The 72,089-nt window shown below is 37.7% G+C and overlaps 1 protein-coding gene across 1 annotated transcript; it reads left to right on the top strand.

The window, feature by feature from the left end:
* Positions 1-45,819: 45,819 nt before the first annotated feature.
* On the top strand, positions 45,820-63,537 carry LOC121969349 (RING finger and transmembrane domain-containing protein 2-like). The gene is made up of 8 exons (XM_042519397.1): positions 45,820-46,770; positions 47,424-47,500; positions 49,216-49,384; positions 52,009-52,097; positions 55,998-56,162; positions 56,301-56,378; positions 59,773-59,876; positions 63,103-63,537. The coding sequence occupies exons 1-8, from the start codon at positions 46,143-46,145 to the stop codon at positions 63,206-63,208; spliced, it is 1,416 nt and encodes a 471-aa protein (XP_042375331.1). The 5' UTR covers positions 45,820-46,142; the 3' UTR covers positions 63,209-63,537.
* The last annotated feature ends 8,552 nt before the right edge of the window (positions 63,538-72,089 follow it).

The following is a 72,089-nucleotide window of genomic DNA, read 5'->3' as shown; positions in this document are numbered from 1 at the left end:
TAAGTATTCATAGGTATGTGCAAGTAACCCCCGTCGCCTTAGCAGGAGGGGCGGGGCGTTACATATTTAATTTCCTAAAATAACTTTAGGTCAACCGAAAAGAACAATTAAATCACAAGGAAAAGAAAAACAAAAGAACACTATATCGAAAACAAATTCGAAACACTAAAATCATATGTCTCTTGTATTTGGTATTATTTCAAAAAATAACTAGTATGATGCGGAAAGGAAAAATACTAGTTATACCTTCTAGAAAGACCTCTTGATCTTCTACCGTATTCCTCTTCTAACCTCGGAAGTTGTGTGGACAACGATCTTCCAAGATGAGGACCACCAAAGCACCTTCTTCTCCTCCTTGCTAGGTTCGGCCAAATCAAAAGCTTTACCAAGGATGAAGAAAAACACCAACCAAACTCGAAGGGATGAAAGCTTTCTCTCCTTCTTCTTCTGTAACGACCACCCTTCTTACTACTACTACTCTCTAAGGATGACCGTTACTTAACTACTAACTCTACTTAACCGGTGTGATTAAAAATCACGTGGAAACCCTACCGAAAAATTTCGACAGAATCTCCCCTGTACCGGTAACCATAATCATTAATACATAACATAATATACACAGCCACAGGCGGCTGGAACACATATCACGCAGTTTAATGAAATCAAATCATGCAAGCAATGAATAGAGGAAACAAAATAAAAACATACAATTAACTAACAGCGGAAGACTAAATGACTCATCTAATACATTCTTAATAAATGACAATCTTAATAAATTCCTAAACTAAGTCCCAAGGCTTCCATAGTCCTAGCATCACACACCATCCGCGCCACCTTGTCGCCTTCCTTGCTAAATCTTCTCTTTTCCTTTATCTGCAGTAAGAGGAAGTGTAGTCTATAAGCAAAATTTGCTTAGTAAGCGCTATCTAACTCACAAAAACTCGATATGCATGTATATAAATAAAACATGCTAAAACTGAATGCTAACATGTAAAGCTACTCATGCTCATAAATAGCAAATAACAGTAAGCTAACTCATGCTCTTCTAATAGTAAAGAAACATACTGAAAGGCTAAACATGTAAGACAAGTCTATACTATCATGCTAGCATAAAGAATTTAACTTTCTGAATTCTAAACACTTTCTGATTCTTATTAAACTTACTTAAAAACTTATTCTTTTATTTCACTTATTTAAACTTATTCTTTAATACTTGTAAACTTTTGTAAACACATTGTTTTATTAGTTCAAAAGCTTATACTTATAATACTTCAAAATAATAATCAACTTCTTCTTGGGCCCAGGCATAGTACCATCTTATGCGCGTTCCCTGATAGGTTGGGGTAGCGAGCCACCAATCCTAAAAGAGCAGACCTCGGTCTACCAGGGCCAAGACCTCGGAATTGGACACCTGGATTTGTTTAACGACAACCTCGGAAGTCGGGTACTAGCCTTTTCTTAAAAGTAAAATACTTATTAGCTTATTTACTTCTTCTTTAAATGCCTTGGCATTTTAATAGGCACCTTGTGTGCCAAAAATCCCTAAAGTCTCGACTTTGGGGATCTACTTAAGGCCTCGGCCTTTTCTTTCTTTTCTTTATCTTTCTTATACTCATCTTTATCTTTCTTATACTTTTCTTATAAAAAATGTCTCTTACAAAACTGAAATGTTTAAACAAATTCTAACACTGAAATGCTTAAACAAAAGTCTGTATACAAAGCTTAACATAAATCTGCATGCAAAGCTTAACAAAAATCTGCATATTAAACTTATCTAAAATCTGCATACTAAGCTTAACAAAAATCTGCATACTAAGCTTATCTAAAATCTGCATACTAAGCTTAATAAAAATTTGCATTATAATCTTAATAAAATCTGCACTTGTAAGCTTAATAAAATTCTGCACTTGTAAACTTAATGAAATTCTGCACTTATAGGCTTTAATTAAAATCTGCATACTCTCCTTATTGTTTACAACCGTAAAGTCAGTTTTATCTCTTAACCCTCTAACAAATCTCCATTCTGTAAATTGAGTTAACTGCACTTCCTCAAATCCAAAAACATCAAACAACTTTCTTTGAAACAGATAACTTTTAACACACTTCTAAACATATGGTACCTATGTAAATCTTCTTTTTATTGGTTCTAAGCTTATACTTTTATTTTCCTTCTTTGTGATTCTCGGCAGCAAGTTTAAAGAACCATCCTCAACTTCTCAAATCACGGCTATTCAAGTCATAACCAAACTTCACCAACCTGACCGAGATCCGAAAACATCATAAGGTAGCAAGAGAAATTCTCGAAATCAAACAATGATTACCAAATCTGTCCAGAAAGGAATTGCAAACCTTCACAAAAATAGTGCACCTAATTCACTAGTTTGCTTCCTATTCCACCAGAAACCAAACAAAAGCCCAAGCCAACCCAAAAGAGCAGTACTGCCCGTGACCTCTATCTAATGAGTTAGCTCCTCATTTCCTAATTAAGCTCCAGAACTTATTCCTGCTCGAAAACTACAAGAGAAAATATGTACATTCTATTCAAATCTTTAAAATCATCACGAAGAACCAATTGAATTTTTTAGGCTTTTCTTCTAACAAAGGTAGGAAACAACCCAAGAAAGAAAGTTTCTGGTCCTGACTTCATAAATGGCACGAAAGATACAACCAACAAGCTTAAGGTAAAGTCATCAAGGAAATCAAAAACCCAAGCCTAAGATCTGTTCATGCTCAGAAAATTAGCAAGGGAATCCAAAAACTGAACCTAAGGGAGGAACAAAAGAAATTCGGAGCTATCCTGCTGCAGGTGAGTAGCAACTTACCTTAGGCTTTTCTTGGACTTACAGCCGGAGAAGAAAGCTTCCAATGCTTCTAGGGCTTGCGGAGGATCTCGCAAACTCGCCCTCTTCCTTGTGCCTACTGTTCCTTCTTGACGAGAGGAGCTCGAATCCAAGAAGAGCTCGTGGAGAAGTCCCCTTTGGCCGGCCGCCGAAGAGAAAACCTTAATCTCTTCTCGGCTTCGTTTTCGCCCGATCCTGCCGTCGCACACACAGAAGGGGAAGAGGGAAACAGGATTTTAGGTCACGGGAATTAACACGTAAGTTCTCTTTTTTTATAATCTCCACATTCTGTTAACTTGTTAAATAAATTTCCTTACCTTTTCTAAACAAAACTGACGACTGGTTCGCTTGGTGGGCTGCGTTCTGCTTAAAGCCCAACTTGTGGGTTCAAATCCCAGCTGCAACCATTTTATTTCTTATTATTTCTCGCTATTAACTTCTATTACTTAAATAAAATTCTTCCTTTATTAATTCAAATAATAACTGCTAGCCCAGTTGGTTAGCTAGGTTTTGCTTAAGGCTCGGTTTGCAGGTTCGAAACTTGGCTGCAACCATTTTCTGCCCATTAATTCTTCTTATTAACTTCTACTCATTAAATAAAATTCTCCCTTTATATGATTAATTAATAACTACTATCCCAGTTGGTTAGTCGGGTTTTGCCCAGGTCAGGGGTTGTCGGTTCAAACCTCAACTTGGACATTTTTTTTGTCGAAACTTCTTTCGTTTAGTAAAAATACCAAACGACCTCCAAAAATTGCATAAAAATATTCTATAAATTCCTAAAAATCTCTAGAATTTTTCTAAAACATTTCTAGATTTTAATAAGGTCTTTTAGGACTCCAAATCATGAAATTTGGGGTGTTAGATCTTCTTCTTCTCTAAGTAGTATCCGGCCACCACAAGAGCTCCAAGCAAGAGAGGGTTTCGGCCACCACAAAGAGGAAGAGATGGAGAGAGAATGGCCGGCCACAACACCAAGGAAAAGAGGGAGAGAATAATAGAGGTTGTGCCTCTTGAAGGCACCCTAACCCTCTCTTTTATATTCCTTAGCTTTGGTAAATAAGGAAATTTAATTACAATAAAATTTCCTTAACTTTCTTTGACATGAATTAATTATGAAAAATTAAACAAAATTTCTTAAAACTCCATGTTTTGGCCGGCCACATCAATAAGGGCAAACAAAGCAATTTCAATCAACAATTAAAATTCCTTATTTGTCTTCGAAAATTTTAAAAAATAAATTTTCCTTTTAAAATCCCTTCATGGTTGATAAAAAGAAATTTCTATAATTTTATTTTTTCAACATGTGAATAATTTACAAAGAGAAAAAATAAAATATCTTTCCTATCTACAAATAAGGAAAGAGATCTAATCTCTTTTCTTAATCTTTTGTAGAAGAGATATTTTAATTTTATTTCTCTCCAATAAATTATATCTTCCACATAAGAAAAATTTAAAATTAAAATTTTTTTAAATTTAATGGGGGCCGACCACCTAAGCTTGGGTTCAAGCTAGGGTCGGCCACCCATGAACCAAGGCTTGGTCGGCCCTAGCTTGAACCACAAGCTAGCTTGGCCAACCCCCTTATCATGGGTATGAAGGTGGGTATAGGTGGGTATAGTACTCTATAAATAAGAGGCTACGATAGGGACCGAGAGGAGGAATTGGTTTTGGTCTCCCGATAAAATTAAGCATCCCGTGTTCGCCCCGAACACACAATTTAATTTTATCAATAATAATTCATTCCACTAGAGAACTATTATTGAACTACCGCACCAATCCCAAATTACATTTTTGGGCTCCTTCTTATCATGAGTGTGTTAGTCTCCTTGTGTTTAAGATGTCAAATGTCCACTAATTAAGTGAGTTACTGACAACTCATTTAATTAATATCTTCATCCAAGAATAGTACCACTCAACCTTATCGTCATGTCGGACTAAGTCCACCTGCAGGGTTTAACATGACAATCTTTTTGAGCTCATCTTGGGGACATTATCAACCTAGATTACTAGGACACAGTTTCCTTCTATAATCAACAACACACACTATAAGTGATATCATTTCCCAACTTATCGGGCTTATTGATTCATTGAACTAAATCTCACCCATTGATAAATTAAAGAAATAAATATCAAATATATGTGCTTGTTATTATATTAGGATTAAGAGTACACACTTCCATAATAACTGAGGACGTCCCTTCATGTAGCTCAAGGAACTTCTTCCAAAGCTCATTTGCTGAGTCATAGTTGTCAATCTGATTGACTTCTTGTGGTGGAAAAACGCTCAATAGATGGAACTCTGCTTTGTCGTTTGCCACGTAGTCGGTCTGCTCCTTTTTCGTCCACTGAATTTTTCTTTACCTTCCGGTGCTATAAAATTGAATTCCATTATTAGTGTTAGAGTGTATACTGAAAGCCTAAACTTTTGTAAACATTTATTTTGAATAAAGAATCACATTTGGTCAAATTGTCTACATTTAGTTGTAGTTGTTCAATTAATTTATATTGTAGATAACATAGTATGTGGTGCCACATACAGAAGATTATGTTATCAGTACCTTATAAATTATAAACAGTAGCTCACAACCAAAATGGAAAGGAACAAACCATTGGAAGGTCGTAGTGTAATTAGGTATTATTTTATCTTGACTATATAATTACACTAGTACACTTAGAGTGTATTAAGTAGGACCATTAGATGTCGTTTCTTTTATACTGACTTTATAAAGAAACAAATACCTCAGTTATTATGGAAGTGTGTGCTCTTAATCCTAATATAATAACAAGCACATATATTTGATATTTATTTCTTTAATTTATCAATGGGTGAGATTTAGTTCAATGAATCAATAAGCCCGATAAGTTGGGAAATGATATCACTTATAGTGTGTGTTGTTGATTATAGAAGGAAACTGTGTCCTAGTAATCTAGGTTGATAATGTCCCCAAGATGAGCTCATAAAGATTATCATGTTAAACCCTGCAGGTGGACTTAGTCCGATATGACGATAAGGTTGAGTGGTACTATTCTTGGATGAAGATATTAATTAAATGAGTTGTCAGTAACTCACTTAATTAGTGGACATTTGACATCTTAAACACAGGGAGACTAACACACTCATGATAAGAAGGAGCCCAAAAATGTAATTTGGGATTGGTGCGGTAGTTCAATAATAGTTCTCTAGTGGAATGAATTATTATTGATAAAATTAAATTGTGTGTTCGGGGCGAACACGGGATGCTTAATTTTATCGGTAGATCAAAACCAATTCCTCCTCTCGGTCCCTATCGTAGCCTCTTATTTATAGAGTACTATACCCACCTATACCCACCTTCATACCCATGATAAGGGGGTCGGCCAAGCTAGCTTGTGGTTCAAGCTAGGGCCGACCAAGTCTTGGTTCATGGGTGGCCGACCCTAGCTTGAACCCAAGCTTAGGTGGTCGGCCCCCATTAAATTTAAAAGAATTTTAATTTTAAAATTTTCTTATGTGGAAGATATAATTTATTGGAGAGAAATAAAATTAAAATATCTCTTCTACAAAAGATTAAGAAAAGAGATTAGATCTCTTTCCTTATTTGTAGATAGGAAAGATATTTTATTTTTTCTCTTTGTAAATTATTCACATGTTGAAAAATTAAAATTATAGAAATTTCTTTTTATCAACCATGAAGGAATTTTAAAGGGAAATTTTATTTTTTTAAATTTTCGAAGACAAATAAGGAATTTTAATTGTTGATTGAAATTGCTTTGTTTGCCCTTGTTGATGTGGTCGGCCAAGACATGGAGTTTTAAGAAATTTTGTTTAATTTTTCTTAATTAATTCATGTCAAAGAAAGTTAAGGAAATTTTATTGTAATTAAATTTCCTTATTTACCAAAGCTAAGGAATATAAAAGAGAGGGTTGGGGTGCCTTCAAGAGACACAACCTCTATTATTCTCTCCCTCTTTTCCTTGGTGTTGTGGTCGGCCATCCTCTCTCCATCTCTTCCTCTTTGTTGTGGCCGAAACCCTCTCTTGCTTGGAGCTCTTGTGGTGTCCGGATACTACTTAGAGAAGAAGAAGAAGGAGGAGAGAAAGCTTTCATCCCTTCGAGTTTGATTGGTGTTTTTCTTCATCCTTGGTAAAGCTTTTGATTTGGCCGAACCTAGCAAGGAGGAGAAGAAGGTGCTTTGGTGGTCCTCATCTTGGAACATCGTTGTCCACATAACGTCCGAGGTTAGAAGAGGAATACGGTAGAAGATCAAGAGGTCTTTCTAGAAGGTATAACTAGTATTTTTCCTTTCCGCATCATACTAGTTATTTTTGAAAATAATACCAAATACAAGAGACATACGATTTTAGTGTTTCGAATTTGTTTTTGATATAGTGTTCTTTTGTTTTTCTTTTCCTTGTGATTTGATTGTTCTTTTCGGTTGACCTAAAGTTATTTTAGGAAGTTAAATATTAGTTTTCCTTAAAAGGTTTTGTCTAGTCGGTGGTGGTTGCTCCCATATCCAAGAAGGTCATGTGCCTCGCCACGTCAGTACTGGAAACCAATTTTGGAAATTAATATTTAATGGAATTAATAACCTAGGTGATTTGGATCGAACGTGTTAAGTTCCGCAGGAGATCCAAGTCAAAACCTAAAAGAACAAATAGATTAAACTTTAGATCAAACGTGTTAAGTTCCGTAGGCGATCCAAGTTTAATTTAAAAGAACACATGGTAGCTAGGAAAAGGTTCAGACCTTTGTACAAAATTTTTGTACAGTGGAACCAATAGGTTTTTCGAGTAGCAACCAACACTCTCTTCGTCAATCCACACCATCTGTCTTCCTCCAAAACAAGGAAACATCCTGAAGACATCGGCAAACTCCTCGATAAACAATTCTTCTTGTCTATCTTATGTTTTGAATGTAAGAATACTTCATTTTGTGTCTTTGGATTGTATATCCTTCGTAGTAGAGTTGATTCTCTAATTCTTAGGATGTAGGGAGTATTTATGATGTGATGTTGATGTATAAACTATGTATGTGTCATTTTTTTATTTAATGAAGTGTTTATGTTATATTCTATGTGTGTTTTGTCTTGTACATGTTTGACGAAATGTGTGTATGATGTATGCATATGGATTATAGTAGATTGGTTACCTTGTAGAGGAGAAATGCTAGATTGTATAACTGCAGAGCCTAATGACAGGGGATAACCCTTTAAGCTAACTTTCTAGAATGATTCTCTTGTTAGGAGACCAATTATCTACAAAGAAATATCTACTTAGATTTTAGAGGGGGTTTCCTAAATTAATATTAGAAAATAACTTGTGTAATCTATAAATATATAATCGGGGAGCCCAAGGATAGAGGGTAACTCTTGAATTGGACTTTCTTGGTTACCTCTTTTACTTAGTTGCATTAATTTATCGTTATAAAGTAAATCAGATAACTCTAGAATTTCATATATGGGGAATCTTAGGGTAATCTTTTAATCAGATTTTCTAGAGTTATTTTTTTACGTAATGCATTAGAACTTATGTAAACTATTTGGTGCAATCTTCTGGGATTGGGCCAAACTTTAATTATAAATCCTATAAAGTGTAGGTATGGAGGTACGAAGATGAACAATATATAGGGGCATTAACCAATATCATAATGAAACTGAACTCCTAGAATTATTCCCCCAAACTAACTCTTCTCTCTTGATCACTTGCTTTCCTCTCTCTCTTGCTCTTTTTTTATCTCTCTAGCTCTCTCTCTCAATCTCTAACTTACAAGTTCTTAATCAATCTCTAATTGTCTAGATAATTTACCATGCGAGCTCAACTATTATTTAATTAACAGTTCCCATGGGATCAATATTTTTATTATTTGACGACAAGCGTGCACTTGTTGATTTTTTCACATCAAGAGGGAAGGAAAATTAAAGGAGCATTAGCAAGAAAGCTAAAAGATGAACAGCGATGAAAATGAATGTAAGATGTGTGTGTAGAAAAAACTGTTGGAATGTATACTAAAAACCTAGCTTTTGTATAAACATTTACTTAGAAATAAGAATCATATTGGTCAAATATCTACATTTATAAGCTAAGTGTAGTTGTTCAATTAATTTATATTGTAGATAACATAGTGTGTGGTGTCACACACAAAAGATAATGTTATCAATTCCTTATAAATTATAAACAGTAGCTCACGACTAAGATGGAAAGGAACAAACCATTGGAATAGTCGTAGTGTAATTAATATTAGTTTATCTTGACTGATAAATTACACTAGTACACTCTGAGTGTATTAAGCAGGATCATTTAAGGTAAGTTCTTTTTATACTGACTTAATAAAAGAACAAGACCTTTGTTATTATGGAAGTGTGTACTCTTAATCCCGATATAGTAACAAGCACGTGTACTTAGTATTTATTTATTTGACTTATCAAAGGGTGAGATTTAGATCGATAAATCAAGAGGCCCGATAAATTGGGAAATGATATTATTTATAGTGTGTGTTGTTGATTATAGAAGGAAACTGTGTCCTAGGAATCTAGGTTGATAATGCCCCCAAGAAGAGCTCATAAGGATTGTCATGTAAACCCTACAGGTGGACTTAGTCTGACATGATGATAAGGTTGAGTGGTACTACTCTTGGAGCTAGATATTAATTAAGTGAGTTGTCAGTAACTCATTTAATTAGTGGACATTCGATATCTTAAACACAGAGAGACTAACACACTCATGATAAGAAGGAGCCCAAAATGTAATTTGGGATTGATGCGGTAGTTCAATAATAATTTTTTAGTGGTATGAATTATTATTGATGAAATTAAGTTGGGTGTTCGGAGCGAACATGGGAAGCTTAATTTCATCAGGAGACCAAAACCAATTCCTCCCTCGGTCCCTATCGTAGCCTCTTATATATAGAGAATGATATCCACCTTCTTACCCAACCTTAGGTGGTCGGCCAAGCCAAACTTGGAGTCTAAGCTTGGGCCAACCAAAGCCAAAGGGTTGAGCCATTGTGGTGGTCGTCCAATGCTTGAAGCTCAAGCTAGGTGGGTCGGCCACAAGAAAATTAAAGGATTTTATTTTTTAAAATCTTTTCTTATATGGATATCATGGTTTTAAAAGAAAGTTTAAAATTTAAATCTTTCCTTTTATAGCTTTCTACAAAAGATTAAGCGAAAGGTTTGATATCTTTCCTTATTTGTAGTTAAAAGGAAGATTTCAATTTTTGATAAAACTTTCCTTTTTTGTAACCATCTTAATGATTTAAAAGAGAGTTTTAAAATTAAATCTTTCCTATTATAGTTTCTACAAAAGATTAAGAAAAGATTTGATATATTTCCTTATTTGTAAATTAAGAGGAAGATTTTAATTTTAAAGATAACTTTCCTTTTTGGAAATCATCCGCATGTTTTAATAGAGAGATTTTAATTTATAAAATTTCCTTTTATAACCAACCATGAAGGGAAAATTAATAGAGAAATTTTTATTTTAAAAAATTTCCAGAAACAAATAAGGAAGTTTTAATTTTGTGTTTAAAACTTGCCTTATTTGGAACATGTGATGTGGCTGGCCATAGCATGGGTTAAAAGAAATTTTTAATTAAATTTTCCTGGTTAACCTATGGCAAGGAATATAAGGAGATTTTAATTATAATTAAATTTTCTTATTTGCCAAAATCAAGCAATATAAAAGAGAGGGTAGAGGTGTCTCACCTTAGAACACACATATTCTATTATTCCTCTCTCTTTTCTTCCTTGGTGTGGCCGACCCTATTCTTTTCTCCTTTCTTCTTCTTGTGGCTGAACCTCAACATCTGTTGGAGCTTTTGTGGTGGCCGGATTTTGCTTGGAGAAGGAGAGAAAGGAGGCTTTGCTCTTGCATCCCTTTGAGCTTGAAGGTTGGTGGCTGAAACATAGAAGAAGGAGGTTGTCTTGGTGGTTCTCATCTTGGTAGATCGTTGCCCACACAACGTCCGAGATAAGAAGAGGTTTACGATAGAAGATTAAGAGGTTGTTGCGTACAAAGAAAGGTATAACTAGTAATTATTTTCCGCATCATACTAGTTTTCTTTGTATATTTTTTGAAATACCAAACACAAGAGGCATATGATTCTAGGTTTCGAATTTGTGATTCAAGTTTGTGTTTTTTTTTTATTTTTCGAATTTGTGATTCGATTGTTCTTTTTGATTAAACCTAGGGTTATATAAGGAAATTAAATATTAAATTTCTTTAAAAGACTTTGTCTAGGCGGTAGTGGATGATCTCATACCCAAGAAGGCCTAGTGCCTCACCATGCAGTCCTGGAAGATAATTTTAGAAATTAATATTTAATTGAATTTGTAACATGGGTGGATTTGGATCAATAATGTTAATCATCTTTTGCGATCCAAGTTTAAACCACTAAGAACAGATAAGTTAAATTTGGAATCAATAATGTTAAGTTCCGTTTGCGATTCCTAATTTAATTTCTAAAGAACGCAATAGGTTGTTAGTAAAGGTTCAGGACTTGTACAAATTTTTTATACAAGGGAACCGGTATGATATTCTGCATAGCAACCAACAAAAACACACTCATTGTAATCTTTCTTAGTAATGAGTCTCTTATCATGATTAGGAAAATGTCAAATTATTATATTTCTGCTGTATTGAGTAGTCTCAACATCCATATCCTATATCTGACTTCACACATGCAACATTTAATGCAGTTGGCCCCGTGAACTTCAGATAGGTCCACGAGGCTCGATTTCTAGCTAGAAGTCTAGTTGGATCTGTGAGACCTGACAACCGGCCGAAGTCTAGTTGGGTCTGCAGACCTGACAACTGGCGGGAAGATCTGGTGGGTCAAAGGTAAGTTAAGCAATTATAGTTGGTAAGTAAGATGTAAGCAACTAGGGGAGAGATCCAGTGATAACGTGTTCCCGGTTGAGAGAACTGTAGACGTCGATCCAACTTAGGTCCATTTGAAAAATCTAAGTTGAGTCCTTGACTAAATTCTAGTCTCGAGGAGACATGATCTAATTACTACTTCTATCTTATTAATATTGTGTTAACTTTATTTTACAGGATAAATATATTATTATTTGCCTGAGCTAACTCTTTTTTGCAGGAATTCAAAAGTTGAAAAAAGAGAGTTCAGGCGCTTAGAAGGGATCTGGGCGCTTGGAGTCTAGGTGCCCGGAGTTGGTCCGTGCGCTCAGACCAGCTCGCCCGGGCAAGTGTCGTAGGCATCTGGGCGGTCCGAGCACCTAGAGCTGGTCCATGCGCCCAAACCAGAAAAGTTATCTCGAAACTAAGTTGAAGCGCGATGACTAGTCTAACTCATGTCAACGGTCCAGGTGCCCGGAAGGAGTCCAAGCGCCCAAAAGTGGATAAACTTTGCAAATGAAGTTTCGACGAGAAATCACCATATCAACAATGGTCCAGGCACTCAGAATGAGCCTATATAAGGGCCTTCGATCAGCAGCTTCAGAACATCAACTAGCACAAGTTTCATTATTGTGTGCTACTCTGAAACGACTCCAACGACACCGAAAGGCTGCTTCGAAGTTCAAAGAACGGGATATTCCAATTTCCTTTCTGTTTGTCCATAACAATTAATTTCAGTTCTTGTACTCAATATTTGTAACTAATTATTTAAGCTGATAGTGATTGTCGAACAAAAGTAATTAATGATCGTGGACCTTGGAGTAAAAGTCATCCGTGTTAGTGTTTTCTATTTTATTTATTCAGCTGTGTAATTCATTTTAATTCGTAATTTTTGAAAAATACTATTTACCCCCTCCCTCCTCCTCCTCTAGCGTATTTACGATCCTACCGAGAGAAGTTAAGTTCATAGAATCAAAAGAATGTAATCGGATTATGATGAATATGTGCCGATCAGATAAATGAGTTAGAGAAGCATGGCCCTCGTGAATCAGGGGATTCGTCAGGCATGTGGTAAGAATCACCCATGCCAGTAGAGCGTCTATGAGATGACTAAGAATGCTGGTTTGGGGCATCCATTAAGATTAGGATGATTAGATCAATTGATGATCTCTCGAGCTTGACAGAATGGGGCACACTGAGTTGAAGAAACAAAACCCTTGGGATCGAGATAATCCGCTCGACTGACTATCTTAGAATTGAGAAAGGTGAAGCTAGCTACTGGGGTCACAAGAATCCAATCAAGTATCCACGGTAATAATCAATCTGACCAGATTTTGACCACCTCATAAGTAAAAGGCCACTTGATCCTACGTTGAGGCTTTCATTATCTTCCGCATCATATGGAATTGTGTTTATAAATTACCCAAAAACAAAAACAGCTAACATTACTCCACATCAACAATGCATATATCGTTTAAACTTATCCATGACCAGCTCATTAGTTCACTAACAAACACATTTCAATTAATAAGACATGCAGAAATATAATAGTGCAGTTAGAGCAAAGTAAAGATCAAAAAGGATGCTTGCTCCAAGGCCAGAACTGCTTGAAGGTGTAGTCGTAAATCTTGCAAATTAAATAACAAAGCCCGTTTAGAAAAGAGGATGAATTATTAAACAATAAATTTGATTTATTTATCTATTTTCTATTGATACGGTGCGTAAATAAGGATTATACGGTGCGTAAATAAGGAGTCCGATAATGTCAGGAAGTTAAAAGTCAAGAGGATGTGACAGTCAATAATCAAGAGGACGTGACAGTGAATAGTTAAGAGGATGTGACAGTCAACAGTTAAGAGAAGATGGGAATCAGGGTCGGTTCGCATCACCAGCTGCATAATTCCTGGTCGATCACAAGCAGGACAGGTCCCCGGGTCTAAGCCCTGAAATGAGACAATCCCCGACCAGCTCTGTAGCAGCAAGATTATGAAGGCGGGATCCTGGGCCATCGCCTCTGATAATCCCCAGCCGAGTCGACATGGCTTATCCTCTTCATCAAGGCTCAATCCTTGTAGCACATCTGAGTAGTCACCCTGAGCCGTCTGCAACTAAACTTGTGCGGGACGGATAACGCTAAGCGACAACATTGTCAGGGAATCATAACCTCCTGTTAAAGAATAACCGTCATCAGTCAGGGAATATTCCAGTGGTTTACCGCACATTGAAGGTGGAACCTTCCTTGGGAGGCCGCCAGACGTCCTCCCTCCCCTGACATACCCTGACATCCAACATTCTCTAGCAAGGATCAGGCTCAAAAGGCAAGCAAAGTCTTATAAAAAGGGAGATACTCTTCATTGGCCAGGTACACGCACATTCGCACATATCTTCAACAGTTCTTTTTTCCTTTCTTCATTTGTATACTACTTTTTTGGGAAAAAAAAAAATCTGACTTGAGCATCGTAGAGCCTGCACTAAGATTTTTTCTTTAATTTTTGGTCTCTAACATTTTGTGTACTTATTTGAATGTGTGTATGGCCCAAGTATCACCGGCTTTGTTACTATATATCCTTAGTACCACGTGTAGATTCATTTTTCCGATGCACGTATATAAGGTACGCCAAAGTCACCTATTTGTCAATATCAACGTCACTTTCACCGTCCTCCGTTGTTTCCAAACAGGATCATCTTTAAATTAAGATTTAGAGAGTGATTTGATTACCTTTAGGAGGCTCGTTTACCGGCGGCGGTGGACGTAAATGACTTGGATTGGCTGCATAAGCATCCACATAAAAGTGATTATTAATAATAAATCTTTCACACTTTTCCCGAGGATTAACATAATTATATTCTTAATTACGTACGTGAGATCGCATGGTCGCATGTGTTCAAATCCGGCGACGCCAAGCCGCACCGAGGAGGAAGGCCCACGAGATCCTGCTGAGTGATGTTGAAGCCGATCCTGATGAGATCTTCGTTCCTGAAGAGACTGCAGAGACAAGAGACGTCGTCGACCAAACCGCTCTTCAGAAGGATGCAGCAGATGACGTCGGGAGGATTCTCCGGAGAGCGCAGGGAGCTCAGACACGGCGTCAGCTTCGCTACGCACGGCAGCGGGCCGCCGCCGCTGTCGCCGTTAGACCTAGAAAGTGTAGCGCATGAAGATAAGAGAACGGCGCAGAAGACGATGAGTTTCATGGAGAGATCATACTATAGCAATTATTATTCATGGATAAGTGGAGATATATATATAAAATAATAAACCAGGTAGCCTAGTTAGTTAGCTCGCGACATCATTTTAAAAGTCCAGCATCCGTTAATTGTGCATTTTATTTAGAGAAATTTTTTTTATAAGTATATTATTCCCTGAGGATTGAATCGTGTATGAATACTTGAGTGATAATCTAAATATCCGTGACACTGTAATCTTAGGGACAATAAGTATAGATATATACAATAGCTATTGAGGAAGAATTATGGAAAATTTATTATTAATCCTTATCTAATGTTTCCTATCCATTAAGAATTTCTATATGTGCAATGAAAGAAAAATAAGGATTAATAATAATGCTTATCTGAAAATTGAATTTTAGGAAGGATGTAATCAGTCGAGGAAAGATATATTTAGAAAATAAAAATAAAAATATATATCTCAAAAACTAGTTCAAAAGAATAAAGTGTGTGAGATATTATAATTTTTCTATAAATTTCTATTTATGTCTTTTAAATTTATTAAATGAAAGATTTTACTATTTTTTATAAATTTTCTTCCATATATAAAAATATTTTTTCCCTTTTTCCAAGCAAGCCAAATAATAAAATCATTGAGTATTTTCCCGACAAACTTTAGCGCAACTATAAAATTATTATCATATAATTTTGAGGTCGTAAGTTCAAGTCATGAGAATAATTTTTTACAATATATCATAGACCTGATGTGGACCGATCATTCCTTGGAACCCCACATTGACTAAACTTCATGCATCAGTCCAAGATGTTTAAGGTAAACTCCTTTCTAGCCTTTGTCGCACCAAAAGATGATAATCCTCCCTGGGGACCTCCATGACTGTCCTATGTGATTTGGAAAGGATAATCACAGAGGACTTCGTTTAGCAAAGTGGCTCTTTACATGAGGTCAAGTGACTCATGATACATTTCGTGTTAGAACTAAAATAATTCACATATCTTTATAATTTTATGATATTGTCCACTTTAAACCTAAATAATGGATGTCTTTAAAACATGCATAAAGACACCCAACAATAATATCAAAATCACTGTCTATTTTGACATATATCTTAGATTTGTGTTTTGAGTGTTGTCTATAATTAGTTTTGGAAATTTTAGGAAATTTCAGATATGAAAATTATTTCCTAATCCGATATAAAAAAGATTTAATTTTAAAAAATATTTCATAATTTGTTAGGAAATATAATTCCAAAAATATTTCCTAAATTGTTAGTAAATTTCAATATTTCAACAATTTCCTAATTTGTTAGAAAAAATTTAATCTTGAATATAATTTTCTAATTTGTTAGTAAAATCCAATCTAGTAATTTATTTCCTAATTTGATTAGAATCTTTCTATTTTGGAAAATATTTCATATTAAAATATGATATTAGATTTAGAAATTTATTTTCTAATTTGTCATATTTTATGACAGTAAAATAAATAAAGATTTTATACCCTTTTTATGATCGTAACTTACGGATTTTTATATACCTTTTTGACATATGTGATTTATGAGACCTAGATCAAATAAATAAAACACTTATACAAATTTTTAAAGCTTACACCTACTATATAAAGTTTAATTTCATATTTGAATTGTTGGACTCTCTCGCTCCAAGTCTATCTTGAAATTTGACATATTCAGACTAGTCAAATATGATCTCATGATTAATTGGTTGATTTTAACTTAAAACATTAATTTGATATAAAGAGGTAAAATTGAGTGATATGCATATGATGTATATATGTTAATGAGTTAACAATCCAACGTTTATGTAAATATTAAAAAATTGATAGCATAATGTGATAGTTATATATGTGTGATATATAATTGGTATATGTGATACCAACCACTAGATATAAGAATGACTTGTTAGACTCTTTTCAATGTTGTTCTTATCTATAGTGTATATCAATCCACTTGGAGAAAATCTATCATCTCCTGAATTCAAAATAAGGACTCTTGAATTTGATAAGCAAGTAAACCCCCTTTTATGTGTAAGTACCCCATGGTGGTTTTGATGTGATCAAATAAGTCAAGTTAGATCCTATTGTGATTTGATGTCTTGTGTCTAAGTGTGCAGGAACTTAGGAGCACAGGAAGTCGAGCGAAAGACACAGCTAGCGATAAGAACGACACAGAAAAGAGTTGATGGGCTCGGTGCGTCTGAGGGACGAGGCGCTGCGGAAGAGTACGCTGGAGGACTAGAAAGAAGCGCGTGACGTTTTTGAGGGATTAGAAGCCGGAGTGGAAGATTTTTCGAGAATGTCTGAAAATGGGTTTGGGTGAGCCCTATTCTAGATGACCGAAATCACCTAAGTGAGCGAAGCCAGAGCGGAAGACCCAGATGAAAGTCAACTCAGTGTTGACTAGAGTCCGGGCGCCCAGAGCCATTCCGAGCGCCCGAAGTCATGGTACCCTGAGCTACTCCTGGCGTCCGGACCGGTTTGGTCCAACCGGGGCGCCTTGGCGAGATGCCCTTATGCGAAGGCGGTTCGGGCGCTCGGAACCCTTCCAGGCTCCCTAACCAAAAAAATTTATCCAAATCAAGTTGTTACGATCCGTTGCACCGTGGATAAAGTTTATCCACACCCAGGCGTCAGGAACCCTTTCAGGCGCTCAGAGCAAGACTATAAATACATCCTTGATCTTAGTAGTCAGAACAACACTTGTAACAACTTCTGTGCTTACACTTCTAGTTTTGTTCTTTACTTTTTACGCTTTCAACGTTGTAAGAGTCTACTCCGCCTTTGGAAGAAGGAGATGTTAGTGAGCTTTATTTGTCTTGGATTAACAATCATCTGATTGCAAACCAAATAAATCTTTCTTGCCTCTGTCTATATTTTATTCAATTATTTTTTATTCTTATACAAGTGTTTGTCTAACTTAGTCTGAAGATCGAGAAAGGGTATTAGATTTATTTTTTCAGGGCTATTCATCTCCCCTCTAGTCGGTCACTAGGGGAGCAACAATTGGTATCAGAGTGAGGATGCTTCAGAAAGACTAACTGTCGATCGAAGTAAAGAAATCAATGGTCGGACCAAGCCTCATCCCACCAAAGTTCGAGGGGGAGTTCGCGCACTAGAAACATTGAATGGATGTATTTCTAAAAACTAATTTTGAAATTCTTTTAATAGTCAAGTATGATTTTATAGTTCCCAAATATCAGCAACCAAAGTTTGAGGGGGAGTTCGCGCACTAGAAACATTGAATGGAGGTATTTCTAAAAACTAATTTTGAAATTCTTTTAATAGTCAAGTATGATGTTGTAGTTCCCAAAGATCAGCAAGGCATAGAGAAATAAGAGTGCCTCTGGACGAAGAAGGAGCAAAGTGATTTTGTAGCCAACAATAGAGTGGAATATCACTTATTAAGTATATTACTACCTTAAGAAGTAAATCACATCAAAAGTTACACATTGGCAAAAGATCTATGGGAGAAGTTCCTGGAACTCCATAAAGACACGCCCGAAGCGAAGCTTGCACAGCGGGACATTCTTCGTAACAAGCTAATGATCATCCGTCTGGAAAAATGTGAGAAGGTAGATGAACTATACGCGAAGATCAAGAAGATGATCACCGGACTGGTCAACCTCGGTGAAACGGTAACCAACTGGAACTCGGTGCACTACACACTCAACACTTTTCCCAGGACTCCAAAATGGACCTTGATAATCGACGCCTACTACATCTCGAAGAACCTGAAGGTAAGTACCCTAGAGGAACTCTTTTCAACTTTAGAATTACATCAAACTAGATGTGCATGTACATCAAAAGAGTCAAGCTAAAATCTGACACTAAAAGCGACCAAGAAGGACGAACCCGAGTCAGACTCCGATTTGGAAGGAGACCAAGAAGCTTATATGGTAAGGAAATTTAGAAAAAAAATTTAAATCTAACAAATTTAAAGAAATGCAGAACAGAAAAAATCCAAAAAATAGAAGAAAGGTTCGATGCTATCAATGTCAAAAAGGACATATAAAGGAGGAAAGAAGACAAGCACTGATAGCATCTCAAGGCCACTTGGGAGGAAAGCTCATCATCCGAGTTAGAAATAGAAGTATACGTCGGACTAGCACTGATGGCTAGCCATGAAGAACAAAGCACCTCAGAAGCCAGCATCGATGAAGGAGGAGCGACTTCAGATGAATGCAACAAAGCAAAGGGAGAATCAAGCTTCAAATTTGACATGGTAAGTGAGGTATGTCTCTTACCTTCTAATCAACAATACTTCGGTATTAAATCCATGATTAAATAAATGTGTAAATTAAAAACTAAAAATAAAAATTTTAAAAAGGAAAATTTAGAAATAAAAAAAATCTTGGTAAAGTCTTGCTTAATAAAGGATTTTAAAAAATTGAAAAATGAAAATGATAATTTAAAGGAATAAATAGAAAATTTAAAAAATTCTACAGGCTCAAATTTTAGATATTTTCAAGGACTAAATTGATATTATAAATTTTAAAAGGGTCAAATAAAAAAAGTTAAAAAATATATATTCCTAAAAAATACTTGATCAATACAGTAGGAAGGAACTTATATTGGGTTCCAAAATTGTGCTTAGTTTAAATTGTGCATATTTCTAATTTTAATTTAATTTAATATTTGCCTCTTAATTTCCTAGTGTGATAAAATAAATTTCTTCATATATTTTCTATTCAAAATTAATTAGGCATTAATTTTTTTGAAAAAGAGAATTTTATTTCCTATCTGTATAAAATATTTAAATTTTTTTTATTGTTGTATTATTTTTTTTATGATTTTTTTAAACAAATATTATATTTTTAATTTAAAAATATTTTGTAAAGTTATTTTTTCAAATTTTATTTTTCAGTAAATACTTATAATATTCTTTGTCTAACAAAATATCTTTTCACCAATATTTAATTTTCTATGAATTATTTATCCAAATACTAATTTTTAATATTAAAAATTCTTAAATACTCAATTTTTAAAATTTAATTTTTTGCAAAAATACTTACTCTATCACAGTCTTAGAAAATTTCTCAAGATTTTTGAATCTCAAAACTATTTTTAAACTTTTTTTTAAGAAAAATTCATCTTTCTATAGTACATAATTCTTTTTACTGCTTAAATTGATTTTATTTATTCATGAAAATTTTATTATTATTTTGGATATGTCTGCTTAACATTTATAAAAAAATTCAAAATTTTTCAATAAATAAAATAATTTTTGTTTAAATTACTTTTTAAAATCACAAAAATCTTTTGAGAATAAACTCTAAAAATTTTTCGATTTTCTAAATGTTAGTCACAGTCTGTGTACTCCTTAGACTTTATTTTCAATTTAATTTAGTAAAATCCTTATTTTTAATGTGATCAAAGCCGGAGAGTTTGAAGTTAAGTTTAAGGGGAGGTACATTTACATTTTTACATATCTAATGTCTTAAATACGTATTCATTTAATTTAATGTATTATTTTACCCTAACTTGGGTTGATCCACATCAAAAAGGAGGAGATTATAAGTACCCTGTGGTGGTTTTGATGTGATCAAACAAGTCAAATTAGGTCCTGCTGTGGTTTAATGTCTTGTGTCTAAGTGTGCAGAAACTTAGGAGCACAGGAAGTCGAGCGAAAGACGTAGCTAGTGAGAAGGACGACACGAAAAAAAGTTGATGGGCTCGGTACGTCCGAGGAACGAGGCACTGTGGAAGAGTACGTTGACGGACGAGAAGGAAACGCGTGACATTTCTGAGGGACTAGAAGCTGGAGTAGAAGATTTCTCGAAAGGTCAGAAAATGAGTTCGGATGAGCCCTATTCTGGATGGCGGAAATCACCCAAATAAGAAGAGCCGGAGCGGAAGACCCGGACGAAAGTCAACTCAGTGTTGACTGGAGTTCGGGCGCCCGGAGCTATTCCGGGTGCTTAGAGTCTGAGCGCTCGGAGCTACTTCGGGCGCTCGAACTAGTTTGGTCTAGCTAAGGCGCCTTAGCGAGGCGCCCCTGTGTGAAGGCGGTCCAAGTGCCCGGAACCCTTTCAAGCACCCAGACCAGAAAAATTTATCCAGATCAAGCTGTTGCGATCCATTGCACTGTGGATAAAGTTTGTCCACACCTAGGCGCCAGGAACCCTTCCAAGCGCCTAAAGCAAGGCTATAAATACATCCATGATCTTAGTAGTCAGAACAATACTTGTAACAACTTTTGTGCTTACACATCTAGTTTTGTTCTTTATTTTTTACGCTTTCAACATTGTAAGAGGCTATTCTGCTTTTGAAAGAAGAAGATCTTAATGAGCATTATTTGTCTTGGATTAACAATCATCTGATTGTAAACCAAGTAAATCTTTCTTGCCTCTGTCTTTATTTTATTCATTTATTTTATGTTCTTATACAAAAAAAAAATGAGTAATTCAAATTTGCGAGTTGGCAATGGAGCAAAAATTGCAGCTATAACCATCGAAACTTATTTGTTAAAGCTTCCTAGTGAATTAGTTTTGGAATTAGATAATTATTATTTTATTCCTTCTTTGATAAAGGATATTGTTTCTATTTTCTTGTTTAAATAAAAAGAGTTTTCATTTAACTTTTATTAACAATTATTGTTATATAACTTTAAATAGAGTTCTTTTTGTGACTGGAACACTATACAATAGTATCTATGCGGTAGATATATCTAATGACATATTCAATATCAAAATGAGCAACAAACGTGTTTGAAGAGACGATCAATTAATTTTTATATGTGGCATTGTCTCCTTAACCATATAAGTAAGAAATGCATGTCGAATTACACAAGTGGAATTCTAAAATCATTTGAATTCAATTCATTTGATACATATGTTTCATGCTTATAAGACAAGATGACTAAGTTACCTTTTAAGAAAAAAGGTGAACGAGAGAACGATGTATTAACCCTAATATATATCGATGTGGACTTATGTCAACTTATGCATAAGGAGGTTATAGCTACTTCATTACCTTTATTGATGATCACTCACGATTTGAGTATGTGTAACTCTTGAGATACAAGTCTAAGACCTTTGAAAAGTTCAAAGAATACAAACATGAAGTAGAGAAGCAACTAGGCAAGACTCTTAAAATACTTTAATCGGATTAAGGTGGTGAATATTTAAGCCAAGAGTTTCAGAATTATATCCGAGATAATGACATATTATTTCAATGGACTCCTTTATACACACCACAACATAATGCGTGTTTGAGAGGCGAAACCAAACTTTGTTGGACATAGTTAGGTCGATAATGGATAATGCAAGTCTTCTCAAATCATTTTGGGATTACACACTCAAGATGACTATTTACTTGCTAAACAGAGTCCTGACCAAGACAGTCTCTACTAGGGCTGCAAACGAATCGAGCCAACTCGCGAGCTTTTCGAGCCGGCTCGAAAAATATTCGATTTGTATTCGAAATTATCAAATTCGAGCCAAGCTCAAACATGTTTGAACTTTTTTTCGAGCCATTCGCGAGCCTTAATATTTATTAATATAAGTTAAATATATATTAAATAAATAAATTTCGAGCCTTTTGAACATATTTTCGAGCAATAATTTGAATAGTTCGTGAACATGTTCGAATATTTCGAACCGAACTCTAACCAAACATTTTGAAATTTTCGAGCTTTGAATCGAGCTCGAACTCGAATATACCTATTTCAAGCCGAATTCAAGCCTTAAATTTTTCTGTATATTCGGCTTGATTCGATTCGTTTACACCCCTAGTCTCTACTTTCCATATGAGACATGGACTGGTAAGAAACCTCATCTGTCTTATTTGAAGATGTGAGGTTGACTTGCTTATGTGAAGAGGACAATATTAGACAAGCTAGATGCTAAGTCTGATAAATGTTTATTTGTTATTTACCCTAAGGAAACAAGGAGTTACCAATTCATGCTGAGATCCACTTGCAAACTTGATGAACTTTGCCTCTATCAATATCCACACTGAGATATCTTCAAGATGGATTTGTTAAACCATAAGTTTTATCTTTGATTTGGTATTAGCCAAACAGAGGAGACAATGTGATCTAAGAGAGAGAGATCTCTGACTCGACTTTGTGGTCGGCGGCGAGGGCAACTTGACGACACAAAGTGAGCTTTCACCAAATACTTGGACGACACAAGGGAGGAGGGGCAACAAGCAACCTTTGCTTGCTGTCCAACACAGTTTGAAGTTGCTACTAGTGATTATGGTCGATTGCAGAGGGTTGTCCGGCAACTAGAGTTGGTGGCAACCCAAGAAGGACAACAAACTTTGCTATCTGGCGGTCCAAAACCCTACTACCGACGGTAGTAGCTGTTGTCTAGTGGCTTGAGTTTACTGTCGGTTGATGTGGCTAGTAGAAGATAGCCAAAGAGCAAGGCGGGTGGCTGTTGTTGGATCCCCAAGGTTGTTTTTGGTGTGATCAACTAAGTTAGGTTAGGTCATGTTTTGGTTTAATCTCTGCGTCTAAGTGTGCAGGAACTTAGGAGATCAAGAAGTCGAGCACAAGACGCGGCTAGCGAGAAGAACGACATGGGAGAGGGCCAACGAGCTCGGTGCGTCTGAGGGACGAGGTGTCGCGGAAGAGTATACCGGTGGGCGAGAAGAACGTACACGACGTTCGAGAGACTAGAAGCTGGAGCAAAAGTCTGCTCGAGGAGAAGGATGGAAATTGGGTTCGAGTGAGCCTTATTTCGGTTGGTCGCAATCATCCAAGCTAACGGAGCAGTGGAAGATCCAAAGGAAAGCTGGAGCTATTTATACGCTGCTGGTAGAGGGCCCCTCCATAGAGGGTACCCTCCATGATGTAGAGGGCACCTTATGATATAAAAGGCGTCCTCCATAGCATTGAGAGCGCCCTCCATAGCCTTGAAGGCACCCTCGACCTGGCCAAAGTGGTCGTTCGTAGTGGATAAAGTTTTATCCATACCGCCTCATTGGAGGCACCCTCCATACCCTTGGGAGGCGCCCTCAAGCTGTAGATAGAATTTTCAGGAGCTATAAAAAGGTCCCTGGAGCTAGGAAATAATCAATCAACTCAAGCATTCAATTCCTAGTAATAGTCTGAGCGTTCAAAGATTGTAAGAGGCTTCTCCACCTACACGAAGGAGTTTTTCTAGTGCTGTCATTGTCTTGGATTAACAACCACCCCTGGTTGTAACCAAATAAAATTTTGGGTCTCTTCTTTCAGTTTTTGTATTGTTTATTTCTATAATACTGTTACTGTTAACTCGAGTCCAAAGAACGAGAAAGGTCTTGATTTATTTGTTAGGTTATTCAACCCTCCTTCTAGCCGGCTTACCCGGACCTACAAGTGGTATCAGAGCCAAGGAAGCTTCAGGAGGACTAAACGCCGAACGAAGCATACGAGATGGTCGGATCAAGCATTCACCCACCAAAGTTCGAGGGGGACTTCGCAAATTGGAAAAAGAAGATGGAGGTATTTTTCAAGACTAATTTTGATTTATTTTGATAATGGAGGTTGATTTTTCAGCGCCCGAAGGTAAAGATAAATTCTACTGGACAAAGAAGGAACAAGCCGACTTTATGGCAAACAGCAAAGCATAATTTCATCTGCTGAGCGTCCTACCGCCATAAGAAGTCAACCGGATCAAAGCTTACAAGTATGCCAAGAAGCTCTGCGAAAAATTCCTGGAACTTCATAAAGGAACCTCGGAGGCAAAACTTGCGAAACGGGACTTACTCCGCAACCAGATTAGCAACCTCCGATTAGAAGAAGACGAGACTATATCACATCTTCACTCAAGGATCAAGGAACTAATCACTGGTCTTTCGAATCTCAGAGAAAAGGTAAGCAACTGAAATTCGCTAAGGTACGCACTTAATGTTTTCCCTAGAAATAAAGAATGAGCATCATTAGTGGATGCCTATTATATCTCTAAGGACCTTAAATCTGTTACTTTAGATGAATTTTTCTCTACTTTCAAAGTTCATGAAACAAAATGTGCAGATTCAAAGAAGGAGTCAAAGCACAATATTGCTCTTAAAGCAAAAATGACGAACAAGAGTCAGAATCGTCCTTCGATGATGACGAAACAACGCTGATGGTACGTAAATTTAAAAAATTATTTAAATCTAAACAATTTAACCAAGTGCAAGGTAGAAGAAGAAGGAAAATAAAATGCTACCACTGCGATGAAGAAGAGCATGTAAAAGACAACTGCACTAAATTGAAGAAGAAGGACAAAGGCAAAGACAAGAAGCTCATCCAAACAAACAAACACAAGACCCTAAAGGTGACGTGGGACGAAACGTCTTCCAAATCAGAGGTCGAAGCTTTCTCCAGACTTGCGTTGATGGCAAGTTACCAAGAAGACGAACACAAAACAAGCTCGTCCGAAATGAGTATCGAGAGCATCGATGAAGGGGGAGCGTCAACAGAAGAAGGCGGCAGTTCAGGGAAAGCTACGGACAACGAGATCGACAAGATAAGTAAGGTACGATCTCTCTCACCTGACAAATTATTTAAATTTGTAAAATTATTAACGAAAGAATGTTGCAAGTTAAAAAAAGAAAACATAGATTTAAAAATATAATTGTCCAAAGCATGCCCACTAGATTTATATATGATCCGGTGGTAAGGGTGGGGCCCGCCTTGTAGAAGGTCATCGCCACGTGGAGGGTCATAATCAAAGTGGTCAACGTCCTGGGCACTCGTCTGATCGGGTGAACCACCTCCCTGGTTGGCATGGAGAGTAGCCGATTCAACACTTCTACAGCTCGGTCAAATACCGAGCTTCCGACGCTCAAAAAGCTCAAGCATGGAAGGACGAGGGTCGAGCAGCCATCTCGCTCGGTTAAACGGTGGGTGCAACCCCCGACCAAGCAGGCAGGGCTCCCTCACTGAACAGGACGGAGCCGGACAACAGACCATTGGCCGAGCGACTCTCCCACTCGGCCCAACTATGGTATCACCCGGACGACAGACAAGCCGAGCGGCTCTCCCACTCGGCCCAATAACCGACAAAAGCAGTTGGGAATATCTTCCTAGGGACCAGTGTCGCTGACAGGCGACATGGTTGCCAGCATGGTCAGACAGAGAATCGTACAGTGGAAGCTTCCACTGTCACGGTAGGGATATGCTCGGGCTGTTAAGGTATGGCGCCAGACACACTTTTCTGATACATCCTTTCCAGGTATGCTTTGAGAAGCGTGCATGCCTTGGGAAGAGTGCACACACCTCTCAGGAGCACTATATAAGGACCTCTATACTTCGACGGAGGTATGTTCACTCCCACTGTAGCTACAATTACGTTGCTGCTCTTTTCTCTTCTCCACTTAATTCGCTTGCCGTCGGTTACTGACTCGAGTGTCGGAGGGCCATCATTGGGGAACCCCTCCCCGGCTCGGCACTAACGACTTGTGGTTGCAGACTTAGCTATCGGAGGCCCATGCCATCTTCAGTCTACATCCAATCAACGTGAACGGCATCTCCCCAGCGTCCGTCAACTTGACTCTTGGACAGGATCAAATTTGGCGCAGTCTGTGGGAAAGCCAAAGGGCTGGACTTGGTGGATGAGGCGCGCGCTCAGGCTGTCGTTCGACTGATGGCCTACAAGCAAAGAATGCGGCAAAACTACAATAGGAGGGTGATTCCGAGGTCGTTCCAAGTCGGGGACCTCATATGGAAGAAGGTGATGTCAGTCGACGATGTCACCAAACTGGAGGCTCCTTGGGCCGGACCCTTCAAGGTCGTGGAAAAGCTCCGCTCAGGCGCCTACTACCTAGAGGACGAGGACAGACGGTGACTAGAACGCCCGTGGAGCGCGAACCATCTCCAGCCGTACCGAGCTGGATGAAAGGTGCGCTAATTTAGTTAATGTCATGTATTTCCCATTTTCCTGCGCCCTTTGACTGCAGGATTGAAATCAAAAGCGAAAGGTTTGCAAAATTATCGCTGAACGATGAGTCTTCATCAAATCGTCGAGCGACGACATTAAACCCAGGTCTCCACCGACGGTCGAGCGGCGACCTTAAACTCCTGCCTTAGAAGACCGTCGAACGGTGACGTTAAACTCAGGTCTCCACAGACGGTCGAGCGATAATCTTAAACTCCTGCCTTTGAAGACCGTCGAGCGACGACATTAAACCCAGGTCTCCACCGACGATCGAGCGGCGACCTTAAACTCCTGCCTTAAAAGACCGTCGAGCGGCGACGTTAAACCCAGGTCTCCACCGACGGTCGAACGACGACCTTAAACTCCTGCCTTTGAAGACCGTTGAGCAGCGACGTTAAACCCAGGTCTCCATCGACGGTTGAGTGACGACCTTAAACTTCTGCCTTCGAAGACCGTCGAGCGGCATAGTTAAACTCAGGTCTCCACCGACGGTCGAGTGACAACCTTAAAACCCGAGGCTTCATCAAGCCGTTGAGTGACGACGTTAAACCCCAACGTCGAGCAACGACTATAATCCCTAGAAGTATGACCCTAATGAGTTCAATAATGGATATGTATCGCCCGTCCGGGACTGAAAGGCCAAAAGCTTAATAAGAAGGCAAGCAAATATGTGAAGAACTTCCAAACAACTTCATTGATAATGAACAAAAAGTTGTCGAACGACAGTCAAACATGCAACACTTTGTTGCAGAATCCCTCCTCACTCGAGTTACAAAAGCCCTCCTCACTCGATGTAATCAAAAGCTTCGTCGGGAATAGAGATGAGGAGTTGGGCGCGATCAACAGCGTTAGCAGGTAAGGCTTCAGGGAGATGGTCGTTCACCTTCAGCTGGATGATCATCGCGTCGATGGTTAGTTCAAACGATCGGACGATTAGTGTGGACGCCTTCACGAGGAACTGGTCCGAGCGGAGGTATCCCTGCTTCATTTTTGAAGCGGCTTGGCTCGGCGCCTTGGTAAGTCTTCAGGGCCGCGTAGGAGGTCTCTAGAGAATCCTCAAGGGCCTTCACTTGCCCATGAAGATTGGTCTCTCGAGCTGAACGACTCTCTCGCTCGGCAGCCAGAAGGTTCTCCACCTTCTTGAGCTTCTTGGCTAAGTTTCGAGCTTCCTGGTTCTTTAGATCTAGGTTAGCTATAGCTCGATTTTTTCTGGTGGTGGCCCACTCGATCTTCTGGTCATAGGATTTCACCTGGGTCTCGAGTCGACTCATCATGATCACCCGGTCAAAGGAGGTCTTCTGCTCGGCCTCCAGAAGCTTCTTAGTCTTGGCTAGATCGGCCTGTAGCTCGACAATCGAAGGCCCTTGGGAGGAAGAAGCTCCACCAGAAATCTTGACCTTCTTAAGCTCCTCCTCCACCAGTGTCAGACGGTTGCACACTGCCACACTCTCCACCCAGTACTGCATCCGAACGGAAGAGTGTTAGTACCGAACGAAGGTAAATCATGAATAGATAAAAAAATTTACGTCGGTGGCCATTTGCATGTGGCTGTTGCCAAACAGCCTGGGAGGCATCGTCACAGCACGCCCTCTAGCCTCCTCCCAAACCTTGGCGAGCGGCCCGCGGATCAGAATCCAATGCTCTGGAATCTTCGGCTACTCAGCCGCCACTAAGAACTCTTCCGTCGGAAGGTGGAGGATTGCCGTCACGGATCGACGACCGCTCGGGGCAGATCGAGCGGACGCCGAAGGACCAGAGGATGGGCCGATCGAAGTAGAGTGGATGTCGGATCGTAGAATCCTCCGCCGAACTGGAGGAAGAGACGCTAGCGGCTGAGCTGCAAGCGGGTCCAGCGGCAGATCGGACAATGAGGGGTTCGATCGAAAGAAATAACTTCCATGGTCTCGGGAGCAGCTGGAGGGGAGATGCCTTCCTGCTCGGTGGAGTGCACCACCGAAGCTGTAGAGCGAGAAGGGGTGGTCATGTGACGCCTCTTGCGTAGGGTCAAGGGAACATCGCCAAAAGACCCCGACCCTTCTTCCCGAGTGGCAGGCTGGGACTAAGAAGGAAGCAGATCCCTGGCTGGTTATGTGTGGGGCATCTGACCGACGACACCCTCTCCTTCAGTTTGCGTTGCCTCGCTCTCACCCTCGTGAGAGCGATCTCGGCCTGCATGACCTTCATAATTCCGGCGGCTAAAAAGCACATCATAATGTCAGCTGCAAAAGAAAGAAAGAATCAGTTAGACTCAAAAGAAGAAAGAAGAGAAAATTTCATACCTAGGCTGCTCGGGAGCTTCGTCTGGATCAGACTTAGCCCGAACGTATACATCACCCCCTCTAATAGTAGCTTATGGATGTTGAATTTCTGGCCGGCCAGCAGGTTGGCTGCATGGAGATAGTCCGGTCGGCTCCTATACTTCGGCAGCTCCGGTTGAGGTGGGAGCTCGGCCTGTCACTTGGTACGGAAGCTCGGCCACTCGGGGAGACACATATAGAAAAGGTAATCCTTCCAATGTTTATTAGAAGATGACATTTTGTCGAAGAAGACCAAGCTGACCCGAGACTAGAAGAGATAGGTGCCCAACTCGGACTACTTGGGGGTAATAAAAGTAATGGAATACCATGCACTTTGAACAGTACAACCACACCGCACAAGAGGCGAAAAGAATTAGGGATGAGCTGCGCCAAGGGGACACGAAAATAATTGCAGACTTCGGTTATGAAAGGATGGATTGGGAAGTGCAGATCGACCACAAATTGGTCGCTAAAAAAATAGACAGTGCCGATCGACGGGTCATTGGGCTAATCAGACGGGGAGGCTAAGACTAGTTTGTGGTCAGGAGGAATGTCAAAGGAGTTGATGAGGCTCGCAGTGTCGCCTGCGTCGAACCGAGTCTCCATGGTGTTGTACCAGAGATCGGGAACGGGGTCAGATGACTGCGAAGAACTAGTCATCGCTAAAAAACAAGACAGCAAGGAAATGGGCGGCGAAGAGGACGAAAAAGCACAAACAAAAGTGGAAAAACATGAATGAAAAGAACTGAGCAGTTACAAGGGTGGCGAGAGAAGCTTACAAAGAGTGCTGAAGATATTGAGGATCGCCGGAACCCTAAACGAACGAAATCGTCGGAGCACTGGACGCGAGCAGTATTGCTGGAGCACATGGAGAAGACAACAGTGATTGAGCAAAAGCCGACATTATGACTTTATAAAGAGGATGTTCGGTTGACCGGAGTCGTCCGATCTGGGCACAAATTCCACAGCAAAGATCCGATCGTTGAATTTGAACCACCGAACGTCACATCACCTTTGTCGCTTCGATCGTGCGGTGATGGCGGTAGTGCCACGTGGCGTTCACTTATAGGAAGACCTTAATGGCGGGATTTGCATGAATTTCGAGGAGATTTGGGTGACATTAGCATTGACTGTGCGGGTCACGCCCAACCAAAGACGCTGAATGAGAAATTTCCCAAGTGTAAATTCTTAGGGTGCCGAGCGGCCTAGGAGATCAACCCTACGTGGGTCGATCGGGACGCAACCAGCCTTTGGCCGATCGGCCAATCGATCACCAGACTACTTGTCCAGTCAATCGGACTCACATCCTCCTTCGACTATTCTTGAGAGGGAGGCACGTGATCCGGTGGTAAGGGTGGAACCCGGCTTGTAGAAGGTCATTGCCACGTGGAGGGTCATAATCAAAGTGGTCAACGTCCTGGGCACTCGTCCGTTCGGGCGAACCACCTTCTCGGTTGGCATGGAGAGTAGTCGATCCGACACTTCGACAGCTCGGCCAAACACCAAGCTTTCGATGCTCAAAAAGCTCAAGCATGGAAGGACGAGGGTCGAGCGACCGTCTCGCTCAGTTAAACTGTGGATACAGCCCCGACCAAGCAGGCAGGGCTCCCTCGCTCGATAGGACAGAGCCGGACAGCAGACCATTGGCCGAGCGGCTCTCCCACTCGACCCAACCATGGTATCACCCAGACTAGCCGAGCAGCTCTCCTACTCTGCCTAATAACGGACAAAAGCAGTTGGAAATATCTTCCTAGGGACTAGTGTCGTCGACAGGCGACATGGTTGGCGGCATGGTCAGACAGAGAAACGTACGATGGAAGTTTCCACTATCATGACAGGGATATGCTCGGGCTGTTAAAGTATGACGTCAGACACGCTTTTCTGACACATCCTTTCCAGGTATGCTTTGAGAAGCGTACATGTCTTGGGAAGCATGCATGCGCCTCTCGGGAGCCCTATATAAGGACCCCCAGACTTCGACGGAGGTATATTCACTCCCACTGTAGCTACAGTTACGTTGCTGCTCTTTTCTCTTCTCCACTTCATTCACTTGCCGTCGGTTACTGACTTGAGCGTCGGAGGGCCATCGTCAGGGAACCCCTCCCCGGCTCGGTACTAACAACTTGTTGTTGCAGGCTTAGCTCGTCGGAGGCCCACGGTATCTTTAGTCTACATCCAGTCAATGTGAGCGTCATCTCCCCAGCGTTCGTCGACTTGACTCGCGGATAGGATCAATATGATAATCTAAAAATAGAAAATGATAAATTGAAAACAGAGATAGAAAATCTGAAAAATCATGCATGTTCATACAATGAAAATATTAGGAAATATAGAAATCTGAACTGGTATCTTAGATTTCATAAAGGTTAAATTAGGAAATTTTCTAAAAGTTATGTACCTCATAAATTTTTAATTAACCCAGTAGGAAGGAACCTATATTAGATTCCTAAAGAATATTTAAATTAAAATTTCCGTTAGGCTTTCAGATAGTAGATTAAATGTTTAAATTCATTAAGCGACTTTGTCTAGAAGTGGTTGATGATCCAATAACCAAGAAGGCCTAGTGCCTCGCCACGGCCTGGAAGCCAATTTCTGAATTGAATATTTAATTGACAAACTGATAAGCATATAAGAGTTAATTAAATTAAGTGCTTTTAATTTTTGTCAATGATTCAACATTTATTAAAATATTTTTTTACTTAACTTGCTAACTTCACTTAGAATTTTTTTTCAAATTTCACTTAGATTTTTTTTTTGTAAGTTTCATTTAAAAAAAATTCTGTTAAAACTATTTGTTTTACCCTTAGATTTTATTGAGTACCCCAATTTTTGTGTGATCAAAGGGGGAGAAAGTAAGATTAAGTCTAGAGGGAGATAGTTCAAAATTTTAAGTTTTAAAAATCTTTACACCTTATTGCATAATTGCAACTTTACTTAGTATTGCAATTTTATTTCTTTACTTTATGATTGTTTTACCATAACTTAACTTAGATTGCTCACATCAAAAAAGGGGGAGATTGTTGGATCCCCAAAGTTATTTTTGGTGTGATAAATTAAGTTAGGTTAATTAGGTCCTATTTTGGTTTAATCTCTGTGTCTAAGTGTGCAGGAAATTATGAGTACAGGAAGTCGAGCAGAAGATGTGGATAGCAAGAAGGACGACACGGGAGAGAGCCGACAGACTCGGTACGTCTGAGGAACGAGGTGCTACGAAAGAGTACACTGATGGACGAGAAGAACGTGCGCGACGTTTAAGGGAAGTGAAGTCGGAGTGGAAGCTTGCTCGAGGAGAAGGTCGGAAATTGAGTTTGGGTGAGTCCTATTTCGGTTGGCCCCAATCACCCAAGCGAACGGAGCAGCGGAAGATCCAAAGGAAAGCTGGAGTCATTTATACGTTGCAGGTAGAGGACACCCTCCATGATACAGAGGGTGCCCTCCATAGAGGGTGCCCTCCATGATGTAGAGGGTGCCCTCCATAGCCTTGAAGGCGCCCTCGACCTGGCCGAAGTGGTTGTTCGTAGTGGATAAAGTTTTATCTGTACCGCATCGCTAGAGGCACCCTCCATACCCTTGGGAGGCGCCCTCAAGTTGTAGATAGAATTTTCAGAAGTTATAAAAAGGCCCCTGGAGCTAGGAAATAATCAATCAACTCAAGCATTCAATTCCTAGCAATAGTCTGAGCATTCAAAGATTGTAAGAGACTTCTCCACCTACACGAAGGAGTTTTTCTAGTGCTGTCATTATCTTGGATTAACAACCACCCCGGTTATAACCAAGTAAAATTCTGAGTCTCTTCTTTCAATTTTTTGTATTGTTTATTTCTATTATACTATTGTTGCTAACCCGTGTCCAAAGAACGAGAAAGGTCTTGATTTATTTTTCAGGCTATTCAACCCCCCTTCTAGCCGATCTACCCGGACCTACAGCTGTGGTGGCTGCTGGTGGTGCATTGGGCGACATCAACAAGAAGGACTCTACTTCTTGATGGGCGATGACAAGGAGAGGAAGAGAATAAGGAGAGAGGAGGAGAATCCCTAACCAGATTAGGTTTTCTCCCATGAACAATTTATTAAAATTCTTCTCCTCATGGAGGGGTATATTTATACACATTTTCAATGACTTGGGAAGCAAGTCATCTCCTAAACTCAAATCCCAATAGCAATTCGATTCATGAGCATTAAGTTTGGTTCAAAATTAAATTATCTTAGTTCATAAATAAACCAAATCCTTTTGGTTTATTATTAAATTACCATAATTAATCTTACTTTGCCTACATGAGGCATGACTCACCATCGTTTCTGTTGTGCCAAATACATCTTCCATATTGCTCCTCGTTTGGTTCTACAAGACTTAGTCTCTCTCAAACTGAGAATCCAATTCTCAAACTTGTGTTAAGTCTTTCAGATATACTCATAATATGTGTGACCTAATAGATTTCCGGTTTATGTTAGTCGTTCATAATTAACCATTAATTATGAAACGATCATGATTACACCTAGTAGTATATCATAATACCTAATTAACCAACAAATTATAGTTGATTCTAGAACTACTTTTGAACCCTTCAGCAACTATAGTTATTCTTGCGCCTATTCCTTTCACTAATGTTATACCCTTGGTTCAAGACATGGTTTATGTGTCAGTCCCCACTAGATTGACTATGTCACATCTAGACCAAGTAGTAATTGTTGGAACCCCAAAGTTATTTTGATGTGATCAAATAAGTTAAGTTAGGTCCTGTTTGGTTTAATCCATATGTCTAAGTGTGTAGGAGCTTAGGAGCACAGGAAGTCGAGCGGAAGATGCGGCTAGCAAGAAGGACGACACGGGAGAGAGTCGACGGGCTCGGTGCGTCTGAGTAGAGCTGTAAATGAACCAAGCGTTCGTGAACAAGCTTGGTGTTCGGCTTGGTAAGAGCTTGTTTATGTTCGTTCAATATACATAGGATTAATTAAACAAACAAGCTTGAACAGCTCGTTAAGCTAAACAAACAAGCTTGAACACATATGTGTTCAGCTCGTTAACGTTCGTGAACAATGTTCGTGAACAATATTCGTGAACAACGTTCGTGAACAATGTTCACGAACCATATTTATTAATAAAACTCTTTTCAATATCCTAAATAAATAATTAAATTAAAATAAATAAATAAATAAATTTAAATTATCAATCTTAATAACCAATCAAACAATTAAAAGTTTCAAACAATCAAACAAGCTTGAATTGAGAGCTTGATAACATCTAAACGAACCAAGCTAAGCTCAAGCCAAGCTTAAATTGAGAGCTTGATAACATCTAAACGAACCAAGCTCAAGCCAAGCTTCAAACAAGCTCAAGCTCATAAAAAATAAATCAAGCCAAGCTTGAACACTCATTTCAAAAGATTGGTTCATTTTAAGCTCTGCTCGGCTCGGCTCGGCTCGGCTCAGTTATCTTATCAAACAAGCTTGAACACCCCAAAGCTCGGCTCGGCTCGGCTTGTTTACAACCCTACGTCTGAGGGACGAGGTGCCATGGAAGAGTGCACCAGTGGACGAGAAGATTGTATGCGACGTTCGAGGGACGAGAAGCCGGGGAGGAAGGTTGCTCAAGGAGAAGGCCGGAAATTGAGTTCGGGTGAGCTCTGTTCTTAATGGCCGAGATCACCCAAGCGAGTAAAATCGGAGCGGAAGATCCAGACCGAAACGATCAAAACCGGAGCAGAGGGTCTGAACCGAAAAAGTCAACAATGTTGACTTTTGTGGGCCCGGGCGCTCGGAACTCAACTCTTATCAGAATCGACGTATACGATGATCGACACATCGGGGATTGAATTATATTCCACTCCAGGCGCACGAAACCCTTCCAGGCGCCCGAAATAGTGCTATAAGTATAGCTCTGATTTCAGTAGTTCCGATAACAACTTGTAATTCATTTATTTCTGTTCTACTTTCATTTGTGAGCTGTTAACGTTGTAAGAGGCTACTCCACCCGAAGGAGATCGTTATAAAGTACACTTCATTTTCCTTGGATTAGCAATCTTCTATTTACAAACCAAGTAAGTCTTTTTGTATTTCTATCTCTGTAATTAGTCTCTTAGTTTTTTATTACAAGTGTTCTTCATTAAGCTATAAGTGGAGAAAGGGTTGAGTTTGTTTTTATAGAGCAATTCACCCCTCCCCTGTTGTCGGCCACCAAGGGTCCAACAAGTTGTATCAGAGCCAAGACACTTCAGAAGGATTAACCGTCGACCGAAGCAAAGAAACCAATGGTCGGACCAAGCATCGTTCCACCAAAATTCGAGGGAGACTTCGCACACTGGAAATGCCGAATTGAGGTATTTCTAAAAACTTACTTTGAGATTTGTTTAATAATCAAGTATAGTTTTGTAGCTCCTACGAATCAAAACGAAGAGGAGAAGGAAGAGAGTATTTGGACGAAGAAAGAATAAAATGATTCCGTAGCAAATAACCCAGCAGAATATCACTTGCTAAGCGTGCTGCCGCCTTAAGAAGTCAACCGCATCGGAAGCTACTTGTCGATCAAAGAACTCTGGGAAAAATTCCTGGAACTCCACGAATGCACATTTGAAACCAAGCTCATAAGACGAGACGTACTTTAGAATAAACTGACGAATATCCGTCTGGAAAAAGGTGAGAAGGTAGCCGATCTACATGCAAAGGTCAAAGAACTAATCACCGGACTCGAAAACCTCAGTGAAACGGTAACCAACCGAGACTCGATATGCTACACACTCAATGCCTTTCCTAGGACTCCAGAATGGACCTCGATAATCGACGTCTACTACATCTCAAAGGACATGGAGGTAAGTACCATAGAGGAACTCTTTTCTACATTAGAATTACATGAAATCAGATGTGCACGTACAACAAAAGAATCAAGCCAGATTATGGCACTAAATGTAACCAAGAAGAATGAACCTGAGTCAGACTCAGAAGAAGATCAAGAAGTTTACATGGTAAGAAATTTCAAAAAAATTCTTTAGATTTAACAAATTTAAAGAAATGTAGAACAGGAAAAATCCAAGAAATAAAAGAAGGGTTCGATGCTACCAGTGGCAAAAGGAAGGACACTTAAAAGATAACTGCCCAGAACTCAAAAAGGAAAAAGGCAAGATGCCCAAGCAAAACAAGCACAAGACTCTAACTGCTACTTGGGACGACATCTTATCATCAGAATCAGAAATAAAAGAATATGCCGGACTAGCACTGATGGTAAGCCATGAAGAGCAGAGCACCTCAAAAGCCAACATCGATGAAAGGGGAACGATGAATGCCGCGAAGCAGGGGGAGAGTCAGGCTTCAAGTCTGATATGGTAAGTGAGGTATGCCTCTTGCCTTCTGATCAACTCTATTTTGGTATTAAGTCTCAAAATCTATGTACAAGTTAAAAAATAAAAATGATAAATTAAAAATTGAAAACTTAGAAATAAAAATAATTTTAGCAAAATCATGCCTGATAGAAGATTTTGAAAAAGTAAAACTTGAAAATGTTAAATTAAAAGAAAAAAATAGGAAACTTGAAAAATTCTGCATATTCAAATATTTCTATTTTTAGAAACTATAGAGGATTAAACTGGTACTATAGATTTCATAAAGGTTAAATCAGAAAAATAACAAAATCTTATATCCCTAGAAAATATCTGATTAACCATGTAGGAAGGAACCTATATTGAGTTCCAAAAACTTGTTTAAATTAAAAAGTGAAATTAGACTTAGAGTTTTCAGATAGAAAATTAAATATTTGAATTCATTAAAAGGCTTTGTCTAGAAGTGGTTGATAACCCAATAACCAAGAAGGCCTAGTGCCTTACCACAGGCTGGAAGCCAATTTCTGAATTAAATATTTAATTGACAAACTGATAAGCATGAAATAGTTAATTAAATTCAATGCTTCCAATATTTGGGTTTAACATTTGTTAATTTTTTTTAAAAAAAAAACTTTTCCAAATTTCACTTAGAAGTTTATCTTTAATTGCAAACTTCATTTAAATTATTTTTGTTAAAACTTATTTTTTTCTGTTTAACTTAAATTTTTTTAAGTTATTTTATATGGTACATAAAAATTCTATCTTTAAACTTAGAAAATTTTTTCTGCTTGAAAATTTTTAACTTCACTTAAAAACTTTTTCAAATTTTAAATTGTTTTTGTTAAAACTTATTTTTTTTTGTTTAACTTAAATTTTTTTAAGTTATTTTATATGGTGCACAAAAATTTTATCTTTAAACATAGAAAAATTTTTATGCTTGAAATTTTTCTGCACAAACATCAGAATTACCCTTAGACCTGTTATGATACCTTATTTTTTAATGTAATCAAAGGGAGAGAAGGGACTATTAAGTCTATCACTATAAGAAAACAGGACTTCAGAGACGAAAAATTCTGTCTTTGAAAGTCATTTCTGTATTTCTAAAGAATGTTTGAAACAGAATATTCCGTCTAAAAAATCCGTTAGTGAAAGTCCCGTAGTTAATTTTGAGACGGATGGATCTAGTGGCTAGCGCATGAGGTGTTGCCACCATGAGATCTGGGGTTCAAATCTCAGCAAAGTCGAGATAAATGTCTCCCTTATGTGCTAGTCACTATTCCAAAAGCTAGTAGCCACCCGTGATTTACCTCCTCCATGTTGGCCCTGGAACGGGTTGACGGGAGCGCTGGGGGCGAGCGTATTCGCTTTTTGCCATCATAAACAGATTAAAAAATTGTTTACGAATCTATTTTTAATTTGACTAAATAAAATTAATTTCAAATACAAATTTCGCTTCTAATTTTATTTTAAATCTTTCATTACATGTTTATCAATCCATTTATAATCTTGTTTATAAATCCATATAAAAATATATTTCCAAATTTATCATTAATTTTATCTATATTTCATATGAACATATTATTTTGTAATAAACAATCATAAATTTTAAAAATATTAAAAATAACTAATTTCTAAATTCAAAATACAATCTAATTGCCATTGAGATAAATAAATATTCACATCGTCTTAAGATAAATACAATCACACATTACGATTCCAATTTCCTTCTTCTTTTAATAATTTTTTCCTCCATCCTCTTGCTAGTAGAGAATGCATATCTTCAAGTTCTTGTGATAATTCTTTGTTCTTCTCATCAGAGCAAATATATTAAAACTTTAATTCTTTGATCTTCCAAAGTGTTGATTGTATTGAAATTCATACACCCTCCCCTTACACGAGTCACCCACATCACATTATTGTAGTTAATCTGTCACCATCTAGCAAATTTGCCACCCACTACATGACATCATGATTGAAGATTAAATGAATAATGAGTAGCATGATCATCAACATTTTGTCTCTCTTTATTGTTCCTGTTCATATTACAATAACTTATATTAGTCTAATAAATATAAAAACAAACAAATAAGATACACACGCGAAATAGATAAAACTTTAAGATGATTACCTGAGTTGCAGTTTGTTACTGGTTAACATTACTAACATTGCCACTTTTTTTGCACCGACACCAACATAATTTCCAATTCTGCTACTAGTGGCAACACTAGCAACCTAATTTTACAACATAAACATAAAAAATCAAAGAAATTAAGAAAAAAAAATTCATGTTACTTAATTTTAGATACTTATTTTGGCAATGCTTACAAGGATATAATATTACTTCACGTGTTTTGGCATAGTTCCTACCTTGTGCAAGAAATTTATGAACCCCTTCTTCATACTCCGGTACAAGCCTTCCGTCCTAAACAGATAACTTTTTTAAGAGTGAAGTTAGAAGAATACTTTTTCAATGTAAAAGTATATGTACAACAAATGATAAAAACAAATAAGGTGCATAGGACATTACTGTTATTACAGAATGATTATAAAGATTCATGAAGATGAATGGCCAAGCTAATCAGGTTATCAAGCCAAATGTGATAATTAAAACTTCCAGATAATACATTTTTCTCTACATTAGAACATGTACACACGAATCTACAGATCTTGTGAGAATAAATATGGAAATTCAGTGATGATGAATGCACCTTTTGATGTCCTTTTGCACGAGGAGGCACTTGCAGAAGAGGTGCCCCTTCTGACAACAAAGAGGATCGATGAGGAACTTGAAGTAGAGACAACAGGCGCCAAAAGGAGATTCATGGAACAATTGAAGTAAAGAGAAGAAGATTCATTGAACAAAACAACTATTACCTCTTTAAATAGATTAGGGCTTTTGGAGATGGAGTTAAAGAGGCACCTCATCGCTGGCCGCGAAGGAGATGAAGGCTGGATGAGGATGATCTCTCGGAGTCTCGCTTGAGTGCCGAAAGAAAAGGAGATGAAGGATAGATCGGGAAGATTTGTTTGAGTCGAATTGATTGCCTGAGCGCTGGAGGAGGAAAGTAGAGAAAGAAGGGGGTTGGGGCTGCTTCTTGGAGAAGGAAGAGCTACATTTTTGTCGATCTCCGCAGCGCTGGAGGAGGGAAGCAAAGAAAGAAGAGGGCCAGCGATGTCTGTGAAGATCTGTCGGAGTTGAATCGAAGGGCTCGAGGTCAAGGGTTTAGGGCAGGCGTTGTTTTTGTCAAGGGAAGAGGTGCGTTTTTGATAAAAATTAAATTTTTTTCATCTCAATTTCAATTAAATTTTAAACAATTTTTTGATAAAAATTATACTATTTCAAATTCTATTTATAATATATATTTATTATTATTTATAAAATTTATTTATAGTTTTCTCACAAATTCATTTTTAATTTTTGTCTTTAATTTACATAAATTTAAAATAGATTTTTATCTGTCTCAATTTTTCATTAAATTTTAAATAAATTTTTTGACAGAAATTATACCATTTCAAATCTGGTTTGTAATCCATATTTATTTATTTTTATAAAAATTTATTTATAGTTATGTTTCAAATTCATTTCAATTTTTGTCTCAATTTATTTTTTAAATATTATATTTTATTAAATTGAAACGAATTAGTAATTTTGTAGTAAATTCGTCTCACATTGACCTAAAATCAGAGATAGATTTTAATTCCGTTTCAAAGATCTATTTCTGAAACCCTATTTTCTTGTAGTGCTAGGGGGAGGTATTATCTAAATTTCAAATTGTAAAATCCTTTTTGCACTTATTTGCAAAATTATTTGTTTTTACATTATATTTGTTTACCCTAGCTTAACTTGGGTTGCTCACATCAAAAAAGGGGAGATTGTTGAAACCCCAAGGTTGTTTTGATATGATCAAACAAGTTAAGTTAGGTCCTGTTTAGTTTAATCCCTGTGTCTAAGTGTGCAAGAGCTTAGGAGTACAAGAAGTTGAGCGGAAGACGCGGCTAGCGAGAAGGACGACACGGGAGAGAGCCGACGGGCTCGGTGCGTCTGAGGGACGAGGTGCTGCGGAAGAGTACACCGGTGGACGAGAAGAATGTTGGTTGCTACTCGGAAAACCTAGAGGTTCCACTGTACAAAAATTTTGTACAAAGGTCTGAACCTTTTCCTAGCTACCATGTGTTCTTTTAAATTAAATTTTGGATCGCCTGCGGAACTTAACACGTTTGATCCAAAACTTAATCTATTTGTTCTTTTAGGTTTTGACTTGGATCTCCTGCGGAACTTAACACGTTCGACCCAAGTCTCCTTAAGTTATTAATTCCATTAAATATTAATTTCCATAAAAGGTTCCCAGTACTGACGTGGCGAGGCACATGGCCTTCTTGGATATGGGAGCAACCACCACCGACTAGACAAAACCTTTAATAGAAAGCTAATATTTAATTTCCTAAAATAACTTTAGGTTAACCAAAGAGAACAATCAAATCACAAGGAAAAGAAAGAAACAAAAGAACACAACTTGAAAAACATATTCGAAATACTAGAACGTAAGCCTCTTGTATTTGGTATTATTTCCATAAATAACTAGCATGATGCGGAAATAGAAATTACTAGTTATACCTTGTAGAAAAACCTCTTGATCTTCTACCGTATTCCTCTTCTAACCTCGGACGTTGTGTGAGCAACGATCTTCCAAGATGAGAAACCACCAACCACCTTCTTCTCCTCCAAGCAAGGTTCGCCACAAAAGGAAAAGCTTCACCAAGGAGAAAAACCAAAATACTAACCAAGCTCCAAGAGATGCTAGCTTTCTCTCCTTCTTCTTCTTCTTCTCCGAGTAGTATCCGGCCACCACAAGAACTCCAAGGGAGAGGGAGAGGTTCGGCCACCACAAGAGGAAGAGAAGGAGATGATGGCCGGCCACACCAAGGAACAAAAGAGGGAGAAGAATAATAGATGTTGTGTCTTGTGAAGGCACCCTCACCCCTTCTTTTATATTCCTTGGCCTAGGTAAATTAGGAAATTTAATTACAATAAATTTTCTTTAATTTCCTTGACATGATTTAATTGAGAAAAATAAAATAATATTTCTCCAATTAAACAATGATGGCCGGCCAAATCAATAGGAAGCAAATTGGACAAGTTTCAATCAACAATTAAAACTTTCCTTATTTGTTTCTGGAAATTTTAAAAAAAAATTTCTCTTTAAAATCTCTTCATGGTTAATAAAAGGAAATATCTATAATTTTAATTTTATTAACATGTGAATAATTTTAAAGAGAAAATAAAACATCTCTCCAATCTACAAATAAGGAAAGAGATCTAATCTCTTTCTTTAATCTTTTGTAAATCTTTTACAAGAGAGATATTTTAATTTTAATTCTCTTTTAAATTAAATCTTCCACATAATAATAAACATTAAAATTAAATTTTCTTTTTAATTAATTATGGTCGGCCCTACTAGCTTGGGTTCAAGCTAGGGCCGGCCACCTTAAACCCAAGCTTAGGCCGGCCCTAGCTTGGTTCCCAAGCTAGCTTGGCAGCCCCCCTTTAGGCGGGTATAGAAGGTGGGTATATGTGGGTATAGTACTCTATAAATAAGAGGCTACGATAGGGACCGAGAGGAGGAATTGGTTTTGGTCTCCGATAAAATTAGCATCCCATGTTCGCCAACACACAACTTAATTTTATCAATGATAATTCATTCCACTAGAGAACTATCATTGAACTACCGCACCAATCCCAAATTACATTTTGGGCTCCTTCTTATTATGAGTGTGTTAGTCTCCTGTGTTTAAGATATCGAATGTCCACTAATTAAGTGAGTTATCGACAACTCATTTAATTAATATCTAAGTCCAAGAGTAGTACCACTCAACCTTATTATCATGTCGGACTAAGTCCACCGCAGGGTTTAACATGACAATCTTTATGAGCTCCTCTTGAGGACATTATCAACCTAGTATCACTAGGACACAGTTTCCTTCTATAATCAACAACACACACTATGAGTGATACCATTTCCCAATTTATCGGGTTTATTGATTCATCGAACTAAATCTCACCCATTGATAAATTAAAGAAATAAATATCAAACATATGTGCTTGTTATTATATTAGGATTAAGAGCACACACTTCCATAATAACTGAGGTCTTTGTTCCTTTATAAAGTCAGTATAAAAGGAACAACCTCAAATGGTCCTACTCAATACACTCTGAGTGTACTAGTGTAATTATATAGTCAAGATAAACTAATACCTAATTACACTACGACCTTCTAATGGTTTGTTCCTTTCCATTCTGGTCGTGAGCTACTGTTTATAATTTATAAGGTACTGATAACATCATCTTCTGTATGTGACACCACATACTATGTTATCTACAATATAAATTAAATGAACAACTACAAACAAATGTAGATAATTAGACCAAATGTGATTCTTTATTCATAATGAATGTTTACAAAGCTTAGGCTTTCAGTATACACTCCAACAAAGAACGTATGCGACGTTCGAGGGATGAGAAGTCGGGAAGGAAAGTTGCTCGAGGAGAAGACCGAAAATTAGGTTCGGACGAGCTCTATTCCGGATGGTCGAGATCACCCAAGCGAGTGGAACCGGAGTAGAAGACCCGGACCGAGGCGAGCAGAACCGGAGCAGAGGGCCTGGAGTCATTCCGAGCGCCCGGAGTCCGGGTGCCCAAAACTCAACTCTTATCAGAATCGACGTGTAAGTTGACCGACGCGTCGGGGATAGAATTCTATCCAACTCCAAGCGCCCGAAACCCTTCCAGGCACTCGAAATATTGTTATAAATATAGCTCTGATTTCAGTAGTTCAGATAACAACTTGTAATTCATTTCTTTTTGTTCTACTTTCATTTGTGAGTTGTTAACATTGTAAGAGGCTACTCCACCTGAAGGAGATTATCATAAAGTGCGCTTCATTTTTCTTGAATTAGTAATCTTCTGATTGCAAACCAAGTAAGTCTCCTTGTGTTTCTGTCTCTGTAATTAGTCTCTTAGTTTTTTATTACAAGTATTTTTTATTAAGCTATAAGTCGAGAAAGGGTTGAGTTTGTTTTTTAGGGCAATTCACCCCTCCCCTCTTGCCAACCACCAAGGGTCCAACAGTAATTTATTATCCCGCGGATTCAAATTACTCAAACATATGTCCAAGAAGACCATCCTCTTAACGTGTAATATTTTGGCTAAAGACTTATGAGTAATAATCCTGATAAGAGGTCATAGGGTATACGTCTCCTTTATAAAATGAGTGGTGAATCCTCTATGGACTATTTAAACACCTTAAGACACTTTGACTTATATCCAATAATTTCGGAGCCATGCCTCTAAGGAGATGCTTGCTTAAGATGTCAAAGTATAACTATTTATAATCAAGATGACTTGAATATCTTAAGTTGAAGGAAACTTGCACTCGAGCTGTATTGAGATCTCCATAGACTTGTATATAACCACATGAAGTCTCATAGCCAGTCACATCCAATAAACTAGTTACCCTTAACCAACAACATTCATTTGTTAACTCTCGACATCTCAATATTTCCAGCCAGTTTGGATAAATCAAGAAACATAACATATGCTAATCTTACTAATTGATAATGTCCAATTTCATCAATTCATCGACTAGGGAATATTTCAATACGTACATAATTACATATGGAAAGATACCCACTAATTGTAATCTAATCATAATTTCTCACATATTATGCATTGTATTGCGGACTTCATTAATTGAGTTTAAGATCGATATCATATACATATAGAATGCATAGTTAAGAAATTTATTTATCCAATAAATAATATAATATCTAAGATGATTGTCTTAGAACACCTTCTACATATGACACTAAATACTCATAGATTTATTTTTAGACTATACCCAAAAAGTCTTATACCAATAGAGATATCTTCGATCTTTTAAACCCATAATATTTTTAATGTATTTCTAATGTGAGACTTTGATTGTATTCCCAACAATTCTCCACTCAAATGAATGATCACTATTATTCTTATGGTTCGAGCCTCCCCTTAAGCATTCAATCATTCTTAATCTACCCTCAAGCATTCGATCACTATTGACTTGCTTCGGGTCTCCTCTCAAGTATTCGATCACTATTGACTTGCTTCGGGTCTCCTATCAAGCATCCGATTACTATTGACCTACTTCGGCTTCTGGTCCTCTAAGACTTATTCACCACCTAGGGTTCACTCCCCTATGATTTTCACCAAACATCTGGTCATGCTTGATCTGCTTGGACTTTTCGCTTAGAGTTCACTCATCTGGGAGCCCCCACCTCCTTCGTTCAGGACCACTATTCCACCCAAATGGCTCGATCTAGATAATGATTCTGATACCACTTGTTATGACCAAACGAATTTATATACCTCTACAATAGTATGATATTGTTCACTTTGGTTCTAAACCCTCATGGATTTATTTTTGAGTTTTACCCAAAATGTCTTATACCAATAAAAATATTTTTCATCTTTTAAACCTCATGATTTTTTTCGTATATTTTCAATATAAGACTTTGATTGTATTCCTAACATTTTGTACATGTTGGGAATTAGCCGTATGACCTATTGCAGTAACATCACATGCAAGTGCCAACTGTGTCAACCTATGGAGGCTCCTTTCTAGTCTTTGTGAATAAGAGCATGAAAGATATTGATTATTAAAGTCGTCAATTTGGATTGAGCTTGTTGGGTTGATCCGTCTTGCCAAATAATTTAAGTGATTTGGATTTAAATTTTATTGACCCATTAAAAAACTAGCCTAAACAAGCTAGCTCGTGTGGATTGTAGATCTAGGCGAGTTGACCAGTGGTGAGCTCAGGTTGCTCTGCTGGTTGAAAACAATATTTAAAACTCAAAACTAAAGTGAAAAATTGAATAGACATGTCAAAATATATATATATATATATATATATATATATATATATATATATATATATATATATATATATATATATATATATATATAACTTGTAATCTATTGGATTAGGTTGAAGATTTCTCAATCCGCCTTGTTAAAATAGCGGTTGCCTTATCGAGTCGAATGATGGATTTTCATACTATTAATTGTGAGGAAAGGAGGCATTGAGTTGTATGTAGATATATATTTTTTTTTGTTGACACTAGGTATTTAATTGATTCAGTCTTATAAAAATTTCCAACGACTATTAGAGTAAATTAAAAAGTACTTGAAAGGAATGATCTATCAGTTCAGTCATTTTAGATTAATTGTTCATTGAATAAAATTTATATATTAATTTATTAAAATTGAAATTCGGTCTTATATATGTATTGGAAGTACCCTAAATGATAAATTGATAAACTTAAGAAGGTCCATTTTATGTATAGTGCAAGACAAATTTGATGATCAAAAACAAAAACAAAGCCAAAGGAAATGCAATTAAAAATTCGGCACGCAAGATAAAAAAAGGCACAAAATTGATTAATATTAAGGGTTGGTGGCGGCCGTGTTCTAACATCGAACATCAAAGTCATCGATGATCATTTCCGTAACGGGTTCAGCATGAAAGACCCTCCTCTGCTTCCGCGATCAGTCAAAGAGAATAGTCAGCCTTAAAATAGAAGGCTGGATTTTTAGTCGATAGATAGAAAAAGGTAGAAGAAGAGGAGGGGAAACAAAGTTCCGATCGTTGAGCATTTTCTTCCCGTGCATTCGATCGTAGTTTAGGGTTTTCTTTGGCTCCCAAAAAGCATTCCGCCCCCTTTCTGGATCTGCCGCACAATCTCCGTCTGGTCGATTCGATCGCCGGCCATGGAGTCGTCCCCCGGGAGCCCCGATTCCAACCGTGGGCAAGGCGGTGCTGGCGAAATGGGCTTCTCAAGGAGATACGGAAACCGCCTTGCGCCCTCCTCTTTGGTCCACGCGCTTTTGGAGTATTCCGGAGTCTTGCGGGAGCGGGCGAACCAGTCGGAGAACGAAAGTTTGGTCGTTGGAGCGATGCGAGATGGGCAGATCGGGGATGCTTCTCCTCCCAGCGGAAGCGGGGAGGTTGCTATAAGGATAATCTCGGTCGACGATCAGGAGCGTCTCCGGATGGGGCCAAATCAGGCCCAGCACCTGGCAGCTGGGTCGTATCCGGTGGTGAGCCCCGGCGGAAATGGCGACTCAAGAGAACTGTTCACTGTTTTGTCCGAGAGGCTTGGAAGAGATGGAGTTAACGAAATTGGCGTAGGGGATGTTGATTCTTCTTCAGCATTGCCGGATGCTATGTCGAGCAATAGTGGTCAGAGCACGGACGGCGAGGCAAACACACCCACTGCTAATGTCAGGGACTCTGCGAACCAGAGATACAATATCCAACCGATTGCTAGGTGGATTGAGCAGATACTGCCGTTCTCGTTGCTTCTTTTAGTAGTGTTCATCAGACAGCATCTGCAAGGTATTTTCTATCAGGTTGAAGTTTTTTATTTCTTGCCTGTTGTGTCATGAAATTGGTTATATAGACTATTTGACCATAACCTTTATATGCAAACTACAATGATAATGCTTCATGTGATGTGTCTGAATCAGTTGGTTGTCTTTCTTATTTAAGAGGGTTTCCTAGGTTTCAATTTTTTCTTGTAAATTAATAACTGTTAGACACTATTGTTCATCACGTTTTATTTGTATGCAATTTAACATGCACTTATATGTTGTTTTCAATTATTTCATTCGAACATCATTTGTTTTCTTGGTCGATGCACATTCATTATCTGATTGAATAGAACTTTTATCTCTAATACAATATTTTATTTTTATTTGATCTTCATTTGCTTGTTGCTTCAAATAGTTACTCTTGAAGTTTTTTGGCTTCAAGAATATTCACTATAAAGTAGAATATTTGAACTTGCACAAAATCTCCCTCTTGAATGATTTAAATCTTTAGATGTTCTGTTGCACTTCATATTTAATACCTCTAATTTTTCATATCGCACAAGTACTTGGATATGTTTGTTTATTTATTTATTTACCTTTTGCTTCTTGACTGCTTCATGCAACAATTCATTTTCTTCCAACTTTATAAATAATTTACATTTTGAAAAACATCTGCAGGTTTCTTCATCACTATTTGGATTGCTACAGTGTTGTTCAAGTCAAATGACATTTTGAGAAAGCAAACTGCTTTAAAGGTTGGATATTGTATGTATATGTTTTAATATAGTGTACCTAAGTCCAAATATTTTTTTGTTATCTTCTTTTCTCCTTAATCACCATCTACATATGGATACTTGATTGAGAACTAGAAGATTCATCAACAAGACAACAAATACATGCATCTGTAGATATTTCCAAAGAAAATATTTAACACACTCGTTTTCATAAAATGATAAACTTAGCAATTAGTGATGATTGACAAAAATAGCATATACCTGCTACATAACAAAATAAAATTTAGGTTTGCAAAACCTATCAATAGATAAAACATGTAGTTCTTATGAAAATCTTCAAGATTTGATGGCAATATTGGTAATCTTCATTAGAAATTTAATCATCACTAAATTCTTCGTAATCAAGCACAGTAGTTCTATTACAAAACTTGGTGGCAGTTCTATTACAAAGCTTAGTGTTGGACTCAAGATTACCAGTTAAGAGAAGGAAACTTATATTATTTTTTTTTAGGGATGCAAAATACTATAAAGAATCAATAATTTTTAAAAAAGTGCGACAATCTCTTCTAATTGTTTAAAGGGAAGAAAAAATTTAGGGCGGGGTGGGCCCAGCCCTAGTCCCCTTGTGTTGGCCCCTGACAAACCACCTCCTTCATTTAGATATCTCATTAGCTCTCAAAATTTTGGTAGTCAGATCCCATGAAGCTTGATTGAAAGTGTGACCTTTTCATTATCATAAACCATCAGCTAGTGTTTCTATACATGCCATACTATTTTCTACCAAGGGAGCTCTTTCTTTCTTCTTTTGTCAATCCATTTTGTTCACATTAAATTGAATATACACAATATTAGTTAAGCTGAGCTGAAAAAACTTACTAATTTAGGCTAGGTTAGCTAGTTTAATATTAAAATAATGTGTGATTACATATGCATATACTGTGATATGTGATGCAGCGAAGTGCTGCATGTGCATGGACGAACTGTTATTTGAGACAATGCAAATTCCCATCTAGTTTTGAAAAGATTAATGATAAATGAAGAGGAGGGAAAACCTTACTATAATTGTATGGTTGCTCTTTCCCAGATTGGCGAATTCATTTGAGTCATAAGCAGTTGAAAGGTTGCATGTCCATGCATCAACCCTCTTTGTCTTAGGGCCCACAAAGATAGGACCCACACACTTTCAGTAAAACAGGTAGATTTTACCAGCCACCAGGGTTGCATCATCCATCATTGTTCTTTTCTTATCTTTTTCACTTTCGATATATCTGAAGTACTCAACTGCTGTCTTTAATCCTGTAAACACCATAATTTATTGAAAATTTTATAGTAAAAGATCGCGTCATATCCAGCTAACTTTACCTAGATATGCTCAGTTCTTTTTATTAAGTACTAAAATTGACTTTAATGAAATTAGTAGAACAGCAGGAAACTCAACCTTGCTCCTTGAATTCTCTTTCTCTGCAGTATGAAAAGATTCATTATAAGAATAGCTATGCAATGCATGCCTCAAAAAGCAGGGACTCCACATTTAGCATTATCTATTTCCCTCACGTGCATATATCAAAGAACATGTATGCTGATGTATGTTATATTGTCAATAAAATTTCTGTCTTAATTGATTGAATTCTTGTGCTTTTGAAGAATCTTTTTTTACATTGTTTATGCATTGGACATACTTTCTTCTTGTTTTCATTAAATGATTTGTATTTTGACAAATTCACTTGTAATTGCAGGGCGAGCGAAAAATACCGATACTTGTTGGAATTGCTCTAGCCTTCACAATTCATTTACTTGGTGTGTACTGGTGGTGCAGGAATGATGACCTTCTATACCCATTTATCATGCTAGCTCCCAACGAAATACCTCCATTCTGGCAGGCCTTATTTATCATTATGGTTAATGGTACTCTTCCATGCTGGCTACTTTTGTTTTTTGGGATTAAGGCTATCTTGTATCATTGCTTTGCTTGATCCGCATGCTATACGATACACAGTATAATGTGAGGTAGGACAATCCATGGTGGTTTTAAGGTTGCTATTTTCTTCTGGTGGAAGGAGTGAATGAATTGCAGAAAACCAAACTTGCCAGTGGCAAAGAATTTATGAAATCTGATCTATGAGAAATTTTTGTTCTTCATTGACAGAAAGGTTCTTCCCTTTCTTAGTCTTGTGTAATCTTGACTGGCACAACCATACCCTATTGTTGATCCTATGGAACAATTGTTAATTTTATTCACTCATTCTAAATTGTCTCAAACAATGGATTTAAGGCTCTTATTCTAGGCTTTGACAACCAAATAAAATAGACCAGGTCAAATTAATACTAGTAGAATAAATCTTAATTCAACAAAACAAACTATATAGAATTTGAAAAGCAAATCCAATATTTGAACTGCTTTGCTTTATTTAGATCTATAATTTGTGACAAATATTGGCTATTTGCACTAGGCAGTACCTTCTATAAACAAAATATATTTTAACAGAAAAAGTCTTGTTTCTTTACAATATTACTATTAGGTTCTCAACAATTTAGTTTAATGATATCAAAAAGCTCCAACTTGCTACAGATATAATCAATTCTAGGACTTCTGAAAGCATTAGCTAATAGATATTCTAATTGGATGTTAAAATTGACAAAAGATATATGATGCCCTTAGATTGTATCTTCTCTGTAACAAAATGATAATCTATGATCTATCTATGTGGTTTCTCTCTCATGAAAGATTAGGGTGGCGACAATGCGTATGCTAGCATGATTACACAAGATAACTCAGGATCAAAATTTAGCTCATCCATTAGCAATTTGAGCCACACTAGCTCATGTGTGATTAGAGTCATAGCCTTGAATTTTACTTTTGCACTTAATTTTTACACCAAAGTTTGTTTCTTGCTTTCTAAGATATTAAATTTCTGCCTTGAAGAACACAGCAACCTAATTTGCTGGGGAACCTACCTAATCTGCTGTAGCATATCCTGAAACCTAAAGGTGTTGTATATCATAACATAAGAGTTCTCTGCCTTGGGCGACCTTGAGATACTGAAGACTGCCTCCTAATGATTTACATGGAGACTCAAGAAATGACTGATTGCAGTGATAGCAAATGTGATGACCAGTATTGATGAGCTAATTGTTGGGGTTGCAAGGTTGCAAATATAGTCCCATATTGGAAACACATGGGAAAGATCATGGGTTTATAAGAGAAAAGATATCTCCATTGGCTTGAGGCCTTTTGGGGAGAGCCCAAGAGCAAAGCCATGAGGGTCTAGGCCCAAAGTGGACAATATCATGCTATTGTGGAGATATCTAAATTCTTTTCGATCCTACAATTGGTATCAGAGCCGGGACTGCCAGAAGGTTTAACCGCCTACTGTGCACAAGAGCTATGGTCTGATTGAACCATGTGGGTACAATATTGACCTCGAACAAAGAAAGTGGGGGCTCCTATGTTCGGATCAAGAGGACCAGACACCAGGCAGGAAGTCCTAGTAGGTCGGGTGGACCGAGGGGCAGGAAGACCTGGTGGGTCAAGGATCGGACGTGGGAAGTCTATGGTCCTTTGTTTGAGGGGGGATTGTTGGGGTTGCAAGGTTGCAAACATAGTCCCATATTGGAAACACATGGGAAAGATCATGGGTTTATAAGAGAAAAGATATTTCCATTGGCTTGAGGCCTTTTGGGGAGAGCCCAAGAGCAAAGCAATGAGGGTCTAGGCCCAAAGTGGACAATATCATGCTATTGTGGAGATATCTAAATTCTTTTCGATCCTACACTAATTTCTCAATCACTCTATGATATTTTCTTGGATTATAGATAATGACTCCCCTGTCCTGATAGTAGCGTATAACATTTGGATCCATAAGATGGTCGGCAAGTTTAGTACCTAAGACACTAGTTGCTTTGAGCATATTAAGTTCATGGTTTTACTGTAAGATATAGATATCTCCTAATTGATCAATCTCAAAAATTAAAATTCTTCTTCCTTTTCCACTTGTTCTTCTCCTCCTCATTTTCACTCTCTTTATGCCTCATCGGTGCCACCAACACCACTTGTTGGCACACCGACACAACAATAGTACTATTTCATTTTGGTTGCATATCAAAACTTTAGCTTGGAACAAGATTTTAAAACTAGGTTTAAAATTCTCATTTGTATGTTGAGAAGTGGCAGTGCTAAGACAACTTTTCTAGCATCTTTTACTTGCAACTTCATTAGACAATGAGTGCAAGACAATTGCAAATTTATTGAATTCCTCTTAATGGAGACTGAGAAGGCACAATTAATGTTTAGAAGAATGATGACATGTTAGTGTTATTGGTGACACTTTCGGAAGATGGATCAGCCATAACATTTGTTGCTAGGGATTCGTCTTTTTTTCAAACATTCTAGCAGAAAAATCTTGCACTTTTTGTTGATGAATATTTGAAATTGGTTGATTTTTTTGAAGTAAATTGTGCTCTTTTTTTTTGCTCATTTATTGATCTTCCTTTCCTGAGTGCATCATATAATTGATTTTATTGTTTTCCAGATACAATGGTGCGGCAAGCTGCTATGGTGGTCAAGTGTGTTCTGTTGATGTACTTCAAAAATAGCAGGGGCCCTAAATATCGAAAGCAGGTAATTCAATTTAAAATTTCTATTAGTTGCTCTTTTATATTAGTTCCTCTTTGTACTGAACTGGGTTGTGAATTGTTTGAAGCATAATAAATATGGAGACTATCCAAATTACTTATTAGGTTTAGTTGCTTTTGATATGCATACAAAATTTAGTGAGCAATTTTAACAAAATGAATGCACGAAAGTTGTTAAGACAGTTGAAGGAATAGAATAATACTATTTAAACCACGCACATGTTGGAGAAGACCATAACATAATCTGCTTTTCAGTAGACAATAATTTCCTTAAATAGCCTGAAATTGATAACCTAGGAAATTAAATTTGCAATGATGAATTTAAAATTTTGAAAGATGCAGGAAAAGGAAATAAATTAGGATGCTAGTATCTGCAAGTAGTTGAAAGAGCAAAAGAATATTAGGGGAGAGCTCATACTTAGGGAACTGATTTGAAGGGATGGCTCACAGAAGGGAGTAGTGTGAAACAGAGAGGTTGATCTTCTTCCAATCTTGAGCCTTGCTTTGGTCAGGGAAACCTTAAGAAGAACCTTAAAATAGAATTGTTTCAAAAATCAAATCGGAAAAAAATAATTCAATGCTATTAGCTAAAAGAGAACAATGACATAATACCCAAACATAAGACTTGTTAGTTAAACTAGCAAGTTGGGACCAAACTTTTATGGCTAATGTGTTAGACATGTAGGTTTAGTCATACTTTGTGTACTAATATATTATTATTAGATATATTTTAGTATAGTGGATACGTGTGAAATTGTTTTAGTTTATCAGAACAAAATATTTTATCTCTCTCAACTTGAAACAAGAGTGAAGTCTCTCTTTTCAATCCTTTTATGGGGAGTCCACATGCATAGGCTCACTGTGTTGGAGTTGTCTCCTCTCCTCTCATGCACTTTCCTAGTTACATAAAATGTGCTTATTTATTGTTAATTTACACACAAGCTCCACTATTTTTACACTTTAACAGTTTATTTGACCATTTATCTATGCACCCACAAGTTGTGTCAAGAACAAAACTTCGACGCTCATCCAATCGATGCTTAACATGGGTTTCTCTCCTTTTTTTATTGGTTACAACGATTAACTGTGATTGCATTTGCAAATCCACTCTACCCATTGATTCTCTTTCCTCTTCCATTCAAGCAAAACAACTCAATGCAGATTCATCACCCTCTTCTCCTCGCTATTGTTTCCCTATTATATGAATGTGAGGGTTGCCAGCCCAAGGAACGGGTTGAAACTATTACTGAGTTTAGAGATTGGCTAAAGAAAAGGTTGAATGGGTGCTTGGCTCTCAATATCTCAAGTGCGTGTCATGCAACACAGAAAATTGTGCTGCAAGCACTCACAAAGAGGCAAGGGAGCTCGCGCAAAGGATGCTTGCAAGTGCGAGGGTCCTCAGGTGGAGGATGTGTGACTGCGAGGGTGCTTGGGCAGAGGACATGATTGTGTTTGCGGGTGACAACAAAGTAAACACATGGTGGACATATGGTTGAGAAGCCATATGGACTCTGGACTGAGATTGAGACATTGGGACGACATGGAAGTTGTGCATGAACAGGAACTTGGCGGATGGTAATCAACAAGAAGAGGATAGGGTGACTCAATACCAAGTTAAGGGAAAATAAATATTACAGAAAAAATTCCTTAGGGTTCTCTTTCCCCCTTTCTCCTTCTATCATTTACAAAATATTGTCATAAATATGCACTTAACTATTATAATATTGACATATTGATCCCTATACTATTACATATCGAACAACTTCCAATACAACACTGTACGAGAGGATGAAACTTATAGGTATTAATTGCCGGTCTGCCACTTTGCTAGGTACAAGCTACAAGCCCGCAATCCCAGGAGATTGTCACTTTGTTTTTTTAACTCCATGATCAATTAGAAGATTTGTCGTCTTAGATTTGAATTTTGTAACAAGTTGTAGTTGTATAATATTTTTGAACTAACCTAAGTGGGAGCATTAGGGACTAGTGTTAACAATGGAAATAATATATTCTTAGTTAAGTTGGTACAGATGTTGGGCTACAGTGCAGCTTGCCTTGCACAATTGAGAGGAGTATTAAATATAATTTTGTTCATAATGAAATTTGACATATGAAGGAGAGCCTTGGCGCAACGGTAAAGTTGTTACTTTGTGACCAAAATGGTCACGGGTTCGAATCTTGGAAATAACCTCTTGCAAAAAGCAGGGTAAGGCTGCATACAATGGATCCTTTCCCGGGACCCCGCATAGCGGGAGCTTTGTGCACCGGGTTGCTTTTTTTTTTTAGTGAAATTTGACATGGAAGAAATAGTGTCTAAGGTTTAAAATCTTGACCCTTGCCAAGGTTTCGGCCCCAGATCGAAACAATACGATTTCGATATAGTATCATGTCGTACTGATACAATTTCGATATTTTTTTATTTATATATAGCAATTATTAGATAAATATATTTATTATATATAATTTAAAAATAAGTTGTATATTAATTTTATATAAGTTCTTCATTATTAAACAACTTAATATTGTTAAAAAAAATTTAATATAGTTTTCTTTAAAGAAAATTAATCTATCAATAACTCGAATTAAAATTGATACATAACCTTTATAGTTCTCTAATGTCCAGATCAAAAAATCATAATTATATAAATTAATATAAAATATTATTTTATCTATAATAATTATATAAATTAACTATTTATTTATTTAATAATTTAAATAATATATATTTAAAATAGTAAAAAAATTAGAATATCAATTAAACATTAAAATAGTAAAAAAAATACAAAATAATTTTAAAAATATCAGAATATAAATTTGATTTATTAGAATTTTTATAAAATTTTTAAATTATTTTTAGAATTTTAAATTTTTTTTACAATTTTTAAATACAATTTAAAACATTAAAAATAATTTCAGAATATTATTTAATAAATTTATTATTTTTTTTTAAATTTTAAATATATTTTTTATATTTTATTGGGATAATTTAATTAGAGTTTATAAAAGTCTCTTCAAAATATCACACATAAGTAGGATTGTTAAAAAAAGGGCAGCTCGGTGCACGAACTCCCGCTATGCGAGGTCCCAGGGAATGATCCATTATACGCAGCTTTACCCTACTTTTTGCAGGAGGCTTTTTCTAGGATTTGAACTCGTGACCTTTTGGTCACAAAGCAATAACTTTACCGACACGCCAAGGCTCTCCTTCTTAAGTAGGAATTGTTTGATTTATTAAATTGTAATATTAGTTTTGCACGGTAAACCCGCACACCCCCTCGACGCCCGACACCATCGTGATGCCTCCTACGACGCCAGAGGCGTCCGGCAACGCCTCCGGCGGAACCGGAAGCGTCCGGCGACACCTCCTGCATTACTGGAAGCGTCCCGCGATGCTTTCGGTTCCGCCATCGCGTCGCGATGCCTCCGACGACATCAGAAGTGTCTAGCAATGCATCCCTACTGCTCGAGACGCGCGCGCTTAACGTGCCAGTTTCGCTTTGCCGGCGGAATGATAAAAACCGTCCGTGCGGGGCGGCACGAAACAACATTTTAATACTGATAGTGTCTCAGGTGGATGCTTGACGTATAATGTACACAATTAATTCAGTTCACATATTAAATTCCAAGTTCACAAGCGGTTTTCCGAGGATTAATTCAGAGGTAATATAGTATCCTCAAATGGACATTTTTATGCTTCTGAACTAGCATAATTATGGAGATACGATTCTACAAAGGTGACATGAATAAATCATTGAATTTTAATGGCAGATTCGACATGGTAAATCACGTTTTGTTAGACTTGTGTTTATTTCACTTCAATAAATATTTACCTTTATAACAGTGTCATTTAATGATTAGTCAAGTTTACTAGTCTTCTTCTTTTTAGGGCCAAATGCTAACTCTTGTTGAATACCTGCTGCTTTTGTACCGTGGCTTGTTGCCAGCACCTGTTTGGTATCGTTTTTTTCTGAACAAAGAATATGGAAGCATCTTTTCCTCTCTAATTACAGGACTCTACCTTACCTTCAAGTTGACATCAATTGTTGAGAAGGTAGTTTCTACTCTTTTAAAGTATCCGGTATATGGTTTCTTGAGCTTGTTTTACCTGTTTTATTTTATATTGAATTCTCAGTGAACAAATTGTGCCTTCTTAGACGTCAAGAACCTAACATTTCATTTTCGGTTCCAGGTTCAATCTTTTGTTGCTGCTGTAAAGGCGCTATCGCGCAAAGAAGTACATTATGGTTCTTATGCAACAATGGAACAGGTTTCAGTCTTTATTTCATTGATGATCATATGCAATTTTTTTTATTTTTGATTTTTGCATGTAGGATTGAGTCATGTTTTCTTGAAATGATATCCCTAGTCTACTCAACTTGGTTACGTCTGTGATTAATGGTCCCTGTCATTAGCAGGTTGATCTTAATTGCCATAATGTGAGACAAATAATTTCTTTGAAATTTATGCAATCTGTTACCCAGATATGGAAAATTTTCACTCTCAAGCACCGATGTGCAGTATGGTTGTGAGGCAAACTGATAGAATCTGTTTCACTACTGAGGGGTAGTAAAGGATGGAGAATTTTATCTGTTTACTATTTTTATTTTATTTTGCTCTTGGACTAAATTTTCCATCCATGACCCTATTCATATCTTGGTGTAGTACTTTTAACCCTCGATCAGAATGAGATGAGTTGGTGTCCCAGACTGTGTTGAGCATGAACCCTAGCAGGGAGGGATCTTGAGCGACAAAGGAGAAAATCCAATAAGGAGGAGAATTAGACAAAAGAGGATCATGCACCTTTCATAATGTCATGGAACAATTTAGAGCCTCGTTGTGCCTCTCATCGTCACATGGCTCAGGCAATACTTCAATCCTCTTTTTTCCAGAGGATATGATTATGCTTGAGGACAAACCACTTTAAGGTAGGGTGGATGTTGCAGGCATAGCTTGGAATAGGGGTGTAAACGAATCGAATCGAGCCGAATATGTAGAAAAATTAGGTATATTCGAGTTCGAGCTTGATTCGAAGCTCGAAAAATTCAAAATGTTTGGTTCGAGTTCGGTTCGAATTAGGGCTTGGGTTCGAGTTCGGCTCGAAATATTCGAACATGTTTGCGAACTATTCGAATTATTGCTCGAAAATAGGTTCGAAAGGCTTGAAATTTATTTATTTAATATATATTTAACTTATATTAATAAATATTAAGGCTCGCGAGCGGCTGGAACAATATAATTTGGGCTTGAGTTCGGCTCAAAAAAAAGTTCGAACATGTTCAAATTCGGCTCGAATTCGATAAATTCGAATACGAATCCAATATTTTTCGAGCCGGCTCGATTCGTTTGTAGCTCTAGCTTGGAATCTTGTCCCGTGCCGAGTGGCATGGGCGAAATGTATCATTTCGATAAATTATCGAAATTTGATACTACTCAACACACGTAAATCAATTTTATGTTGTTGTGTCAATCATATTAATGACTATCATGTCACAACACCCCTTGACATACTATAAAACATGTAATACCCCGGTTCTGAGATTCTGGTTAAGTATGACTTAAAAGGTTAGATGGTACTATCCATATCACCAAGGTGCACCTTCCTTTTCGGAAGCACAAACTTAAGAACTCCAAAGTTAAGCGTGCTTGGCTTGGAGAAATCTGATGATGGGTGACCTCTTGGGAAGTTTCCAGGGTGCGTGCGAGTGAGGATAAAACACGCTGAAAGGACCTCCGGTGGTTTGTGGAGCTAGTCGTCAACCCGATGGGCAATTCTGGTGTCGTTCCTGGTTTGGTTCGGGTGAGGCCCGCCCGGGTCCAGGCGTTACAGATGGTATCAGAGCGACCTTGCGACCGTGAGTGCGCCTGTGGTAGGAGCACCCAGGGCACCACCTAGCGAGGGAGATTCTGGGATTTGTTTGTGGTGTGATTTGTGGTTACACAACGAGGACGTTGTGTCTTTAAGTGGGGGTGATTGTAATACCCCGGTTCTGAGATTCTGGTTAAGTATGACTTAAAAGGTTAGATGGTACTATCCATATCACCAAGGTGCACCTTCCTTTTCGGAAGCCCAAACTTAAGAACTCCAAAGTTAAGCGTGCTTGGCTTGGAGAAATCTGAGGATGGGTGACCTCCTGGGAAGTTTCCAGGGTGCGTGCGAGTGAGGATAAAACACGCTGAAAGGACATCCGGTGGTTTGTGGAGCTAGTCGTCAATCCGATGGGCAATTCTGGTGGCGTTCCCAGCTCGATCCGGATGGGACCCACCCGGGCTGGGGCGTTACAAAACATGTCGAGATAAATTGAAATAATATTGATTTATTTTTTGTAATTTTTATGTATAATACATTGTCAAAATTGTACCCTTCTAGATGGGACATAAAGTTGGAAGTTAAGTTCTCTTCTTTTTATCTTCCTCTTTTCTCCAATTCTCCATCGGTACTAGACATTGAAACACCAGTATTGAAACAGTATGTTCCATTTAAACTCTGAAATGCCAGCACAACTTGAGACTTTGAACCTTGGTTGCAGGTTGCTCCATTTGCAAATATGTGTGACGTATGGAGAGTGTGATGTATGGAGTGATTATGCAATTGTAGTTGTGTGGAGTTTGTGTTGTGTGGCGGGGAGTAATATGGTACATTATGGTATGTTGTGGGTGATTGATGGTAGTGAGCCTAGATGTGGCGTTACTTGTAGTAGTCTGGTGTTGTGGATTTAGGTGTTACCAGATTAGAACTAGATTAACACTAGAACTATATACTTGAGATGTGAACCCATTGTAACCATTAAATTGGTATACATTGGAAGAAAGAATGGACAAGAAATTCATAGCCCAACCATTTTTTTCCTATTCTTTACTGAGGATCTTGTACTCTCCTCCAAAATGAACACTAGTTATCATCATCCATTTAACAGATTCAGCACCATGACAATGTACATTAAGTTTCCAGATATCCATGGTTGGCCCAGTCAATTTAAAGTCAAAGATAAGGAACTCAGTTGCTAGAATTTTAGTTCGACTTATGGTGCAATATAATTTTGTCACAAGTGCTCAAAAAAATCATGCCATGGACTATCACAATTAACTGTAGGCAGTGAAGCGAACACAAGATTGATTGTATAAATGAAAAATAGTTCGATGTGGTTTTGGGATAGGATATTATTTTGTTCTCTTGTATGTGGACAGACAACATAGTGGATCCTGTTTAAACCATGATATCTCATTACACTGATGTAAATAATATCAACTTTTTAAAACATTTCTTATGTCTACCATGCTTTGTCATTTTGACAGTAAATATGAAAATAGGAGTTGGAACCACATGGTTGAAAAGACAACATTTTAAGCACATGGGAGTATTTTATTGATTGGTTAAATAATTACATTATTTGCTTCAGACTTTTGAGTCAAGGTTTCAGTATCTAGATAATTGCTTAGCAGATAAATGCTGTGTTTATAGATTTGTTGGTTAGTGACACTTGAACTGTTGAACATCAACACCGTCATTCTGCCAATTTAATCTGAATAGGTCATTGGCAGATTTATCTATCTGCAAACAGAATTCTAGTGCTTTTTCTTCAATAATTGCTACATGGTTATCACCAGATTCTGTTAAGCAAAAATCCTTATGAAGGTTTATCTTAATGTGTGAACTGATGCAGGTAGTTGCTTCTGGTGACCTATGCACTATTTGCCAGGAGAAGTTGCATATTCCAATCCTACTCAGCTGTAATCACATCTTCTGTGAAGATTGTGTCTCTGAATGGTAATGTCCCTTTGATCTACAGCCTTTTTCCTTAAGTCATAAGTTTACATGTTGTAGAATTTCCTGCCCACATTGTTATAATAATTTCTTTTAGTACATGAATGTATTCTATCTTCCATTCACCTTTCATACTTTATTAAGTCTATCCATGCCAACTTTCATGAGGAAACACTAGAACTATTTTTGCCTACATCATTGACATGGCTTTATCATTTTCTCACCTGTAACAAGGTGTCTTCCAACCTCATATTGGGAACATGATGATGATATTTAAATTCCATGAATAATACTCTTCTAAGCATCAGCATCCGCAGGGATACACTATTAATCTCTCTCTATAATCGTCCCATTAGCTGCTCAATCAAAATGCTGAAGTAAAAAATATCAAAGCCATGCTTCAAGTAGGATCACCTTGCACTGAACTTCACGCTGAAATCACAAAAACTTTAATACCTGAGGTTAGTGAGTCTGGTTGTGATAGTGACAACATGTTGATGGTTCCACGATAGTTATTAATTCATTAATTGCCCCCGGGGCAATGGTGCAACAGCAAGTTTCCAGACATTTAAGGATTGAGGCGAATTAACGGATGAATTTTCCTTAATGGACAGTTGACCTAAGAGTGCTGGGATGATGGGTCATCGTGTGAGCGCTTCCCGATTTATCCTAGTAGCGGGATACTTGGTGCCAATTTTTTTTTAAAAAAACAATAGTTATTAATTGATTCCTACAATCAAGACAAGTTGTCCTTAAAGAAGCATTTCTGGCTTCTATTTGACTGTAAGTGTCCACTATAGAGCCTCATTTACTCTTGGAATTGCCTTTGCGCCAACAGAAGTGTCGCTATAGACTTGCTAACATTTCCTACCACATTTCTAATTGTTTTTAACTTACAAGTAATAAAAAAGGTAGTTACGTAAAATAAACAGTTATTATAACTTACAAGTAATAAAAAAGGTTGTTACGTAAAATAAACAGTTGTTATACCCTTTTAACTACATTTTTACTAGTATTTTCCCTATTAATATCCCATTTTAGTGATTCAATTTGGAGGACCAAGTTGGTGATAGTTGAAGTATATCCTTAAGTCTATAGTGTCTACATCTGGAATCAGTCTAGGTTGTCTGCCTCATGCACACCAGATTATCTGATCCACTTGAATCTAGGGGTGTAAATGAGTCAAGCCGCTCGCGAGTAGTTCGGTCAAAGCTAGACTCGAGCTCACAGTTGACCGAGCTCGTCGAGCCTGTTCGAACTCGTTTAATTTAATATTCTAATATTTAAAATAATTACTATTTTAAAATTAAATAATAAGTTGAGGGGGTGTTTGTGGCTAGAGTGTTTCATTAGATTGTTAGAGGTTGAAGGTTCGAATCCCAGCTTGTGCACTTGTTTTTACATTTAAATTCACTGTTTTCGAGTCGAGCCTATGATTAAATGGCCGAGCCGAGCTCAAGCTCAAATTCAAAAATTCGCTCGAGCCGAGCCTCTTTAATTTTCTCGAGCTCGAGCCGACCCAAGCTCGAGCTCGGCTCGGCTCGGCTCGGCTCGGCTCATTTGCAGCCCTACTTGAATCAATTGGAAAGCCATGGTTTTCATGGGGATGTAGCATCAAATCAACTGGGATGAACATAGATATGGATGGAGATTACTATTATGGTGAGGTAGGGTTAGGCATGCAAAACATCATCTCTCATCTTAATTTCATTAGATTCATACTGGTAGATTGGATTTGAAAGGCAGGTTGTACTCGGCTATACTAATCTAGTATTCAATTATTTCTACTCCAAAGAGTTTGTTTCAGACCAGTGGCCAGGAGGAAAAGGAAAGATATCTTCCCAAAACCACTTGCTTGTAATGTACTTTGCTCTATAAGCGCAAAGATAATCCCTTGATTTGGATTCATTAACTTCATCTCTACAACCATTGTATTGGTTGTAGAATGCCTTGTCCATACGCTCACATATTGAACTCTTTATGTTGCTCAACTCTCTTTTACACATTATCTCTTAAAGTTCAACATCTGTGGGACCATTGGTGATTGGACGGACTTCTCAAATCTTCAGGTACTTGTCCATGAGATGTTTCCCCCTAGAATCGTTATCCATGAACCCTTTCCATCTCTGAGTGAGCAAATCAAACTTGAATAACATTATGATTTATTAAACTCTGATAATTTTTCCAATATAAGGTAAATTGTACTTTGGCAATGTAATAGTATTACGCTTCCGTGTGCAACTTCCTGAACAATCTAAAGCGATATTCAGAAAAGGTATTATTGCATCAAAAGTGATGATCAATCTAGAAATCCATACTAGTGTCAACAAATATACTCACACACCACACACTGAGAGGGGTAAAATTTATGAAAGATAAAAAAAAAATTATTAGCCATCAAAATTGAACACAAGTGTTATCTCAAATTTGCTGACGGACTCGTGCAAACTTGAGTATAATGAATTGAAAGAACAATAGTACGCCTAGTTGTGTGAACATTGTCTTAGTTAGATGTGACATGATAATCAAACTCAGGTCATTTCCTCCATTCAGTAGTGCATGATTTGACCTCTCATTTATTTTAGCGACTAGACCAAGGTATATGTGCACATTCTTTGATGCCCCGGGGCTACGGTGCAATGGCAGAGGCGCTCCGGCCCCAAGCACTCGTAATTCGATTCCCAGCTACGTCGTACTGTAGGAATTTTCCTTCGATGAAAAATCTGGGACGTTGACTGGTGGCTGAGGAGCCGCTTGTGCTTCCGAATTTACCTAGTGGCCGGTTGGAAACTTCCATGAGGCCGGGTTAGATTAATAGGTTTGAAGAGCTGAATACCTAGATTAACAAAAAAAAAATGTTCACACTCTTTGATGCCTCTCCTACCTAGGTTTTCCTGCTCAAAACCATAGCAAAAACCAACTTGTTCTAATGCTTGTTGCTTTTTCAGACTCCTCTTAAAAGGGCTCTGGTCTCAGGCCAAATGAGCCACACATGCATCTTTCGGCAGTGCTGTGCACATGGTTAGCCCTGGCACTCTGGTTGCCACATGAGCGATGCATCGCTTGTCTTGTGTGGTCAAGCCCTGGCCCTGGGTTGAAAGTAAAGCCCAACCGAAGTCAAAAGATGTTTTAGCTCCCATTTGAAACATGCTCGATGTGTCTTCACACCCTTTGGAGAGTAATCGATTGATTGCTTGATATTAAGCTGGTTAATCATTGATCTTTTCAGGTTCGAGAGAGAAAGGACCTGCCCCTTGTGCCGAGCTGTGGTGAAACCGGCAGACATTAGATCATTTGCGGATGGTTCCACCAGCTTATTTTTCCAGCTCTTCTGATTTGTTGTACAAAAATTAGATGCCAAAATTTTGGTCGAAAGTAACTGCTTGGGCTTCTTACATTTGCATTATTGTCCAGTCTCCAACAGTTTCAGAACTCGCCCCATCTTCTCTGGAGTGGCACAGACCAACAGTGACTGATATTGGGACCGAAGCCTCGTACCGCATTTATGCATTATATGGTAAATTTCGCCTTAGCACTTGAAAAATTCAACTTGTAGTTACTGTACATTGAATTTCCATTCATTAGTTGTTAGAGATCCTTGGGCGAATTTTACATGTATTAACATTGCCGATTGACAGCCGTAATTTATTTCTTCTTTTTTTAATTTCCAAAAGAAAATATTTCCCTTTTGATATCCATGCACACAGACAGGCAAACAGAAGTGAGTTGTATTGGATGGTTGCTCTTTGCATTTATTTCTAAGCTTCTATTAGACTTGTTCTTCTCTATTTTTTCCTGCGAACCCTGCTGAGATGAATGATAGCACGGTCCCACTTAACACAATTTTATACCGAGGACGAAAAAGAAAAGAAAATATATATTTTATGTTTTCATATAATATATCGTTTTTATTCCATTTGGAATAAAAACAATATGGTTTTAGAATTTTTTTACATCAATAAAGAAACAGAGGAAAAACCTAAAAAAGTACGTTGATTATTTTTTTATCATCTTATTTTCTTTTTCGGGAGAAAAATTCGGCTGTATTAGAAAATAAAATTAAAACTTAATTTTTTTTGTATGTTTACATTTAAAACTTAATTAATAAAACAAAAAAAATTGCTTCCATTTTCTTTTCTCGAAAAAAGACGACGAGAAAGGTAGTATTCGTCAGAAATAATATATACATACTATATTTTGAACTTGAATATAAAACAAAAAAAGCGTAAATCTATTGTGCGTCTTTTTGTTATTTGACATTTCATAAGCTTAACTGCCACAGAACAATATTTGAGCTACTATAATTAGGAATTTTGAGTAAGAATAACGTTTAGCATAAGATATATATATAGAATAACGTTTATATATATATATATATATATATATGAGGAAGCTTCTCCTGCGGTGCGTTTTGTGCGGTTCTCCTACGGCACAAAGCATCGGCGTCATCCAAGCTGGCAAAACGACCCATTCGACTTACACATCAGCAGCGTTGTGAGCAACTTTCTCCTCTCCAAAAACCGAAGCAGAGCCGCCTCTCCTCGTCGCAGCGAGACCCCTAGCTTCCTCTCCCCGTCGCGAAGCAGAGCCGCCTCCCTCTCACCCACTTTCACTCGCAGCGAGACCCCTCTCTCGCCGAAGCTCGGACGCCAAAGATCTCTCGCAGCGAGACCCCTCCTCTCCTCGTCGTGTCCCTATCCTCCTGTGAAGGAACGCGATCCTCTCCGCAAAACCCTAGACGAAACAGAGCCTCAGACGCGCATTTCTCTCGCAGCGAGACCCCTCTCTCGCCGAAGCTCGGGTGATGTTTGATTCTCTCGCAGCTGATCTCCCTCGACACTAGGGCATTTCTCTCCGCCGAACCAGGGTAAAATCCGTGTTCCCCTGTAAAATCCTGTTTTTACAAATCCTGTTTATGTTTCTGCCTAGTGCTGTTTGATTCTTGACACTAGGTTTTTCGTTGTAAAATCTTGTTTATGTTTCTGTCTGTTATGAAGCAATTATCAAATTTGGAATATCGTATTATCTTTGGGGATGAGTGCAGATTTATGTTGTGAAAGTGGAGTCAAATATAGTAGACATGCAAATTTATGAAGAATGACACATCTATAATGGCATTCGAGTTCCAGTTATTGTTTATTGACAACTGCTTGTGACCATTTTTAGATAGATCTCTCATGACCTTATTTTTTGTTGTGATTTGCATTTTAATATCCTGGCTAATAATGTTTCATATATTGTATCTCAATTCTCTGGTCTGATGCTTTCAGATGGTAAAATAGCAACTTTAAATTCATTAATAAGAAGTTTACAGACTTACACTTAGGTTTTGGGGATGAGTGCAAATTTATGTTGTGATAGTGGAGTAGTTGTTTACCTTAGAAATTGCATGATTTGTTTAATCAAATTTAGAGTTTAGCAATTACATGTCTAGTTAATTAGAACAGTTGTTTACTTTGAAATAAGTTATAGTTTTTATTTATTTATCTATTTATCTTTTGTCAAATATAATACAAGGGCAGTCAGGAATGGAAGAAAATAGAGTTGATGATCAAGAATTCATTCCCCAAGTCGCAGATGATCGAAAGCCAAAAATTGGAATGGAATTCCCTTCTCTAGAGGATGCATATTCGTTCTATAATCAATATGCACGAGAAGCTGGATTTAGCTCAAGGAATAGCACGAGCAGAAAAAACAAGATGACAAATGAAGTGACGTGGAAACAAATTGTATGTTTTAAAGAAGGACATACAGATCGAATGAGGAACAATAAAAATCCAAATCATGATCAACTAGCAAGGGAAAGAACACGTGGCACAGTTAGAACAGGTTGTAAGTCAAACATTGCATTTGTCAAGAAACAAATTGGACCGGATTGGGTTGTCTGTAACTTTATAGAAGCCCATAATCATCCACTTTCGACTCCATCAAAGGTGCATTTGCTACGCTCACATCGTAGTGTTTCTGCAGCCAAAAAAAGCATTGACAAAACAATTTTCAGAGGCCAATGTACCAACTTGTCAACAAATGCGTTTATTAGAGATAGAGTATGGAGGCCCAGAACAAGTAGGTTGCATAGAATCTGATATTAGAAACTTTGAAAGAAATCTAAGGAATGAACAAAAGGGTATTGATGCTGAAACACTGATTGAGTTTTTTACATCTGAGCAAGAGAAGAATTCAGCTTTTTTCTTTGACTACGAGACTGATTCAGATAACAGATTTAGTAGGTGTTTTTGGGCTGATCATGTGTCAAGAAGGGCATACAGTGTATTTGGTGATGCACTTGTATTTGATACGATATATAACACCAATAAATATGGTTTAATTTTGGCACCATTTGTTGGAGTTAATCATCATCATCAAACAATTCTTTTTGTTTGCGGATTTCTTAGTAATGAGAAAACTGAGTCTTTTGTTTGGTTGCTTACAAAGTTCTTAGAAGCCATGCCTAAAGGTGCACCAAACATTATCATCACTGATCAGGATCCTGCTATGACAAAAGCTATTGCACAGGTTTTCCCTCAAACAGTGCATCGATATTATTTGTGGCACATATTGAACAAATTTCCAGATAAATTAGACTCTTTGACTTTTCGAAACCACTATCACAATATAAAGGACGTCATTGTAAATTCTACAACACCTGATAATTTTGAGAAGACATGGGAAGAGACTATCAAGGATGCTAAATTAGAGAAAAATGATTGGTTGTCCTTGATGTATGAATTACGACACAGATGGGTCCCAGCATATTTTAGTCATGTATTTTCTGCAGGAATCTCAAGTAGCCAAAGATCTGAAGGTTCTCATGCATTTTTCAAGAAATATATCTCAAATAAGAACTCATTAATGGATTTTATCACACGTTTTAATAGAGCACTGAGACATCAATGACACAATGAGTTAGTTGCGGACTATATTGATATGAATGAACATCCCAAGGTTAATACAACATGGCCAATGGAAACTCAAATGGTTAAGTTGTATACAAAAAAGAAATGGCTGGAGTTTCAAAGTAAAATGATTGAGAGTCATAGTTATTATGTGCAACAAACATTTACAGGAGATGTCTTAGCGGTTTACCACGTGATGAAATTTCAGAGTTCTTCTTCCTCAAAATCAAGAGTGCTCACGCATGACAAACAAAGAGATTACATATCGTGTAGCTGCATGAAATTTGAGTTTGAGGGTATTCCATGCAGACATATGTTAGCTTTTTTTCGTATCAACCAAGTATTTCATTTGCCTGATACGTATATACTAAAACGATGGACACGAGATGCAAAAGTTGGAGCAATATATGCTTTAGGGGAGCAAAATGTAATTGATGATCCAGATTCAGAAAGTATTTGATATCGAGGCACTCAAGGCTATCATATAAAGCATCAGTATTAGTTGATGATGCATCTGTGAGTAATGAGAAGACAACTTTCTTGGATGAACAATTTGATTGTATCTACAACAAAATGAAAGAAATGTCCATCAGTACAACATGCAATGATAGAAGTAAAAAAAAGAAATCCATTGATGAGGGCCTTGGTATTATTGATCCTTCTGTAGTAAGAACTAAGGGCTGTGGAAAGAGATTGAAATCATCAAAGGAAAAATCAACCTCAAATTCCAGGCTATGTCGTGGATGCGGACATCGAGGAGTGTCACATGACAAACGTAACTGTCCCAATTTGCAGCAAGGGTATATGTCAATTCTATTTTTGCATTTTTATTATATTTTTTCTTGCAAACACAAATTAATTTTATTATATTATATATATGACAACGTGTCAATTATCATATCAATTGAAGATAATAATTATATCAGTCTTGATAATACATATGAACCTGATTTGGGATCTATAGCGGGTATGATCAAAGTTTTATTTTGTTAAATTATAGTTGTTTATTTTTTATTGCGAAAATGAAATTAATAAATTGTCTTTATTTTGCAGGTTCAAACAATATGAGATAGGATGTTCACTGAATTATCTATGGTTGATATTCATCTATTTCCTTTCTAATAAATAGTCTTGTTCACTGAATTTCTAGTCTTGTTTCTTGATGTACATATTTATTGGAACTATTGTGCCAACAAGAGGGGCCCAATAGGAAACTGCAATTGCTGCCAATTTCTGCTCGTGTACTGTTTACTCATCTTTTTCTTCTACCTTCATGAACTTCATTCGAACATTTGATGCAACATGCAACATTTGATTTTCATTATCAACTGATAGCCTAAAGCATCCACTGGCACTTGTAGTTTAGTCCTTAAACAATGATTGATTCGTTGCAGATTGTTTGGTGGCGTGGTTTTCTCATGATAATAGGAATATCCCTACAGAAATTAGTTGTTCTTCACATTTCAAGCGTCTTTGTGCAATCAAATCCTTGTTGTTGAGGTTGATAGGCTAAGCTCAACAGAATTCGTTTTCTTGATAGGCTACAGAAATTAGTTGTTCTTCACAGTCAAAATTTCAAGAAAAGAAAAATCTAGAATAACTTGATAATTCGTTTTCTTATTCAACAGAAAGTTTTCTTATTCAACAGATTGTTTGGTAGTAAATTTTTCTTCATATTTGTTGTATAATATTAAGGTAAGCTCATGGTTTTTCTTGGTTGTCCCAGCATATGACCATGTTTCCTGATCTAGTCTTCAAACCTCCTGCATTATTTTTGCAGTAGGAAACAATGTTGTTTATTTTTTCACTTTCCAGTGTAGCTAGAGACAGCGTGCCAGTTTGAGATCCAATTTGCATATCAACGAATAACGATATAATTAGAATTAAATTTCGCTGCACGTATAAATATAGCAATTAACGAAATTAGTTATGTTCTTATTTTTCATATGGTTGTCACTGTGGATCTGAGTTTTGAGTTTTGCCTGAATCAATGTGTTTGTAGGTTGGTGCAAAGCGACTGGACGCTGCTGCAAAGTGCTTACAGTTGGAATCTATTATTTGGTCAAAAGAAATCGATCTGATGCTCTCTTTAATCTAGGAGTTCATTCCTCCAAGAATCAGCTTTATCACATTACATTCCTGTTAGCTCTTCCAATTTTAATTTCCCTCATTTGCTACAAAATTCTGTATAAACAACCTTTACGATACAATATCTTTAGTTTTGTATCAACTGGATATGTAAGCTTGCTCAATTCTTGCAAAATGTGAATATGAAACTTTCTAGAAGAAGTTGTGTATCTTCTTGAGCTTGAAAGAAGATGATGATTCTTCTGGCTCGGTAGCTCATTCTCTAGACTAGAGAGGAAATAAGGCTGGCTGTGGGTATCTGGATCGATCTGCAGACCGAGCCAGGTTGTCTGGATCGGTCAACAGACCGATCCAGTGACGCCAAGGTTATCTGATCGGTCTGGTGACCGATCAGTAACCACACAGAATGTTTCTGTGGGATATCTGATCGGTCTGGTGACCGATCAGTAATGAAACAGAAGGAAGCAAGGCGATCTGGGAGTTGGGGATCGGTCTGGGGACCGATCAGCCTAGGGCCTGATCGGTCCACAGACCGATCCGGAAACGATCAGAAGTTCACTGATTGTAGCCTGATCGGTCCACAGACCGATCAAGAGATTCCATGGACCGATCAGGATGGAGCCTGATCGGTCCAGCCGTTGCGACACAACGCTCTTCGCAGGTTGCAGGGAGATACCAGAGGATATAAGGCACTCTACAGTGAGGACGAAAAAAAATTTCTTCTGCTAATTCTTCTTCTTCCTCTTGAGCTTTGCTGAGCTCTCGGTTTGCTGAAGCTTCGCGTGAGCTTCGTGCTGGTTTTCTAGCTGCTGGAGCCGTGAAGCTGCTGCTTCATCAACGGACTCCGACGAGAAGGCATCATTGTTAGAAAAGAATTTATTCATGAGGATTTTGTTGGTGCGGTTAGCACTAACGATTTAACCCAGGTTTTGATGAATGACAAATCAGGTTAAGTTAGTTTGTTTTTGTCTGACACTTTGATCGAGTGTACAGGAGAAGTCCAGACAGATCGACGGGCTGACCGGATGTCTGACACGAAGTCCAGCTAGGTCGACGGGCTGACCGGATAGCTGGCGAGAAGTCCAAGCGGGTCGACGGGCTGACCGGACGCTTGGCGAGAAGTCCAGCTAGGTCGACGGGCTGACCGGATAGCTGGCGAGAAGTCCAAGCGGGTCGACGGGCTGACCGGACGCTTGGCGAGAAGTCCAAGCGGGTCGACGGGCTGACCGGACGCTTGGCGAGAAGTCCAGACGGGTCGACGGGCTGACCGGACGTCTGGCAGGTAAGTGAGGTAAGTCACTGGAGGGGAGTGACTGCGAGGACGCGTTCCCGGGAAGGGAACATTAGGCGTCGATCCGGCTTAGATCCATTTCGGATATCTAAGTCGAGATCGTGACTAGATTCCGGTCTCGGAAAGACGGAATCTAAGTCATACTATTTTTGCTAATTCATACTCACTTTGCTTTTGCTAACAATCTGTGTTGCAGGGTAAATTTGCCTCCGGACTAACGTTTGTCTTGCAGGACGGATTCTGCGGGAAAACAGGGTCCGGGCGCCCGGGAGGGAAATTTCATCCTGATCGCGCGTCGCCACGTGGAGCTCGCTGGTTGGACTTGCCACGTCTCACCAGGGCGCCCGTAAGGTATCCAGGGCGCCCCGAGCCTCATATAAAAGAAGGGTCAGAGGAGAGCTTCAGAACAACAACGAAAAGAAAAGTCTTCCACTGCTCTGCACTTCTGCGACGCTAACAAAGCTCCGACACTACGCTCCTTTCTTGTCTTTATTGTCGGTATTTGCTTTTCATTTTCATTAGCATTCATTGTACTGTTTTTTGTAAGCATTATTTCGAACTGCTAGTGAATTGCCCAACGAAAGTACTCACGGAGTACGGGCCTTCGAGTAGGAGTCGTCACAGGCTCCGAACAAAGTAAAAAATAACTGTGCTCATTTACTTTTCCGCTGCGCTTATACTCTGGATTTTCGGATCGATATTCACCCCCCCCCTCTATCGAATCTAACGGTCTTACAAGTGGTATCAGAGCAGGTACCGCTCTGATTTGGTGCAACCACCAATCAGGCAAAGGGGGGACTTTTTGAAAGAAAAATTAGATATCGTTTGTCTTTAAAATAAAACCTCCAATCGTACGCCTTTCGTTTTTTTTCCCTCCAAAACTATTTTTGAAAAATACATCGCCATCTCTTCACCATTGCTTAGTATTGACAAGATATTACATTTTCAAAATTTTGAAATAATATTTTTTTATTAATATTTTAATAATATTTTATTATTTTTTTCGAAAATAGTGAATATTATTTTTTTCGGCACTGCTAATCCAAGACCAAGTCTTGGGATCTTTTGTTTGTCTCTCTGTGTGCAAGAAATTATGACTCTTCTAGGAGGACGGAATCCCTGCGAACCACCACCATACGATCATGAAGACTTCAACTACTGGAAGCGATTAATGGAATGCTTCTTAGGAAGCGTAGACATCGATTATATGCTAATTTTGAGGAAACCTTCTCAAAACTCGGAACTGAACAAAAAGGTAAGTAACATTATTTGCAATGTTTTACCTAACAATATTTTATGCAGATTAGAAAAGTACAAGAATGCATATGAGCTGTGGACCCAGTTGATCAAGCTTCACGAGATGCCGATGGAGCTAGAAGATCAAGTTAAAGTCGAATCCGGACTCGAGTCAGATCCAACGGAGAAGCTTGCTGAATTAGGGGTTGCGTTCAAGGTTAGTAATATTTACCAAAACACCCTTGCTAGTAGTAGTTTAAAATATGTGCCTGTTAATTTGGATATGTCTGAAAGTATATGTGAAAATAGTGTACATGACAATACTTGCAAAAATACCTCTAGGATATTTTCTGATAAAACAAATATAATTACTTTAGAAAATATAGAAAATCTGAAAATAATTAATAAATCTAAAAATTTGAATTTAAACCTAAACAAATTTGAAAATTCAAACAAAAAAGATGACAAGGTCAATATTGATCTAGATAAAATTAATAAATTATTTAATCTAGACAATATTAATCTAGAAAATGCTATCCAAAACCAAGATAATTTAATTAATAAGAAATTAAACTTTAAAGATAAAACTAATCTAATAAATTCAATTAACCATATCAATTTAAAAGACAAAGAAAATATAAGGATAAAATCAAACACTTTGATAAAATCAAACGGAATTTAACAAACTTAAAATTAAATGTTAAA

The sequence above is a fragment of the Zingiber officinale genome, chromosome 4A (assembly GCF_018446385.1).
Source record: "Zingiber officinale cultivar Zhangliang chromosome 4A, Zo_v1.1, whole genome shotgun sequence".
In the NCBI taxonomy this organism is placed as follows: Eukaryota; Viridiplantae; Streptophyta; class Magnoliopsida; order Zingiberales; family Zingiberaceae; genus Zingiber; species Zingiber officinale.
The sequence above is the reverse complement of the archived record's forward strand: the minus strand, read 5'-3'. Positions and strand labels throughout refer to the sequence as shown.

Coding starts and splice junctions, on each gene's coding strand:
- LOC121969349 (XM_042519397.1), top strand. CDS start 46,143: ATGGAGTCGTCCCCCGGGAGCCCCGATTCCAACCGTGGGCAAGGCGGT. Junction 52,098..55,997: donor GCCCTAAATATCGAAAGCAG/GTAATTCAATTT, acceptor TCTTCTTTTTAG/GGCCAAATGCTAACTCTTGT. Junction 56,163..56,300: donor TGACATCAATTGTTGAGAAG/GTAGTTTCTACT, acceptor TTTCGGTTCCAG/GTTCAATCTTTTGTTGCTGC.